The 71,157-nt window shown below is 45.7% G+C and overlaps 4 protein-coding genes across 4 annotated transcripts in view; 2 read left to right on the forward strand and 2 right to left on the reverse strand.

The window, feature by feature from the left end:
• Nucleotides 1–17,201: 17,201 nt before the first annotated feature.
• LOC116958507 (zona pellucida sperm-binding protein 3-like) lies at nt 17,202–23,697 on the reverse strand. The gene is made up of 10 exons (XM_032981133.2): nt 23,586–23,697; nt 22,889–23,100; nt 22,350–22,462; nt 21,657–21,760; nt 20,971–21,148; nt 20,441–20,576; nt 20,249–20,343; nt 19,508–19,602; nt 18,282–18,410; nt 17,202–17,375 (listed from the first exon to the last, which is right to left on the reverse strand). Exons 1-10 carry the CDS (start codon nt 23,638–23,640, stop codon nt 17,245–17,247), a joined length of 1,248 nt encoding a protein of 415 aa, XP_032837024.2. The 5' UTR covers nt 23,641–23,697; the 3' UTR covers nt 17,202–17,244.
• A 262-nt stretch (nt 23,698–23,959) lies between these two features.
• Nucleotides 23,960–35,066, forward strand: LOC142907406 (zona pellucida sperm-binding protein 4-like). Its single transcript, XM_076056891.1, has 14 exons — nt 23,960–24,036; nt 24,949–25,022; nt 25,151–25,224; nt 26,077–26,166; nt 26,987–27,108; nt 28,505–28,610; nt 29,199–29,333; nt 29,526–29,704; nt 31,772–31,869; nt 32,257–32,384; nt 33,395–33,584; nt 34,072–34,207; nt 34,349–34,442; nt 34,735–35,066. Exons 8-14 carry the CDS (start codon nt 29,678–29,680, stop codon nt 34,992–34,994), a joined length of 933 nt encoding a protein of 310 aa, XP_075913006.1. The 5' UTR covers nt 23,960–24,036; nt 24,949–25,022; nt 25,151–25,224; nt 26,077–26,166; nt 26,987–27,108; nt 28,505–28,610; nt 29,199–29,333; nt 29,526–29,677; the 3' UTR covers nt 34,995–35,066.
• A 27,759-nt stretch (nt 35,067–62,825) lies between these two features.
• LOC116958506 (zona pellucida sperm-binding protein 3-like) lies at nt 62,826–69,344 on the reverse strand. The gene is made up of 10 exons (XM_032981132.2): nt 69,227–69,344; nt 68,530–68,741; nt 67,990–68,102; nt 67,298–67,401; nt 66,618–66,795; nt 66,089–66,224; nt 65,896–65,990; nt 65,155–65,249; nt 63,905–64,033; nt 62,826–62,999 (listed from the first exon to the last, which is right to left on the reverse strand). Exons 1-10 carry the CDS (start codon nt 69,279–69,281, stop codon nt 62,869–62,871), a joined length of 1,248 nt encoding a protein of 415 aa, XP_032837023.2. The 5' UTR covers nt 69,282–69,344; the 3' UTR covers nt 62,826–62,868.
• Nucleotides 69,345–69,576: 232 nt separating this feature from the next.
• Nucleotides 69,577–71,157, forward strand: part of LOC116958501 (zona pellucida sperm-binding protein 4-like) — a 12,253-nt gene continuing 10,672 nt past the window's right edge. Inside the window, exons 1-3 of the mRNA XM_032981123.2 lie at nt 69,577–69,676; nt 70,046–70,119; nt 70,949–71,038. Coding sequence (XP_032837014.2) covers nt 69,639–69,676; nt 70,046–70,119; nt 70,949–71,038 — 202 coding nt within the window. The 5' untranslated portion in view covers nt 69,577–69,638. The remainder of the gene's footprint in view (nt 69,677–70,045; nt 70,120–70,948; nt 71,039–71,157) is intronic.

Consider the following 71,157-nt stretch of genomic DNA (forward strand, 5'->3'; position numbering starts at 1 on the left):
ATGAAGGCCGCTTGTGTTGTGGCCGAAACGTCGTGAGAATATTAATGATTTTATTTTATCTCATCAATTCATTACTTTATTTTCATTCTACGTGACTTCACCGAAATAACCAAAGAAGATGAATCATTGCAGTCACGGAAGCTTTAAATCGAAAAATAAAGCTCTTTGGAGACATCCATTTTTTTAAAGTAGAGCCTTTATTTCTATTGAAACGTATTTAGTGCCGAGTGTAACAACCGCCACACTCGTAATTAATATGATTATCTTCAGCCCCGATGGTTTCCATCAAATTGTTTCATGAACAGTCAGTCCCAATGATTTTCCATTCAATTATTTCTCGAACAGTTAGTCCCGACGGTTCAATTTAGTTGTTCTCGAACAGCCGGCCCCAATGTCGTCCACCTTGGCGTCGATTAGTCCCTGAACAAGTGCCCCGTCGGCAGGCCTCGCTCCTCCTCATATACTTGCTCAGCCCCGCCCTTATCGGACAATGGCCCCTCGACTCGACGACAACACGTGTATTACTCTTTGTTTTTTTCGCTAAAGTCACGTAGGTAAAATAAAATAAATAAACATTAAAGTAAACAATAAAATCATTGGTTAGATTTAAAACTAAAGGCAACCGGCCACCATGGTTTGATCCTTTGATTACAAAGCTCATGAGAACTCGGGACAAGGCTTGGGCATGTGCGCAGAAAAGTAATTTGGTCAATGACTGGCTAGAATGCAGGATTTTAAGGAATAGATGCGTCAGAAAAATACGGCATGCAAAAAATGCCTACTTTTCCTCCACTCTCCTGCAATAACATGGAAATGCCAGGATTTTCTGTAAAACAATCAAATGTATCGAAAAGGCATCCAAAACAGACAATCTGCCCGTTGAGCTTAACCAAAATGGGGAATATTTTTCAGATCCCAAAAAAGTATTTGCCAATTTTAACCTACAATTTTCTGAAGCTGGTAATCTTTTTGATGATGTATTCGGAGTCACCCCTGCTCATGCAAATTCCTACACCCCTGTCCAAACATTAAACGAATTTAGTTTCCAGCCAATCCACGAATGTAATGTTCTGAAACAACTGTCCTATCTCAAAGGGTCCTCCTCTACCGGAGCAGATAGTATTCCCGTCTTTGCTCTACTGTTGGTCACCTAATATACAAACCTATAGCCCATATTTTCAACTTGTCCATCAAAGAAGCATCAGTTCCTCTAGAATGGAAACATTCCTATGTCCGTCCACTTCACAAAGGGGACCCTAAAGATGATCCAAATTTTGTCCCCGTAGATGAAATTTTTGAAAAATTATTGAACTTCCAAATTAGCAGCTTCCTGTCCAATAACAATCTACTACATCTAAAACAATCTGGGTTCTGAAAATAATACAGCACCACATCTGCTTCATTAGACTCTCCGAATCACATTTACAGTAGCCTTGATAATAAGCAGTACTGTGCCTGTCTTTTTCTTGACCTGTCCAAAGCTTTTGATACAGGAGACCACAACACCCTGCTTAGTAAAGTAAGTTGCCTCGGTTTTTCCGCAAACGCAGTAAAATGGTTACAAAATTACCTTTTTTCACGCACCCAAACTGTATTCACAGATGGTTAACAAAAGGGGTTCCACAGGGTTCCATCATCGCCCCCCTGTTGTTCTCTCTTTATGTCAATGACTTGGGCACTGACCTGGATCATTGCAGGGTAATTTTTTTTGCAGATGACACGATATTGATTACTGCTGGCCGCTCTCCGCATGACGTCATTGCAAAGCTATAGGGTGATTTCAACAAACTACAACATCAGCTAGTTGCTCTTAAACTAGTCCTGAATACCTCCAAAACCAAGGTGCTATGCTTCTCACCAGGGCTAAGGCAGGAAGTTATTTTCCCCAATTACATTCCTTAAATAATAATAATCAACTAGAGCAAGTCAAGATCTATAAGTATCTTGGAGGTCTACCTGGATTCAAAATTGAATTTTGAAGATCACATTGATTATATTGATTAAAAGATAAAAATAGGATTTCTGTATCGACACAAGCACTGCTTCCCCCCTATGTTTTGTTTGGAATTGATAAAAGCTATCATACTGCCTCTACTTGACTACTGTGACATCGTGTATAAATCAGCTCCAAGTACTGTACTGAAGAAGCTTGATTCCATCTATCACTCGGCCTTAAGATTTACATTGAACTGCCCATATAGGACTCAGCACTGTGATCTCTACATTGGGTCAAACTTAACATATCTTAATGTTCGACGGCTTGTGCACCAGATCTTATTTATTCACGATGTACTTACAAAAAAATTCGTAGACTACCTGCTGGATCACGTCTCTGTTTCAAAGAACAAATTTAACTTCTAGATTTAAAGCTTTCGTGACTGCAAGGATCCATACTCTTTGGTTCTATTGTGTAAAGTCACGTAGGTAAAAAAGAAAATAACAAAAATCACGACGTTTCGGCCACAACACAAGCGGCCTTCATCAGGTGAAGGGACATTCTCGTCCCTTCACAGTCTCGTCCCTTCACCTGATGAAGACCGCTTGTGTTGTGGCCGAAACGTCGTGATTTTTGTTATTTTATTTTTTACCTACTTGACTTTACACAATAGAACCAACAAATTTGACCTCAGGTCTTCGCTCATTTACCAGCTTCACATTCCATATTGCCGTACAAAAACTGGAGGAAGGGCCTTTGCTTTTTATGCCCCCAGGGTCTGGAATGCTATTACCAATAAACTGCAACTTGAATCGCTACCAATGAGATCTTCTCTCAAAGCTGCTGTAGTGGAGGGGTACACCCCTACCTGCCACTGCTATTCATTGGCGTAAAATAAAATAAAATGTTTCACTCCGGATGACGCTGCAAAGTATTATCTGTATTTTCATTTAGCGTGCTGATCTTAAAGGGGCATTGAAAAATGTGATACTCCGACTGATGCTTCTGTTGTTGTGGTGTAACTCATGCAGCCAGCTATGCTTCTAGGGTTTGGTGTTACATGTTATGTATGTAGTTTATTGTAAAAAAAATCGGTCCCTGTCCCTATGGTCACTGATACATTGCAATTATGGCTTTATTTTTTGGTGATTTCAAAAACGTTTTTTGGTTTGGACATGTTTGTTTTGTTGTAGTACGGAGTTAGACTGATGGCCTTAATCTAAGTTTTCTTATGGTTGTTGTTGTTGTTGTTGTTTGACTTGCATCCCACTGGGATTTTTGCACACAGCGTTGGTGTACGGTGCTTTTTCAGGAATATTTTGCTGTTTTTTTTCATGGATTTTCTGTTTGCACAATCACATAGTCACTTTAAGATGTATTCTTGTTCGTGTTTTTTGTTTTTTTGTTTGTTGTGGTTGCACCCGATTCAAGAGCCGAATGGCTCACAGGGCTATACCAAATATATAAACTGAAACGATGTTTACACAGCACTTGAAGCCAAGTAGATCTAGGGGACGGCCAGGACCGGTTAATATTATCGTGATAACTGCCCAGGCTATGGCGCAGGTATACAACGAAAACGCAACAAGCAAAAAGTGACAGAATAAGAGCAGAGGTAATGCAACAGAGTTGTATTATAAGTTTAGCAATGCAAACTGTGCAGATCAGAAATTCGTTTCCAATTCCCTTGAAGGATTCGATCAACGCCTTTAAAAAAAAAAGATACCGTGGCACTTACTGCGACAGCCATCACCAGTGCAGCAACTCCCAGAACAATGACTGGAGCAGCATTTGCCACACAACCACAGGAGACGTGAAGAGAAAGGGAGCGAGTGACTGTATCCAATAAACTACGGCTTCCACGTACCGTGTAGGTCATGGGGGGCATTTTCCTTGCCTACTATTTCGTAAACGGGTGCAACAGGCTGAATTCAAAAAGGTTGCTCACCACCAAGGTTAGCTCTACCATTGCCGAGAATATACCTCTGGTGGCTGGGTTTGGAGTTCAGCATGGAAACCACTGCATTCCCAAATTTAATTTTCCAAAGCAGGGGAATGCCGAGAGTTGGGAGAAAGATTCGGTTAAGCGTGCTCCTCTGCAAGGGTTCACCCTGGCTACACATAATAGATCACGAGGAATACAGCAACTGTGGACGGTCTCATCACTCGCGAGCTGTAAAGATGGCATAAACCCACCTCCAAACTCCCCTACACAGAGGATCGACGCTATGGGGAAACAGGTCACTGAAATTGGGGCTAAAGTCATATGATGGACTGCACTTGATCATAGATTATCTGGAGCGTGATTATCTGGCGGTCCTGGGCCTATCTGGCGAAACCGGCATGCAATTGGGAAATCACCAGAAAACGTCTCCAAAGTGCCTGCGATCGGCACCATTTGCGTGACAAAATAGTAGCTACGATTGATTTCAGTGTCAAATATTATCATACAGTACTTTATACACGACATACATACAACTTAAATAATTAAAAACACTGCGCGTATATTCATTTTTCATGACTAATAACTGAAGCAATACAAACAGGAAATATATATGGAGTGCGATCTGGAGAAAAGTGCGTCTATTCACTGGAGCACCAGTCTAAAAAGGCGCATCAGTCCAGCGATCGTGAAATGCAGTTGAAACAAGTGAATAGTATGTATATCACCCTATTCAGTCTTCGAGATTGCAGTGGTATGATACAGTAAATACAGTAACTGTTTACAGTCGGATATTTGTTTTTGTCTGCTTGCATGTTTATTGATGTAAATTTCAAAGTATTATTTTTAAACACAAAAAAAAATCCACACACCAAAAAACATGCCATACAAAAATTTGCCCCAAAACTTATATTTTAAATAACTACGTGAAAATCGGGCGCACCCTTTCCTGTGGGATGGAAAGGGTTTACGACCTCTTGCATGCAAACAGGAGGGTGATGTCTTTTAAAAGCTTGCGGACACTATAATATCCCCACTCTCAATTTCAGAGACCTTCAGATTAGAGAAGCTATAAATATATCCATCGATAAGTATCTGGGGGCTTTAGTTTATGCAATCATTGACTGGTTTTAAGTTTATCTCAAGGGAGGAGGGGTTTCTGTCATTAGGTTTGGGTCCAAGAAATTGTGGGACAGGTTTGTGCCCTATGAGATTATACCGCAGAGATATGGACAGATCTGACGAGCCGAAATAGTTGGTCCAATAGCTCTCTCATTTAAAGACTCATTTAGTTTAAAGTCACACACGAGCATACTTGACGAATGAGGAAAAAAATAATTCATGGAGGACTCACTAGGCTGTCCAAAGTGCCCTGGTCACGGTAGAAACATATCCCCAGGCCTTCTGACTTTGCCTAGATTTTGCAAAATTGCAACATGAGATCACAATAATGTTTTAATGATCTATGTGGCACAAACATCTCGTCCGTAGTAGACCCTTAGGGGGGTCTAAACGTGGCACGGTAACGAGACCTCAACATTCCCTGCTCCAGACTTTCACATCATACCACGAAATACTACATTGAGCAACTGGAAGGATCACGCACCCCCCCCCCCCCCCCCGTTAATAAAAAGTGGCAAAGAACACTCCAAGCACATGCAGTCTCTCCAGTGTTGCCGCTTGTTCGAAGTGGAGAGAAAAAGTACTAGGAAAGCACTTGCAAATGGAAACATCACCCCTCGCACTTTCTTGTTTAATCGCCAGCCAGCCCAGGCCTCCCAGCATACTCGAGCTGGCTTCTCATTATTGCTGAGGTTGTCGAATTGAATCCAGGCCCGTTTTCCCTTGTGGTGGCTGCGGCAAAAAACGTCAATGCAAATTCTATACAATGCAACGGTTGTAAAGCTTGGTACCACAAACGCTGCACTACTTTTCCCCGCATCGCCAGTTCAAATTCCAGCTGGTTCTGCAAATGTTGTACATCATCCACTTCAACAACGTCACCTTGCACAACCACACTCGCACCACCACCTCAACCACAACAAAACGTCCACAACTTAAACGACCTAAAAATCCATTAACTAAACATTAACGGCATCAACAACAAATCTCTTGAACTTAGAACCTTCCGACAACAAAATTCCATTAATATAAGCCGCCATCCAAGAAACAAAATGAAAATTTCACTTTCCTCGGTCGAGACTGACAAACAGCTGGTGGCGGTCTAGCTTTCCTCATCCATAACTGCATTCAATTTTAAGAAATTAAAATCCCAATGCCTCCTTCTGATATCACCACAGAAGTCTTAAGCGTCCATATCAAATCCCATCTAGGCCCATTCACTATAATCAATGTCTACATTCCACCGACCGGTTCTTGCCCTCACAACTATAAGTTCAATATAAATCAACTTTTACCAAACAACGACTCAATTGTTATTGGAAATTTCAACGCCCACAACAAACTTTGGCATTCTCCCCATTCAGATACACGTGGCGACCTCATTGCCGATATCTTGAACGGCTCCCTCTATGGGGTACTCAATGAAAAGAACCAAACCATAATTCCTTCATCTGGCCATTCATCCTCACCAGATATCTCAATTGCGTTAGGAAACCTTTTATCAATCGACTGGCAAGTCTTTGCGGCCCTAGGATCCAACCACCTACCTATTGTGTTGATCCTCAATGCCACCAAGCCTTTACAAACTATTAAAAACCGCTTGTATTACAACTTTTAAAAAGCCAACTGGCCATTAATTACATCAGAAATCAGAAGCATTAATCGCCCAAAATATCGACCATATCTACACATCCGCACATAACTCTGAAACATTTTCAGAAACATCATCGCAACTACCATCAAGCATACCATCCCGGTGGGTTGCTACAAGCAACACCTTCCCTGCCTCCCTAAAGAAGCCTCAACGCTAATAAGCCAACGAAACACTTTTGTTATGTATTGCAGCGTGATGATTTTGATTGGAGTTTCAAGTGGTTGTTTCTGTATGGTGGGAGAAACAGCTTGGCGGATAGTATGGTCTGAGTATCCGTTCATCTTGAGGGTCAGATGTACATGTTTTAATTCACTGGCCAGGTGGTGTTGGTCAGATATGCAATGAGTCCTATGGTATAGTGTTTTGATGAGATAATTATTTTGAGCCGGGTGGTGGTGGGAATCAGGTTTCAAGTAGGAATCTGTGTGGGTGACCTTCCTGTAAACAGAATGTCCCAAAGAGCCATCAGGCCTCCTCTCAAAAAGAGCATCCAAGAATGGAAACTTGCCATCTTTCTCCACTTCCATGGTGAATTTGATGGATGGGTGTCTGGAATTGATGTGGTCTAGGAAATGGTTCAATGCTGGGAGGCCATGTGGCCAAATGACGAAAGTATCATCCACATATCTCTTCCACAGGGAAGGACGAAAGGTGGATGTCTGGATGGCGTCTGATTCAAAATTCTCCATGAAAACATTGGCTATCACTGGTGATAAGGGGGGACCCATAGGAGTACCCTCATTTTGTTTGTAGAAGGTACCATTCCAGGTAAAGTAAGTGTTGGTGAGGCAGTGCCTAACCAGCGCAGGTACATCAGGGTTCAGTCCATGTTGGACCAAATCTTCAATCATTGTTATGGTGTCAGGCACGGAGACCTTGGTGACCAGAGAGACCACATCAAAGCTGACGAGGATATCGCCAGGAGACAGTACAATACCCTTGACCATAAAAACCAATTGGGTTGAGTTAAGTACTGCTGAGGTGGTCTTTCCAGTGAAGGGAAGCAGAGCATCCGATAAAAAAACAAGCTGGCTTGTAGGTAGGAGAGTTGATCGTGGACACGATGGGCCGTAGTGGGGTACCTTCTTCATGGATCTTGGGAAGATCATATAATCTGGCAGGTCTTGCAGCCGAGGGTTTTAGGGAGGGACGTTTGGTTGGTTCGATTAGGGAAGTCGAACTAGTGATGATCTTGTTGTTTTTTGTCTATAGGCTGTTAGTAGGATCACTTAGAATTTTAGTGTAACTGCCATAATTGAGTTTGTACTGTATTTTGTTTTTGCTGTATGACTTTTTATCCATGATAACAGTAACATTGCCCTTGTCGGCCGAGAGGATGACTATATCTTCCCTCTTTTTCAAATTCGCGAGTTCAGAGTGTTCGTTTTTGCTAATTTTGCTAATGGGTGTCTTAGCATTCTTGAGAAAAGTAGCTATTTCAGCTCTCGCAACGTCCGCTTGGATGTGTCCTATGCCTTTGAGGGCTACATCGACCTGAGAGATCACATCATTTACTGGTATATGTTTAGGGGTGACAGCGAAATTTTGCCCTTTAGCCAGCACCGTTTTCAGATTGTCCGAAATCGGCATGTTACTCAGATTAATAACGATCTTGTTAACATCCAGCTTTTTGATGTGTGGTTCTGGCTTCTTCTTTGATAGGAGGTTGAATTTAGCGATCAGGTTAGCTTTGCATTTGGCTGACAGTGAATCAGCAGAGGCAGCAGTCATGTTGTCAACATGATGCTTCTGTGGACAAGATGGCGCCGATGATGGCAGCCTCGGCCGGTTGGTGCGCCCTGTTTTGTCCAGTTTTGTCTTGAGAGGGGCCTGCTGTTCAGCACACCCGTGCTGGTGAGAGGGGCCTGCTGTTCAGCACACCCGTGCTGGTGAGAGGGGCCTGCTGTTCATCACATCCGTGTTGGTGAGAGAGGCCTACTGTTGAGGGGCCTGCTGTTCAGCACACCCGTGCTGGTTAGAGAGGCCTGCTGTTCTGCACACCCGTGTTGAGGGGCCTGCTGTTCAGCACACCCGTGCTGGTGAGAGGGTCTGCTGTTGAGGGGCCTGCTGTTCAGCACACCCGTGCTGGTGAGAGGGGCCTGCTGCTCAGCACACCCGTGCTGATGAGAGAGGCCTCCTGTTCAGCACACCCGTGTTGAGGGGCCTACTGTTCAGCACACCCGTGCTGGTGAGAGGGGCCTGCTGTTCAGCACACCCGTGCTGGTGAGAGGGGCCTGCTGTTCAGCACACTCGGGCTGGTGAGAGGGGCCTGCTGTTCAACACACCCGTGCTGGTGAGAGGGGCCTGCTGTTCATCACACCCGTGATGGTGAGAAAGGCCTGCTGTTCATCACACCCGTGTTGGTGAGAAAGGCCTGCTGTTCGACACACCCATGTTGGTGAGAGGGGCCTGCTGTTCAGCACACCCGTGCTAGTGATAGAGGCCTACTGTTCATCACACCCGTGCTGGTGAGAGGGGCTTGCTGTTCATCACACCCGTGTTAGTGAGAGGGACCTGCTGTTCATCACACCCGTGTTGGTGAGAGGGGCCTGCTGTTCAACACACCCGTGTTGGTGAGAGGGGCCTGCTGTTCAGCACACCCGTGCTGGTGAGAGGGGCCTGCTCTTCAACACACCCGTGTTGGTGAGAGGGGCCTGCTGTTCATCACACCCGTGTTGGTGAGAGGGGCCTGCTGTTCATCACAACCCGTGTTGGTGAGAGGGGCCTACTGTTCATCCACCCCGTGCTGGTGAGAGAAGCCTACTGTTCAACACACCAGTGCTGGTGAGAGAGTCCTGCTGTTCAGCACACCGGTGCTGGTGCGAAGAATGCGCCGATCATGGTAGCCTCAGCCGGTCGGTGCTCCCTGTTTTGTCTTGTTTTGTCTGTCAATTCAGTGTTTTGCCAAGATTTTCGGAGTTCTCTAACAAGAGACGAACTTTTAAATATCAGGGAAACAACTCCTGTGGATTTTATTCCTACTTTTCTGCTTCCAGCGGCAGAATTAGTAGGCTTTCTAGTCAATGCCGCGCTAGGCTTTGAGCAAGCAGCGAAACGCCGCCCAAGGGGTAAACGGTCGGGGGCTCTAGTACGGCTACGCAGACGCGGGATCCGAACAGTGCTTCCGAGCTTTTTCCTCTCCAACGTACGTTCACTGTACAACAAAATGGATGAACTTCAGCTACTGATGGTAAAAAAACAAAGACTTTCTTTCATCTTCTGTTTTGTGTTTCACGGAGACATAGCTGTGTGATTTGATTCCGGACACTTCGCTACAACTAGTAGGATTCCATCTTGTAAGATCGGATCGTGACATAGCACTCTCCGGAAAGACGACAGGCGGTGGTATTTGTTTTTACATTAACAGTGGCTGGTGTATAGATGTCACAGTGATTCTGCAACATTGTTCACCACTCCTTGAATCAATTTTTATAACTTGTAAACCGTTTTACTCGCCTCGCGAGTTCGCGTCACTTATTTTGGTCGGAGTTTATTTGCCGCCTTGTCCTCAGGTTAAAGAGGCCCAACACATGCTCGCCGATCAGATTCTGAGTGTGGAGCGAGCGAATCCAGATTCGTTGGTTATCGTACTTGGCGACTTTAACAAAGGTAATCTCAGCCACAAACTCCCCAAATACATACAATTCATTAAATGCCCAACCAGAGAAGGGAACACTCTGGATCACTGCTACACTACAGTCAGTAGAGCGTACCACGCCATCCCCCGAGCAGCACTAGAACACTCTGACCATGCCATGGTCCACCTGATTCCTGCATACAGGCAGAAACTAAAACCCTGTAAACCTGCTGTGAGGACATCTAAACAGTGGACCAGTGAGGCTGTGGAAGATTTGCGGGCGTGCTTAGACTGTACTGACTGGGATATATTCACGACTGCTACCAATAGTCTGGATGAACTCACAGATGCTGTGACGTCCTACATCAGCTTCTGTGAGGACTGCTGTATCCCAACACGTACCAGGGTGAACTTTAACAACAATAAGCCCTGGTTCTCAGCAAAGCTCAGAAGGTTGAGGTTGGAGAAGGAGGAAGCGTTTAGGAGTTGAGATAGAGACAGATTCAAGGAGTCGAAGAACAGGTTTAGCAAAGCGGTGAGAGAGGCTAAACGACTGTACTCAGAGAGACTAAAACACCAGTTCTCTACTAACGACGCTGCTTCTGTCTGGAGAGGGCTCAGGCAGATCACCAACTACAAACCCAGAGCCCCCCACACCACTAACGACTCCCACCTAGCCAATGACCTGAACGAGTTCTACTGTAGATTTGAAATACAATTGAACTGTCCTGAACCACCCCTTCCCACCCAAGAGGCCCCATCCCCCACCCATACTACAGAGACGACTCTCTCCTTTCAGGAGGGAGAAGTTAATAGACTTTTCAAGAGGCAGAATCCACGCAAAGCAGCCGGGCCGGACTCTGTCTCTCCAGCCACCCTCAGGCACTGTGCTGACCACCTGTCTCCGGTGTTCACCAACATCTATAACACCTCCCTGGAGACATGCCATGTACCAGCCTGTCTCAAGTCCTCCACCATCATCCCTGTGCCCAAAAAGCAAAGGCCAACAGGACTAAATTATTACAGACCGGTCGCCCTTACATCTGTGGTAATGAAGTATTTTGAGTGCCTGGTCCTGGCACACCTCAAAGCCATCACAGACCCTCTCCTGGACCCCCTTCAGTTTGCCTACAGAGCCAACAGGTCTGTGGACAATGCAGTTAACATGGCCCTCCACTTCACCCTACAGCATCTGGACGCCCCAGCATCCTATACCCCAGCATCCTATACCAACAGCTGCACCTCCAATCATCTGTCCGTCAAACTCTTGAAGTTTGCGGACGACACCACCCTCATTGGGCTGATCTCTGGTGGGGATGAGTCTGACTATAGGTGGGAAGCTGACAACCTGGTGGCCTGGTGTAGCCAGAACAACTTAGAGCTAAATGCTCTAAAGACAGTTGAGATGGTTGTGGACTTCAGGAAGAATACAGCCCCACTAACCCCCATCACGCTGTTAGACTCCCCAGTCAAAATTGTAGAGTCCTTCCGCTTCCTGGGCACTATTCTCTCCCGCGACCTCAAGTGGGAACTGAACATCAGCTCGCTCACCAAGAGAGCTCAACAGAGGATGTAATTTCTACGGCAGCTGAAGAAATTCAACCTGCCAAAGGCAATGATGGTGCAATTCTATACAGCGATCATTGAATCCATCCTCACCTCCTCCATAACCGTCTGATACGCTGCTGCCACTGCCAAGGACAAGAGCAGACTGCAGCGTATTATTCACACTGCTGAGAAGGTAATTGCCTGCAATCTACCAACCCTCGAGGACCTGCACACGACAAGGACCATGAGGCGAGCGAGGAAGATTATGGCCGATTCCTCCCACCCTGGACACTCTCTGTTTCAGCTACTCCCCTCCGGCAGAAGGCTTCGGTCCATCAGGACCAAAACCTCACGCCATAAAAACAGTTTCTTCCCATCTGCTGCTGGCCAGTTAAACAAGGCCAAGTGCTTACACTGATTTTAACATTTTATCTACATAATGACACCTTGCCGATATTAACTATGTTAACCTATTTGTATTTATTTTTATATTATATCTTAAAGCTATTTATATTCGATATTTATTCAATTTTATAAACTTCAGCCCCTTGGTGTTAGACTTTTAACCCTTATTATTACAGTAAGACTTGTTTAAAACGTATTTAAGATTTTAGATTCCTATATGTTGAATGTATGCACCATCCTGCCAAAGTAAATTCTGTGTCGGTGTGAACTTTCATGGCGAATAAAACCCTTTCTGATTCTGATGGTTCCAATCATTAACATTAAATGTGATTGTACGAGAATCTTGTCTAAACTGTCGAGTTCAAATCGGAGTAATCTTATTCTCTCTGAGATTAGTGAGAGGCTAGCTTTAAACAAAATCCGTTTAGAGTTCGGTGAAGATACAGCAGCAGATGTGAGTGTGAAAGCGATTGGTATTACCTTGTTATCGCGGCATCTCTTGAGTAAGGTAAGCGTCTCGATGAGCTGTGACTTCTTGTCTCGTCTGTTAAAAACTCTAACAGATAAGTGAAATTCCTCCCGGTAAAGGGCATGAAGGATGCTTGTGTTGCCTCCGAAACGTCGTGATATATTTTTTCTTTTCTTTTATTTACTTTTTACCTACGTGATTTTACCGAAAAAACCAAAGAGTATGAATCCTTGCAGTTACGAAAGCTTCAAATCTAGAATTTTGACCACCGCCAAAACTCATCAAAACTTTGGAAGACCGTCAAAGCCTTAGACGGACACTCCAAACCGCCACCAATTTCAACAACAAATTCGTCAAACAACAATAACATCTCCCATCACTTCAACAAAGTTTTTTCATCAGTCGTCCCACCCTCTTCCAATAAATCCACCCGTCAAAAAATCCGTCAAATCAAGGAAACCCCTCTAAACGACGCCCACCAATTTAGATTTGAAGAGGTGAAACTAGCTATCAAAAATGCCAATTATTATTCCGCAATTGGCCCCGATGGCATAGCTATGCCCCACCGCAAACACCTCGGGCTCCTTGGCATAAAATTTCTCGCCTCCACCATTAACACCTCACTCCAGTGCAACCTCATTCCGGCCATCTAGAAATAATAGACAATCATCCCACTTCCAAAACCCGGCAAAAGACCAAAATCAAGTAACATCCTACAGGCCGATTTCCCTACTTTGCCCATCAATCAAGATTTTAGAGGCCCTCATCCTCCCAATCATCACCACCACCAACTTGCCTCCTTCATCTCATCAACATGGCTTTCTCCCTGCACACTCAACAACAACAGCTCTTCTCAAACTAACCACTCAAATTGCACACGGCTTCAATAAGAAAAAGACACCATCCCGCACTATCGTCGCTTCCCTTGACCTCCCAAAGGTTTCGACACCGTTAACCACCTCACGCTCATCAACATCATCTAGGGTTCTACGCCACCATCAGGCCTTGCTTGCTGGCTTGCAAATTACCTAAGGGGCCACCAATCATGCACTCGATTGCGTGATATTTAATCCTCATCACGAAACATTCATGCAGGAGTACCACAAGGTTCCATAATATCCCAAGCGCTGTTCACCACCTACCTCCACGATTTACCAACTCCTCCAAAAGGAGTACAAGTAGTCATCTATGCTAGCGACATCACAGTTTACACTTCTAATCAAAATATACCCAAAACGGTAAATTCCATCAACTCCTATCTAAAACGGCTCGGCACTTTCCTAGCCAATAGGTCACTTCAACTCTCAACATCCAAATCAACAACCTTTTCACCCTTGATCCTCATCAAGCCAACTGACATCCCAACGTCATAATAAACCAACGTCTTCCACTATTAAAAACTCCCCAAATTCTAGGTGTAACCTTTGACACCATGTTCAGCTTCGCTCAACAAGGCAAAAACGTCCATGCAAAAGTTAACAAACGAAATATCATCTTACGAGCTATAGCCAGCACATCTTGGGGTCAACAAAAGGAAACTGTAATCCTAACCTACCATAAATTATGCCAGTCCCATTTGGTGCCCAAACCTTTCCTCTGCAGGTTACCAAAAGCTCCAAATCACCCCAAACCAAGCACTTTACCTAGCCAGAGGATGCCACTTCATGGCGCCCATTAATCATCTCCACCAAGAAATCAAAGTTCTTCCGATTAAAAAACACTGCAAGCTTCTCACCGATCAATATCTGACTTCATGCCACTCGACAACTCATCCTTGCACCTGCTAGGAAAACGAAATTCACCTTGCTTTCTTTCAGCACTACCAACGTGCAATCTACTTTAAACACTCTTCCAGCAAATAGCACCACAAAATAAATTTTTAACCACTTGCACACCGCTGCCACCATGCACTGCCTAAACGCCTTCAAGCCCCCAATTTTGTGCGAGGGGGTTGGCCCCCACCCATAGGAGACGACGAAAAATCCCTGACCCAGTCAAATCGCACAAAGCTGGCTCGACTATGTTCAGGTTACTGCTCCATGCGCTAGCCGATTACCAAATGGAATCGACCCAAACTGCTTCTCTTAGTGGCAAGCAACGCCAGAAAACGTCTTCAGTTTTCTCAGTTGCCAAAAACGCGGACCAAAAATGTAATCGATTGATCTCTGGCTAAACCCTTACAAAGTGGCGACACAACGCCACCTATAAATAGAAAGTGTGAGTTCTAAGCGTAAGGAAAAGGAGAGGTTCTAGTCCAGGTGGTCGAATGGTGGAAGGATAGTATAATACTGTATGCCCATCAGCCACATGTTTTGATTTTAGGGGCCTTTGTTGCCCACCCCCCTTCCACTCTTCCTTCTCCGCCCTCAGCCTCCCACATTCGGTTTGACTTATTTCCCCTCCCGCCGTCATCCCCTACATTTAAAATGTCCATCTCCCCCCCTGCCCCACCGACGTGGTATCCTCACGTGGTTCAGGCAGCAGCCCCCCTGTACATGGTCCAGTTGCGTTGGGACTGTTCTCTGGGACATGACACTCAGTTACGAGAGTGGAGCTATATCAGGCCCTCGTTTGGTTAAAAACTAAAGACCGACTTGATGCAAGATAAATATTTGGCCTCATTCAGCTACAATATACTCATTGGTAAATCTGCACATCACGAATAAAATCACCCCATCGTCATCAAGAAGCCTAATGACAGTCACCTAACCAGTTGGTTCGTATTCTTGGTTCTTTCGGTAAAGTCATGTAGAAGGGAAACAATACCATAATACAAATATTATTGTTTTATATTTTTATTATTTCCCTTCTACGTGACTTCAACGAAAGAACCAAGTATGAATCCTGCGGTCACGAAAGCTTTAAATCCAAATTTAACCAGTGGTTCTTAACCTTTACTGCAGCCTTGCACCCCTGTGGTTCTCACTCATTAAAACATGTATAATTTAATTAAACAAAGTAGTTGTACGCCTTGTGGGGTCACCTGGTCGAGCAACAATTGGGTCGAGGCTCAAAAGGAAACCGTCCCTTGGTGTGGACCAATCAGTTTCAAGGACAAGGCATATATTATCATAGTATGTTTTTTGTTTGCATTTTGACTGCAGGTATTGTGGTTAATGCAGTCATGAATCCTTGTAAATACGCTTCCGTTTTGTTGCCAAAAAAGGGGAAAACCCTATTTTTTAAGTAGTCGTACTTACGTGCCTGTGAATAATTCGTTTGGAAACTTAGGTCCTCAAAAAAAACTGGCATGTTTCACACCCAGAAAGGGGTATCTTGCAAACCCAGAGGGCGAATGCACCATGGTAACAATCACTGCATCTAACCATCCATAAAAAATTTAACAAAGACTTTGCAGCACCGTGTTGGAACCTGGACGTTGTAAATTAGACGTTAAAAACAGAACCTAAGTCAGTGCTAGATCCACTTGCAGCAATGGGATTTGTAACTTTTAATCTTACCCATGTAAGCAGTTACATTTTAGCAAGGGATTCGACCAACTTCCAAGCATGGGAATTGGTGTATTTATGCAATTTAAACATGCATACTTTGTATAGTGTAATTGTAGGTTGTTGAAACTTTGACATGCATCCAATGGACAGAGCTTCAGAGCTCAGATTTCTCTAGGATGAATACATATTTTGGTTTAAGGCTCTTGGCACGTACACCACCTCTTTTCTAAAATCGGCCAATCAAACGCTAATTTTTATGTTAATTTCTTCGTCAGAACACCTTGTTTGCTCACACAGTGTAAAGGTCCGCCTGTCCGAGCGTGGTTGTGTTTCGCTAATTTCTCCTGTTTGATTAGTACTAGGTGTCTCGGTGAATGTATATGTTCCGACTTTAACATACCTATTTCTGTGACCAGTTTTAAGCTCGGCTATTTCAATGCTAAATTCTATGCCAATTCCTTTGTCAAGGGGTACCTCTGCGGATGTGTATACTTTAACTTAGCTATTTCAATGAGCCATTTCAATGCCAAATGATATGCCAATTCCTTTGTCAAGGTGCTTTGTTTTCATCTCACACAGCTTAAAGGTCGTGATCTAAGCGTGGCTTCTCTCACTCCAGCGCTGTCCTCCAGACAGTCTCGTCCCTTCACCTGATGAAGGCCGCTTGTGTTGTGACTTTACCAATAGAACCAAAGAGTATGGATCCTAGCAGTCACGAAAGCTTTAAATCTAGAATTAAATACTACTATTTTTGCATCTTACACATTGCCCGTCTTTGTAATGAACTAACAATGCCCAATTACTGCCACGGTTGTGAACTTCTGGGGCCATTTTTATGGCAGATGAAGTGGCATGAGAATGCATTTACGTGAAATTGGTCAACTGCTCCATTGTACATGCAAAATAATTCCTGCCAGTGAGGACAATTGGGTAGGTCAAAAAATATTTGCCTATATTAGGTACATTCCACTAGTCCTGGCATGCATGAATTGGAGACCACCTAATCGTTTCCATACTCACCCTCATGAACTGGGGTATGATGTAGTTACACGAACTGCTCGCAACACCAAGCAAAGACCCCACAAGGCCAGAAAAGTAATGCACCAGAGTTTTATTATCATAGGTTAAGCAAAGGAAGATCAGAAGCTCGTTTCCAATTCCTTTGAAGGAGTCACGTGACGCCTCTTCGAAACAAACAAAGCCACCGTGGCACTTGCCGCGACAGCCATCACGAGCGCAGCCACTCCCAGACCAAGGACGGGAGCAGCACCTGTAAAACGTCAATTGAGAGAAAGGGCTGGTGGGTAACTGCGGAGCTGTTAAGCTAGGGTTTCCACATGCCAGAGGTTGTGGGGCATTTGACCCATCCAAGTATTTGGTCAAGGTGTAATGTTAAAAAAATGTCACGTCACTCACCAAGGTTTGCCATTTAACACTAGTGGATGGGCTTAGTTCAGCATGTCACACATCTTATGTTATTTAACAATCAAATATTATTAGGTCTGTTAAAACAGCTTGCCATCTTAAAACATATTTACATATGACGACCAAAGTACATTTAAGGAGGATCATGGCAATATCTGTTGGGCATAGCTTTAGGACACTGCTACAATATCCGTGTTTTGTACCTTTTCAACTAGTTTTTGGGGAAGGGGGTGGTAGTTGGATGTCAGCCTTTTCAAAAGGAGGAAGAAACCAGACCTTCCAAATTCCATAAAGTTCCGTATAGAGATCAATTATAACAAACTGCTAATCTAAGAGGTCAACCAGAGTCATTGCCTCATGGACGTCCTGGTTTAGCCTTAATTTAATCAGCTGGAACGAAAAGAGGTTCTCCTTTCTGGCAAAAAAACAGGTGTTGATATATTCCTTTCACAAGGAATCAAGTCTGTATTAACCACACGTACTTTTAGTGAACATGCGCCTTTTATATAGATATCGTCTATGAAACGGATTGGTCTACACCAGAGACAACCTTCTTTATGGCCTAGTCCGAGTAAAACCAGAAACCGTCAAACGGTGAACAGTACATAGATAATCCATTCATCGGAGCATTTTTATCCCTGGGTGAGCGGATACATCATGGGACTGTTTTGCCAGTATCAAAGTACGAAAAATAATAGCTTTTACCCCGAGACGGGACAAAATGCGCCAAGAAAGAATCTGGCAGCTTTACCGTGGGTTGCAGATGTAGAAGCCCGTGGCTGCTGCCGTTTTGCAGGGCTGCTTGGCTCAGCACCATTTGAGAAGGGCTTGGCAATCACGATGGGGCCCAGCATCACATCTTCCATCGCATACGACGGTCCTGAGTGAGAGGACCACATTTGGAATGTGGCGAATGCCTAGGTTTAAGAGCTTGATCTTTTGTAGCCCATATTACCAGGTATCATTAAATGCATTAGTGCATATACATTGTCCCAAAGAAGCGATTCTGCCTACATCATGATTTAATGGGGATGTAGCGCTGAGGCACAGAAATTGTGAGTCACCTCCCCCCCCCTGCCTCCCCCACAGACTAATTGCTGCTGAAATTTGTGAAACTAGAATTACTTTGGGGTAATTTAAAGCATATGTTTCCACAGATGGCTAGAGGAATGGGGGGGGGATGCCAGGCCTTTGTGATTTAGGAAATTACTAAAAATCGAAGACACACCGAACGGTCACAATGGCTGGCCGAAAATCTAAGGAATTCCAGTCTGTGAGAAGACGAGCCGAGGTGGGAGAATTTCGGATACAATTAAAAAGCGAAAATAGCAAATCAGTCTGGCAACGGTAAGATCCCGTGTATGGCCCGCAAAATCAACCAAGGATTTAGAGTCTTGCAGAAGACGGGCGAATGTGTTGCCAAGTGCCGAGTTCGGCTTTGAAAGTATCGCTGAAAGTTTAATTTTACATTCATCGTGATGTTTTGAGTTGCAGACTGCGATAAGTTGTATTGCACCAAGTTAGAGTTGCGAGGAAATAAGGTGGTGGTCAAATACATGTTAGAAGTTTGAGAATTGAGCGAGGAGCTGTGACGAGCAGCTGAACGCGGCAGGAACCCTCCTGAAGCCCAGGGGCCACCAAGGGTAGTTGTGCATGCCAGCTGCTACTCAGAGGACCAGCAGCGCAGCAGGTAATGATTCACCACGAGCGTGTGGACTCGGAAACCCGAGCAGACTACAAAGATCGCGTCTACAAGGATACAGTGGCTATTTAATTTACTTGCCATATGACAGTACTTATTTCAATCGTGATGCCTCCATTTTTGATTACCACATACCCAACACCATTATTTAGGTAAGGCTTACATGGTGAATGTCGCAGTTTGGATTTTCTGACAATTTCCTAGAACGTAACACCCTTGATTTTCAAGGGTCTTCTGTACATGACTAAATGGCCGATTACAACGGCTGTACTCACCAGTCACTGCTGCCACATCCCTGCGCCTTCTTCCACTGGGGCACGTGGATTCGCAGCAGCTGCACACCGAGTCCGAGCCATCAGCAGAGACCCACCTGCATTGCACACAAACGTCTGTAGTTGCACAGGCAATGCTCACGCGTACCCGTTCACATTTGAGGAAAGTGCCAATCGAGCACCCGTTTAGGGCAAGCAACGTGGTGGTGTACCATTTGGCCAGCACCACGCTCGACCAGACTGATGGCGACAATACCACACTCGATGGGAGCAGTGGCCAGGAATACAACTCTGGGCGTAGTTTTGTTTAACTGTATGACATCACCCGACCTGTATAGTCAGAGCCTTCAAAAGAAAAGTATTGCAAGTATTTGTAGCATCAAGGGGTAGCCTGTGGCCAGCCCTCGTGATCAGCTTGAGAAAAATCTACGAAGGCGAGGCTCAGTTGATGCTCCTGACATTAGCCACGAGTGAGATTTGAACTGTGGCTAACAGGCAGAGATTTTTCAAAATGAGCTCAAAGCAATTACAGACGTCGTATGCAGGCTTCGACCAATAACCACCTGACTACAGCTTAAGATCAGTCCCGTGGGACTGCACAATAATTGTAATACCAATTGCAGGTAAAAACCGAAGTTTGGTCTCAGGGATTTTAGTTAAGCACACATGCAAGGCATGGATTAAGCTATTGGATGGAAGACACTGAAAAACTAATTTCTGGGCAATGCAAGGAAGAAGACCAACCTGTATGCAGCCGAGGGGCTGTAGGTGCAAGCTTTATTGACAGTCGTTGGAGATGTTGCAACATCTGCAACCTTCAGCTGGCAGAAGACAAAAACCTGGACCGAGAAGAGGAAGATGGGTTCTCACTCAACCACACTGCCTACTACGTGGCTAAAGGTGGTGTCTGTAGAAGCATGCATGACAGTAGATCACCTGATCGCCATTGTTGGTCAACGTCGCAAGGAAGCGGAAGGAATCTATGAAGAAGCGAAGGACGTTGTCACTTTGCCGGAGCAGGAAGCCAGAAGTAAGATGAGCATCATACGAGACTTTGCCATCCACCAGACACCTGCACAGACACCGTAGACGTACGACACGTGGCTTTACATAGGGCAGGCTAGCAGAAAGCCAGCGCTAGGAGATGTCGTACGCCTCTGCTACTGTATAATGATGCACTGAGGGTGCGCCAAGCCCACTTCTTAAGGGGCAAGGGGCTCCTCCCACCCAAACAAACCAAAGCAGTCACCAATGGCATACATTGACCACATCTCTCATCAGTAGTGTGTTGACCGACACCACATGACAAAAAGCATTCACCATGCACCTGGGCATGTTTAACCATCAGAGCAAGATTCAGCGGCATTCCAAGGTCAGGCTCTGTTATATACTCAAGCAGTGGAATGCCACCTTTACGACAAGGAGCATAAACATTCAGACAGGATTAGGAGAGAGAGAAATCTCACCCAGAGTTAGAAATTATTTGGTAGCTGAGGGGAGAGTTCCTGTCTGGAACCGGGGTTGCAAAGCAGCTGACCACGAAGATCCTGAGTGGAACGTGGTTCACCGTCTGCACGCTCGCCTCGACATTCAGAGTCTGGCCCAGCTGGTATACGGTGGAAGGTCGCGCCACACTCCAGTCGTCTAAATAAAACAAACAATTAGACAACATCAAAAACACAATTACCAAGGCCGAGTGCAGACTCAAAGCGCAGCTCGGAAAGTGCTTGCTCACGCCACTGCTTGTGGAAGAATCCCAGAAAAATCATGGGACCTTTTGCCAGTACCAAAATATGAGAATAGGTTTCCTTTTTTTGGCAACAGGTGTTAAGATGTTGAAACACCAAACTGAAACCTTTTGCAAGGAATGATGTGTCTGCATTAACCACAAAATGTGTGGTCAGAAGGAATCATGCAGACATGATTGCTTGTAAAAGGCTTCAATTTGGCGTTTTAACATCTTTACACCTGTTTTGTTGTCAGAAACATGGGGAAAACCTATTCTTAAACATGAGATAAAGTTTAAGGACCTCGGTTATACATCTGGCCTATTCTTAAATACCAAGCAAACATCTTGAATGGTTTAGTCTAAACTGCCATCCTGGTAGCAGCCATGTGCATAATAGGCAATCAACGTCCTCACACCACTGACCAGTCATGAGCCTCAGCGTGAAGCTCAGCTGCTGCTGCATAACCTTGGCGCTGCTGAAGGGGATCCATGTGGGTTTGATAGCATTGCTGGACACGTTCCCCTTCCTGCAGCGAGGAGGAGATCAGGCACACATTCTCTACAACGAGCAGAGGCGGGCGATTCTCAACAGCACAAATTGTGACCAGATTATTATTGCAATGCCGTTAACATCTTGCAAATAATAGACAAGCAAATATATACAGAACCATATTTTCAGAGTATATTTAACATCGCAAAGTGCAAGACTTACAACCGACGAGGACCAAATAAGAGTAAGTAAGAGACTTGGTGCAATGAATGCTATCCAATGGAGTACAATTAAGAGGACCGTGGTTCACACAGTATGCAATGCATGCACCACTTCAGACGTGGACACTTGTAAGGCAGGATGTTTGAGGCAGGCCATAACACAGGCGCTTGATGTGAACCCATCAGTAAAGTTGGCACCAAAAACCTCCACGACAGACAGTACAGGGAAACTTTCCATGCGTGGATTAACTCACTGTCATTTTGGCCTTATTGCAATTCAGGCCTTGCAAAGCTAAACAATAAGAAAATACACGAAGTTTTTAAAGCCAGTGTTAGAATTGCAAGCAGTTTAGCGGGACTTCAAAATTGAAGCAAATATCAACAAGAGACTGCTGGTGAACTCGCCTGGGATAGCGGCAAACGACCGGCACGGCGACGTAGTTTGTGCGGATAATGCCCGTGTTGGACGTGGGGCGGTAGTAGAGGTAGTTCTCGTAAGACAGCAGCTCTGCACTCATCTAAGACGGGAGGAAGACGTGGGGTTTATTACCCAGTGCGATACTAATGGAATTGAAAAAAAAAGCTCAAACACCTTGGTGAAAGACCCAATGCAGCAGTTCCTTGGTTTAACTAATTTACCTGGCTCATGTCCACCATAAAAACCACATCCACACAAACCATGGCAGATGCAGAGTCCTGATGTATTATGGGAGAATAAAAACGCTCTGATGTACGACTGGTCATCCAGAACAGACCTTAACATAATAATGCAATGACCGATCTACAAATACCAAAGGGACTTCAAAGCAATACACCCCGCTGATATTGAAGAAGTCTGGCTCGACTCGAATGCGGAATTATAGTTCTTATGCATCTACACGCGGCCAAAAAAAAAGCAGTTGGATTGCGAAGATTATGTTACAGCAGCATTAGCAGCCAGTTACCTGGAGGCTGCTGCCACAGCTTTCCAGTGCGTAGAGGAACGTCACCGTCCCAGCAAGGGCGTCGCTCCCAGTGACGGGGCAGGCTGGCACTCCCAGGGACAGGTCACTCGCCTGGGCCAGGTGACCCGTGCCGAACAGGTCCCTGCTCACGGTCAGCGTGAGCGTCGCCTCGTCACACACCACACTCACCGTGGTGGAGGTGGCCACTGTAGCTGGCGGTGCCGCACGGGACGAGACGCGAGAGTTACCCAAACAGTGACACAGGTGGTCGGTGAAGCCGTAGAAAGTCTCAGAAACTCGCAGTCACAATCATCCACACAGAGCTGCGAATACTTGGGTTCGAATTCCCCAGTAGCACCTCAGTAACTTAATACACGCGTTAAGACAGGTTAAGAATACGTTTTGGCAATCCACTATTGGATCAAGTCTTGCACACTGCTATCGTCAGTTTGACCATACAGATCAGTACGGGCTGAATTAGGGCAAAGCCCAGGTCTAGACACTTGTCGCCGATGCTAACATTACCGGGACGCAAATTGGTGTTCAGGTATATAGAACAGTGAATCAACCACCACGCCACACTAGCAAACCCATCGTTAGTACGGGTATATTATGGTGTTCTTATCAGGCAACACGGTAGTTGCATAGCACGACAAAAAAAGATTGAAAATGCATCTTTCAACCAAACTCCACTTACCAGAGGCAAGACATAACAACCCCAAGACCGCGAACAAAGCCCTCGTGGTCTCCATCGCAAGGACAACAAAAACCGAGACTTAGCACGGCGCCAGCAGAGCCAACGCAGCTCCCGTCCTGACTCGTGGATTTTATCTGCGCGCGGGCTCATTTAGTTTCAGTAATGAGCCAATTAACTCCTCCTGCGTACGTGCTGCGTGATTGCGGTGCAGCTCCCACCCATGCACTTGTGCCGACATCGAGCAAACCTCTACCGATGAGACAATGAGTGAGTGGATCCGCTCTGATAAAATCTCGCTGATGAGACAATGCGTGGGTGGATCTGATCTAATCTGGATCGGGATCGCTGAGGGCTCTCCATATAAAAGGGGGTGCCGTGGGCGAAGGGAGGCGACGCAGCCGATTTGTTTAACGATGGCGAACCTGCGAGTTCTTCTACTGCTCCTGACCAGGTGAGGAGGCCGGAGGAGCGTGGCGGTGGGTTTTAGTGGCGGTGGGTTTTAGTGGCGATGGGTTTTAGTGGCGGTGGGTTTTAGTGGCGGTGGGTTTTAGTGGCGGTGGGTTTTAGTGGCGGTGGGTTTTAGTGGCGGTGGGTTTTAGTGGCGGTGGGTTTTAGTGGCGGTGGGTTTTAGTGGCGGTGGGTTTTAGTGGCGGTGGGTTTTAGTGGCGGTGGGTTTTAGTGGCGGTGGGTTTTAGTGGCGGTGGGTTTTAGTGGCGGTGGGTTTTAGTGGCGGTGGGTTTTAGTGGCGGTGGGTTTTAGTGGCGGTGGGTTTTAGTGGCGGTGGGTTTTAGTGGCGGTGGGTTTTAGTGGCGGTGGGTTTTAGTGGCGGTGGGTTTTAGTGGCGGTGGGTTTTAGTGGCGGTGGGTTTTAGTGGCGGTGGGTTTCAGTGGCGGTGGGTTTTAGTGGCGGTGGGTTTTAGTGGCGGTGGGTTTTAGTGGCGGTGGGTTTTAGTGGCGGTGGGTTTTAGTGGCGGTGGGTTTTAGTGGCGGTGGGTTTTAGTCTCAACAGCTCTGGTTAATCAAGGCTTGTGTACGTTTTTATAAGAGGGCCAAGGGCGTAGTTGTAATGTATATTGGGGGGGACATATCTCCCCCAATATTAAAATCTGCTGAAAATGTCCCGCCCCCCCCCCCTTCCAATATATTGCTGTAAAATATATTTCTGTTTATATGATTGTGGTTATGGTTGTACTTTATTAATCCCTAATCTCTGCTATTACATACACTGAAACAACAAATAGTAAAACAAAGCACAGAACAATACACTATTATACATTATTGTAAATAAATACAAAGTCCATCCAATGCATTGAGATAAAAATGCGGTCCTGAAATGTCTCGCGTGCACCATTTGTGTGTGGCAGGGGTTCCAAAGGTGGCTTTGCGTGGCGCTGTTCACGCCAACTCCATCGTGCACCGTGCTGGCCTTGAATAATAGGTGCTCCCTAAAATCGCCACTGGCCACTTTATTTTTGGGGAGGCGGGTGGTGTTTGCCTCCCTCCTTCCCATGCGTTCTCTCGTCTTGGCGGTCACGTTTCTCGTGCTCCCCCCCCCCCCCACCGCAGCTTCCTCTGCCTGGGCTCCGTCCTCGCGAGGCTTCGCCAGTCGCTGGGACCGCGGACGCTGGGGGAGCCGAGTGGTAAGGGGGCGCTGCTGCTGCTGCTGTAGCCACGTGACAACCACATCGCCCATTCTCTCAATACCACCTCGTGTGTACAGACACCGCCGTGTGCAAGACTAGAATGGCGGCGTCTCTCGGTGAACTGGAAGGTGCTACCGGCGACATGAGTTGCCCACGAGTGCGCTGCCTGGACGAGGTGGGGGGGGGGGGGTTACTTTGTTGTGCGCTGCAGCAGTCACGTGACCCGACGTCACTGCTGCTGGGCACGAGGCCGCCATGGGGATGATTAATAGTCCCCCAGTGCATTGGAAAGGGGTTGTTCGGGGACATTAACGCTCCCATGCACGTTCCTTTTAACGATAATAACGCTTTCGAAAAATGTGGCTTGTGACTGATTGGCACGGCTCTTCCAACTTTACTTAAAATAGTCAATTGTACGCCATTTGACCGCACACGACCTACACGTAACACTCGCGTGGCAAAATCGTCATGGCATAGTTCCTTTCCATTGTAGTAACGGTGAATTGTGCACTCGCGTTGATAATTTGCATATATCAGGATCTACCGTGGCAACTTTCCACTCTTTCAAGAGTCTAATGCGGGGGGGTCTATGAACAAAACATCAAGATCCATGTTTCAACCTGTGGCTTCGAAGCTGCAGGTTGACTATCTCTGGTGTGAGATTTATACTGTCGAGTCGTGCAAGTGACCTTTTGGAATTTGCGCCAAATTAGAACGCAGCACCTTACAGACTTGTGTGCACAGACAAGCGAAGGGACTGATGTGCGCCCACCCAGCAACCGGCACGGGCTGTTTTATTTTTTCATAAGGTGTAGTTGACCTGTCCAACTTCTGAACTGCCTCCCCCAGGTCTGCTGAAGCAATGCCTCTCCTCCACTCTGGGTTTCTCTGTGGGATGGAGCAGCTCCTCTGACAACGATTACCGTGTCTTTGTACGGGGTGAGTCCACGAGCGTTCACTTCAATCGTGATGAAATAATTAACCATCTTGATCCATTGTATGATGACTTTACATGGAGCTTCTCAAGGAAACGATCAAATTGCTTCTGGACAGATTCTCTGGCAACTTGTTTGGTCCAACTACTTTGTTTTCGATGTACTCTTACCTCTACAGTTTCTCTTCTATGGTGTCGCTGTTTAGGTTTCTTGGTTGACTCTGCGTTGTATAATGTAATTCACATGAACAATGGGACATTTAAGAATCTGGGATTCGAAGCATGGTAATGATTTGGCTTCGGGGTTCATTTCAACTAGTCTAATGCAGCAGATGACGAGAATCAAATCTTCTTCCATAGGATAATTGCGTGTTTTTACTAGATGGGTGATTCCCTTATTCATCAATGCCACATTGTGTGTGTCTGTGCAATGGGCTCTTCCTTTCATTGGGACATTTTTATGCAAGGTGACGACTCGTTGTAAACTGAACCTGGTGACTCCTGTCAGATTGTGGTTCTCTACTCGCATCGTCTGCATTTCCCTCCGTGGACGACTTGGGAGATCTTGTCGCGAAATCTGACACGCAGCCTTATTTGCTAGCAACTATTAGACGAGGTCGTTGTGCAGGTTTTGGGAGTACCGTGATTCCAGCAGCGTCTTGAGGATCCTGTGTCCTAAAGACGTTCCTGGTACTGTGGAGACTTCCTATTCGAGCTGACACTGACAATGCTTTGTTCTCCTTGCAGTCACACTGCCTACATTAACTTGTGGTGTACACGCCATCCAAACGCAGGTTTTTCTAACTTTGTTCTTGGTGTGTCCAGCGGTGCGGAATGAGGCCGTGGATGTGGAGTCTTTGCAGGGGGCGTGCGGCTTCTCCATCGCGAGGGACGATGCTGGGCTCCACTTCACCGCTGCTGGTGATGCCTGCCACGTGCGCGTGGAGGTGAACACGAGGAGACCGTTGTGACTTGCATCGATACTAGTACCCGCTGGGGCTGGTGTGATAGTAGCGAATTTGATGTTTTGCAATCCATAACCGTTAAGCTATCACGCGCCAACGATGTTGTCTGGCCTTAATCAAATTGGATTTTGTCTACTGTGTTATTTTCCCCTCATTTGTTTGGCTCGTGCTAAGTTTCCAATATTAAATTCTTTTTAGCTCGTACGGTCCACTCTGGAATTTGTTTTCAGATGTATTTTATTGCCTTTTCTATTTTCCTAAAAGATGTTATGAATTCGATCATTCCTCGGTGGTAGCTCGTTTGTTTTTAGTTTATACAGCAGCTCTCTTGACCGGTATCCCTGTAAAATCGATGCATTACTCATTCCATCTGTTTTTGATATCAAGATCTTGCCATCTTTGTCTTTATACCAGTTTACCTTAGTTTGTGTTTTGCTCACTATTATGCCATGTCGTTACATTTCTCCAACCATTCCTAAGTATATTTTCTTGCTCATGTCCTTGCCTCATTGCATTGCTTTTTTGTCTTTAGTCTCCGTCTCATCAGTCTTATCTCTAGCATAATTGTTCTCCTCCTGTGCATAACGGTAAAGGATTTGCCATCTAAACGTCCATGTCACCAAGTGGCCACCTTTTAATAGAGGCAATGTGTGAACGGTTAACTGTTTACATCACAAGACACGGCAAAACGAGCTTTCAGTTTGTTTCACGCCTGCTAATGGATGCAGCTTTCAGTACTAATCAATTCAAAAATGGGATTCGGAGCAGTTTGATGCTACGTATAGTATAAACTGCACTATGTATTACTACAGAAGGTCGCTATCCAAGCTGGCCTCTAAGAGACCAACGTCCATGTAAGAAAAATATTGCACACAGGGGGAACTTGGACATGTATGGTGTATAACAGCTAAATGTATGTGGAAGATGTGCACTAATTGAGGTTACTTGCACAAGACATGAAAGTTAAAAGAAATAATAAATGTGTAGTTGATGCCTAATGAGATCTGCCCAGGATATCGTGATGCCTGTGTGAACGGTGCTAATTTGTAAGTGCTGTGGTTTGTGGGAAGAGCAATGGAGGTTTTGTGGCAAGGTGAATATGGAAAATGTATTGCACGCGTAGAGCAGGACAGCGTCCGTTTATACAATAACAACGGTTAACTTGGGAAAGTGATTTCGGACCCAGGAATGCAACCCCCGTGTGGTCTGCCTATCTTAGTTTGGCTGGCAGGTGGCGATGGGTTTCCTATTGAGTCTTACTTGTCATTAACCTGGCCTGGCCCAAACATTTAGAATGCACTAACAAATCTACTGATTTGTTTGAGCCTTCCTGGAGCGCTGGCCCCGAGTCCGATTTGAGGGCTGCTGATTTCACCAGGACGGCAGGAGGAAGGTCCAGGTGGAGTTGCGGCAGGGACTAAATGGACGCGTCTGGGCTTTCACCATTGACTGCCCTGAGAACCTCAGATCGGCGAGGGCTGGAGGCGAGTATCATTGACTCTGCTAATCGGACGTACAGACTTCACTACCTATGACTTGGTGCTATAGAATGGGTCTGCTGGGTCAACAGCTGCCTTTTTGTATCGACCTAGATCCTCTCTCCTGGTGCTTTTGCATTTCATGCCACTGCGTTTCATGCCCTTGGCTTTTACTAGACAAATTGCTGTTTGAATCCTTTTCCGATGCAATTTCCTCCAAATGGGTAATTGCAATGGTTACACCATAGGAACGCGTTTACCTAATGCACTGCTGGTTGGTACTGCCCCTGGGTCTTGAGGGTTAATTTGACCATGCTTCACGACGCTGCTCCTCGTTGGCAAAGGTTGAGTGGCACTGACCTGCAATGCAAACTGTGCTGCACTGCTATAGCCTTTACAGCCAGTGAGCACGGTCTTTGCCTATCTTTGCTGTACACTCAACCCTGCTCTGCTTCCGAGATTGGGTGCATTGCCCGAGTGATTTGGTCATGTACCAAGTAACACTCATTCACATACTTGACACGTGGCTCAAACGATGACTTATTTAAGTACGTGGGTTTTTTGTACGATCACCTGTTGTGCTCCTGCTGTTAGAGATCGCCACGTGCTCTGGTCAGAGCAGGAACTTCCCATGCAACGCTGTGCAGAGTGTCCCGAGCGCGGATGTCTGTGCACAGAGTGGCTGCTGCTACGACACCACTCTACGCCGCTGCTTCTACAGTGAAGCTGGTACGTAGCCGACTCGACGGAGGTTCCAGAATTCACTACCTGAATTAGGCTCTTGCTGTGAGGTTCTATGTTGGTGCACAGTAGCATCCTGCTGTGCTGGTTCCCTGAACTTGTTGCATTACCACGGGCTACATGGGGCATCTTTCGTGATTCACCGAACTCTCACATACCCTCCCACTATGCACCACCCAGTGTGCACCACAGATGGGCGCTTTGTGGTGCCTGTGTCTCGGAACCTAACGTCTCCACCGCTGGACTTGAGCACCGTGCACCTGACTGGCGGGAGCGGTGCGCAGTGCAGCCCTGTGCTGGTGTCTGCAGACCTTGCAGTCTTTGACGTGCCCATGGCAGCGTGTGGTGCCACTGTGCAGGTACTGCGCTCCTGTACTCTGCTTTGCCCTGCCCCCATCTTGATGTAGTTAAATGGGTAACTTGTGGTGCAGTGACCATGATGAAACCCAGCGACTGGTTCAGCACACTCCTAAATCTTTAAAGCAATTGACGTACCTTCATGCCAATTGGAAAATGGGATTAAATGCACCACAGGGGAACGTGTGCAGTATCACTGGCGTGTGCCAATTTTGTGCAGTCATTAAGGTTGCTCTTTAACGCAATTTATTTCATGACTATGGGATCCGGAAATCGATTCGGACACTTGCGGTTGACAATCCCAACGCCTTCACTCGTAGTCGAGTGGACTTGGGCCTGGTGCAGTAGTGTTCTCGCTGCCATATTTCCTTCGTCGTGGCTTGCACATTTTGCTAATTGCATAGGATTTGACTTGCGTAAATGAGGTAACAATCAATTCTTGCACAGACATTATTATTTGTTCTGGTTGATGGTCGTGCTTATGGTAGCCACGGGAGAACATCGCAAAAGACCATAAATTAATCGAATATAACTTCACCTATTAACCGATAGGCACTACACCACGACAAGCACTGTACGGATTTGGTTGGATTTTACAGTACCATAACGACACGTACCAAAGCGCTTTGTACATTTTGCAGCGTGTTACTGTTTCTACCAGATGACCTGTAAGATGGATAATTGCAATAGTCATGCCTTGTCGATACGATGCTATATGCCACTTGGCTGTGACGACTCAATGATGGTCTAGTATGTTGTAGAGCCTGATATGAAAAATGTCAGGACCTGACTATATTTTGCATAAGGTGGTCGATTGAACTATTCGGGTTGTGTGGTGCCCGAGCCTCTAAAAGAGTAGCAAACAATCTTGGAGTTGGCGAGTGCCACGCCTGATCATACCACAAATGGATTTCCTATGCCAACCAGCAGAACCCCCGATAGTTCTCGATTCATCTGTTTCGTGCACTGCTAGTGTGTACGACATTCCTGAGGCTCCATATCAAAAATATTGACTTCACTGCAATGTATCGTCGGCATATTGACACGTTGTCATGCGATAATATGATATTGGAACACAAATCTATGCTTTAAAATGGGAAGGGCCTGAGGATGGATTTTTGTAGTATGCCAACTAGGTGATGGCCGTCATCCAGCTTGATTAATTGATCGACCATAGAGGTATGAGACGATCCACCCCAGTGCCGTACTGGATAAACCGAACCTTGGCTACCCGATTTTGGTAGTTCTCGTTCGATGGTGTCAAAATATCGTGTGTGATCCAGTCGTATAAGCTCTTGGAGAGCTAACTGGCGATCTTTTTATTTAAGCTACCTCCGTTCTATAGAACTTCGGGAAGATCAAAACTGCAATGGGTTGAATCTGCCTGTTGCAGCAACATTGCCAAGTAACTAATTCACATGCACTCTGACCCTCGACTCTATTCACCTGTGGGATGGGGCAATAGTTGACGGGATCACTATGGCTCAAGCCAACATTTTTAAAGGGGTGTTGCATTCATTATTTTACACTGGTCTGGGAAACAGCCCTCGCCGAACGCAATATTTTCCAGGTGGACAATCCGTTGCACCAATGCGTCCACTTTCGATTTGGGAATGGACATGTCGAGATCGTTTTGGGCAAATTTACAAGCAATATCGAAACCTCTACCACCATAACGGTGGTCTGGTTTTGCGTTGTCCAGGTTCCTCAAACTCGGATGTCGGACCAGGAAAATGTGGTCACTTCAAGTTAAATGTGGCCATCAATCATATCTATTTTATTGTTAAACTCTCGCAAGTACTTTGCATAGGTCTTGGTAAAGTGCAGCATCAGACCCTTCGCGATGATCAACTCCTTGATGTGCAGAGCACAATCATGCACGAGTTTATAAAGAACAGCAGGGTCACTTTATTATTGAGTGTCAAATGAATCGAGCGCCAAAGCAGAATTTAGGGGGATCATAATATCTAATATTGAGCCATCTCGACTCTTGGCTAGCACCAGGTATTCTTCTGCTTGATCACTCGATGGCATTATCGTGTGTGTGACCTACTTGTTGGTGTGTCCAGTGGAGTGGGCAAGAGCTCGTGTACGAGTTACTGTTGGCCTCTGAGCGGGAGCTCTGCGTCGATGGAAACGTCGCAATCACCAAGTCGTCCACATACAAGTAAGCACTGCCACCACCCCTCAGCAAGTGCTCTGCTCATGAGGGTCAAGCAAGAGTCTTGCAGAGGAGACCCACCCCAATCAATGGCCACTGTCCCTGCGACATTAAATATTTGCAGCATTCGCCTGCAGAACCATGACCAATCGGCTTCCGTAATCAACGATTTAATTTTCAAATTGGGACATTCAACGCACAAGGGAGACTTATCTTCGTCTCACATGATTTTTAACATCTCCTGAAGTAGTAAGAATATGATTTATAGCTAATGTAAACATGGTGTTAACCAAGGTGGTCCCTTGACTGGTACGTCTGCAAAACACCCTGCAATCTCTTTCTGCCGTGAGGGCATGGTGCATACCTTTATGGCGGATGTTGTCTGTTTACCAGGATGGTTCTTCAATGCCACTTCCTTGGAAGTGGAGACCTGCAGCTTGGAGTGCAGGTGAGCACTCTGCCACCGCCACCTCCAGCCACGGCCACTGGACCCCTCTCCCTGCTGCTCCAGGTCTTCACTGGTGAGTGCTGCCCTCTCCCACAACGTGCACATCTGAGTGGCCAAATGCCACCTTAGGGGAACACAGGTTGTGGTGTCGCTCTACCCAGGGAAGACTTGGGTCTGTATTCTCCGTATTACCTCTGGCTGGATGCCAGCTGTAAGTCGTGCTTATTTTATTCAGTGCTGAGATGGAGCTCAACCCTGCTTTAATTGCTACTTATTCAGGCTGCATGAGATTTTGATGCATCTGCAGCATTAATCGGCATGGCTGCTGGACTTGAACTGCAAACCACTGCAACAAACGGACAACGTGCTAGGCTGTGCTGCCAGAGTATTGTGAACCTGCAAACATAGTTCTTAGTTAGCCATAAGTTAACTAGAACGACTTGCACATTCTCCATGGTACGACGTGTAACTTCAAATGCTAATTTCTGCTAATGTTTTGAATCTATCAGCTACCAGCTGAAACCATGTTAGTGTGGGGTCAACATTGAAAGGGATGACAAGACCCTTAATTCCCATGGCTCTACCAAATGCGTCTTTTTGCACAAACTATCAACCATAACGGTCTCCTTGAGGGCATTGTTTAAAGCAAAATTGGACTGCTTTCTTGGCCTCATTTGTCCAGGTCACATTTGCATGAACGAATGGTTGCCAATAGCTTCATTGGTTACTAATTGCCTAAATGGGACTAGAACTTGACCAACTTTTAGCACCTGATTCCCACCCCTCCATGTGAAACCGTGCCCCTTACAACATCTACAGTCATTTAGAGATGCCATTGTATACACCGTATTTTGCCAACCATGCTAATCGGAGGTGAGGGTGACAATTTATTTTGAAAATACAAATGAAATATCAACCATGGTTTCTATGCCAGGAAAATGTTGATCTTGTGCCCTGGTTCAATTCAAAAGTAATGCACACGTTTTGGAGGATTTGTGCTTTGCCTTATCTAATGTGCTCTCTAAACAGGACTTTCACGCCTCTGATCCAAATTCCTTGTGAACCATGTCCGCACTCTGCCAGACAACTCCTACACCACGCCGTACCAGCCCTGGCAGTACCCGCTGGTAACGCTTCTGGGAACGCCGCTCTACGTGCAGGCATCACTGCTGCACCGCTCTGACCCGACACTGGTGCTCTTCCTGAAGGACTGCTGGGCCACGCCCACGGCAGTTGCCACCGACCCCACGCAGTGGAAGCTTGTGACGGATGGGTGAGGCTGGGTGGGGTAGTTCGCGCTAAACCCTCTCACTGCCACAGCAGGGCCTGCAGAGGTAACCTGGTTCGATGCATTGGTTGTCTTTTTTTTAATCCCCCACGTAAGCAGAGTTGTGCTAATTACGTCCTTTTTTTAAATGACAACGGCTTGTGTACTGGCGTCGTTTAAACAAGATTGCAGTGCCATCCAAAATGTCGATGGCCACAATGCTCCTTGGGTTGATGTTCTGAATGTTAACACAGCCACCCTCTGCCTCCCAGAGCTGGTGGTTTGTACAAGGCCGGCTACATGCAGTGATGGTTGCATCGCACAGATGCACTGCAAATTGGCATTTGGGCTGCCTGGCTCATCGTGAACATGTCTTGACTGTAAAGCTGACCTTAATCCTCGCGTGCAGATTTCAATAGAGATGCGTGCATTCAATCCAATGCATGACACTTGCGTTGGCTTAAGGGTAAACGGCACTTTTTTGCATGTGCAGCTGCCCCGTGCAGTCTCCTTGTTGCAGTGTGTTCTTCCCTGGTGTCGCTGACCTGCCACTGCCTTCTCACTACAAGCGTCTGGCACTCCAGGCCTTCGCCTTCATGAACTCTGACCGCAGCACCACCCGTGACCTCGTGAGTGCCTGATTATTTCCACTTTAAAACCAGGTTCTCATGGAGGGATGACATGTGCTTTGTACAACTGAAGAGGGCAGAAGGACTACCTAATACATGTGAAACTTTACTTACTGGCGCGATGCATTCTGTCTGCCACAGGTGTACCTACACTGCTCTATCCTGGTGTGCGACAGCTCCAGCCCCAACTTCGTCACCGAGTGCAATCGGCAGTGTGGACAGACCAGGCGCTACAGTGAGCACCACCACAACCTCTATTTAATATCTTGCGCTTGTTTTCCTAGAAAAGACTCGCAGAGTAACCCTTTTCCAAGATGACAAAGGGGTTTTCATTGTTGGTCGTAATGTTGCTATGTTTTCCTTCTTATTTAGATCACGTTCACTGACTTTGCAGACTGGTTTTTGACAAGCTGTGGCATGCCATTAATAACCTACTCGTTTGATTTTTCTGAGGAACTTGACCTGAAGCAAATGGTGTCCTTTTGTATGTGCCAGTGGTCATCAACCGATTGTTCTTGTTTCTCCAGAGCGCAACGCTGTCTCTGAGGCTTCCAGCGTGGTAGGAAAGCACGTGGTGTCGCTGCAGGGCCCCGTGCTCTTTGAAGAAGCTCCTGTTAACGACGCTGCTCTGCTTTTGCTGGAGACTCCCTCCTCATCGTGGGCCAAGGCTGGGACTCTGTCCCTTCTCCTCGTCATTGGCACGGCAGTCGTTGCGCTCCTGTCTGCTGCCATTGCCGTCAGGAGGCGCAGGAGCCGGGCTGTGGTGCTCGACGGGAGTGGCTATTGATGACGGCTTGTGATTGCTGGAACTTGCATAGCTTGCTGACCATTGTCAAAAATAAAATTCTGACATACGCTACTGCTGTTCTGACCATTTACTAGGATTGAATGCATGCAGGAAGTATTAGTGCTGCATTTGGCCACATTTCTTCCCAAAGGAAAGTCCCTCAATGGCAGCAACTTGTACTAACGTTTCGGCCATTGGCTTCTTTAAACAAGAGCACCTTGTGATGCATAAATAATCTGAATCTAGATTTATTTTATTTAATATGTAATAAAAAAATTCCCTTAACATACAAATGTGGAAATAATGTTCCAGGGACCTTTCCCATCACACTAACAAACTATATCAAAGGTCAATCAAAAATGTGGGGCAAGGGGGGAGAAACGAAATCTTAACTTTAACTAGCATCAAGGTAAGGTTAGGTTGTGACATTACAAAGCATGTCCACATTGTCAAAAGTGCTCGCCTCCTGGAAAAGACGACCACCCCACCACGCTAAGGAGGCTTGACTCGATATTCTTTGTGGCCTTGAGCAAGCGTGCCTTGGTGCTTCAGACCCCTGGGTGCTGATGCAATGGCGACACGTCCGTCTGTAGCTGCATTCGGGTTATTGCTGGAGAAACTCTGCCTCAACGCGGTTCCTCATGGTTAATTCCTTGGGCATGGCCACCACAAATGCTAATAGCCAGGAGTCTCCCGTCTACACCTGCCTGAACTCTGGGACCTGTGTTAGACCATCTGCCTGTAAAACTCGGCTGTTAGGAAGACCGTTTGCATCCAAACAGCCTAGAAATCGGACCCCCTCACAGAACATGGCCTCCCTTCCTGAAAAGTAAACCTAAATAGCGTTTCTCAAACTCCTTCGCACTGTATGAAGAACGGACAACCTGTGAAAACCATTTCTCACGGACTCAATCCTGCATAATAACAGACGTATGATGACGCATGAACCAGTACTCTATTTTGTCGAAGATTTGAATGTTCCTTCTCGGTCATACCTGTTACTATAAAAAAATGCACTAACTACTTGACCTATTCTTGGTTCTTTCGGTAAAGTCACGTTGAAGGGAACTAATAAATGTATATATAAAATTCTCACGACGTTTCGACTAACACAGTTTGCTACAGTCGAAACGTCGTGAAAATTTTATTGTTTTGTATATTTTATTTCCCTTCAACGTGACTTTACCGAAAGAACCAAGAATATGAGTTGCTGCAGTCACGAAAGCTTTATATCAAAATACTTGACCTATAGCTTGAAATATCATAGTATAAAATTACTTTATCCTGAACTGATAACATTTGTAATATTAATGCCTGGCACACATATACGCACTCCTCTGCCTATGAACGTAATTCTGTCTGCCTTGTAACGCTTTAAAATGAAACTGGGTTTACATTGCAATAAGGTACACTAAGCCAACAAATTAAGCCCCCGAATGAACACTCGCTGTTAGTTTGTATTGGACCAAGGATATACACAAACTTAATTCAAAATACAATGTACGCTGATCTTGATAACTGAGCCACGACGCATCAGCACATGCGTGATTTCCTCGAGCAATGCAAACGGTTGTTTAGTGTTGACGGGAGGTTCTGGCGCTAAAGACTCGGTGGTCATTTTGTTGCCAATAAAAAATGCCAAGAAAAAAAACTCGACAAACGAGTGGAAGCATTGTGACGTGCAAAACAAAAGGAGTTGCCGCGCTCAACAGCAACCAAACAATGAAGGCATTTCGGCGGCACGCGCTTTGTAAACAGCAGAGCAGCCTGCATCAAGACAAGCCAGAGACTGCACCATTAATGTTGCAAGAGCACGCGCTGAGGATAATCCTGGACAGCGTGCATGGAGACAAGCCAGACTGCACAAAATCTTCTGCAGCACAGGCTAAGAAAACACTTTAGCTCGTTGGAAGGCTTTTTGGTGCTGTGTGCCTCGCCTGTCGTGCCCACTGATGTCCTCTTCCCACCCCCACTCCCCCCGTTGAAATGTGTAGTTACTGCTATCGTCGGTAGAAACTACTATAGTTACTAGACCTCTCTCTTGGCTGTCCATCGAAAAAGACGACGATTGCTCCTCTTGTGGGTGGGTTAGCACTTTCGGCGTTTGTGCCACGTCATGTGGCTGTGGATGCCGATGCGACAACCGCACATTCTGCTGCAGATCGGACACGTGTGTTGGATCTCGGATGGCCTTGTCCCAGTTTTGCGTTGGTGTCTGGGGGTGTCTCTGGGTGCATCTCTCGCATCTCCACAGTGAGATGGCATCTTCCATGTGCTGAACCCCTTTGGCACAGGTGGACCACCAAGTGAACCTGTCCAGCGCCAGGGGTTCCAGGCTGGAGGGATTGATGTTACAGCGCTTCAGCAGGTGTGGTCCTCGAAGCACTTTTTCTGTCCTTTAGTTGAGCGTTTGGCTGAGGTGAGTTGGCGTTAGAGAACTCGACGGGGGAGCAGGTGATCAGGCATGCGGATCACGTGGTCAAGCCAGTGGAGATGTCATGTAGCCATGCTTACCTCAATGCAGGAAGACTTGGTGCACGTAGGGGAGAGGACAGAACCGAGATAGGTGAAATGGGGTAACCAATTTGATGTGAACACCACCAATATTGAAGATAGGCAGTGAGGTGCATGTGTATGAGAGTTGAGCAATTATTTCTGTCTTCTAAGTATTGATTTGGAGGTCGACAGAGTGGTCGGAGGAGACACGGTTGAGGGCGTGTTGCATGGATTCTGGGGTATGAACCATGGGTGCACAGTCATCTGCATATTGCAGTTCAAATAACTGTTGGCGTCTGGTTTTTGTTTGGGCTTGGAGGCGTTTTAGGTTGAAGAGATTTCCATCCAGATAGTACTGTAGCTGGATTCTGTCGATTGAGTTGAGGGAGTTGTGTGAAAGATTTGTGATGGCAGCAAGGAGCATGTTGAATATTACCGGAGCCATAACACAGCCTTGCCTGACCCCGACCTCCACGTTGAAGGGCCCTGATTGAAGTCCATTAAGCACCACTATGGCAGGCATTCGTTCATTGAACCGTTTTAGAATGCTTTGTCACTTGCAAAGCACCCCAAGTTTGATTAGCTGCTGCCAGAGTATCTCGCTGTTTATGGTGTCGGATGCTTTGGTGAGGTCGATGAAAGCTATTAAAGTCTTTGTTTTGATCCTGACATTTTTCCTGCAGTTGTTGTGGCACAAAGATCTGCCTTTCCTGAAGCCCCTCTGGGATTCTGGCAAGATGTTTTCGGATAGCTGCTCTGCGAGCCAGTAGTGCATTTTCCTGGCAAGGACCTTCCCGTCGACTGAAATAAAGTGAGATACCTCTGCTGTTGCCGCAGCCTCTTTGTCACCTTCTTCTTGTAGATAACTATAATATTCACGTCCTTCCATTCCTGTGGGATGGTTTTGGACAGCCAGTTGAACTTGATGAGAAGTTGCAAGCAGTGATGGAGGAGGTATCCCCCGTGCTTCAGCATCTCAGCTTGGAGGCCGTTGGGTCCAGCACTTTCATTGTTTTTCAGGCCTGTGACTGTCTGGTCGACCTTATAAAATCGCGGTGGAGTGTCAATTTAATAATGGGCGGGATATCAGGCAGTGACTCGAAGATGAGTGGGTCTGTGGGGTTTATGTTGTTGAGGTGATTATAACAGTCCTCTGCCCATCTGTCCAAGACCTTTTGGTGGTCCTTGAAAAGCGCGTTGCCATCGGCAGACCTGACCGGGGTAATTACTTGTTTTGGTGGCCATAGAGGGCTTTGACGGCATCATAAAACCCTTGGGTGTTGTTTGCGTCTGCGAGGCGGCTTTGGATCTCATCTGCTGTTTGAACCGACCAGGTGTCCTCCGTGGCATGGAGAGCACACTGGCACTCTGCGTTGACCTTAGAGAGGGAGGATTGGAGAGTGGCAGAGTCTCGGTCGGAAAGGACAGCTTTGTGGGCTTGGCATTTGGTCTGTAGAGGTGTGTGGATGTTGGCAGCATTCTCCTCAAATCAGTCTATGTGATGCTTTTTGATGCTCCCGTTCTGATTCGGAGGCAACCTCTAGGATGAATGAATTCAACTCAGTCCATGTGTTGTTTGAGTCGAGGGCGTTTGGGGGGAGTTTTTTTTTTTTCGTGACAACTGGATGTTTGAGAGCATTGCAAGTTCAGTTTCTTATTTGGGGCCTTCCTTGGATGGCTTGGACAGATCTCAACGCGGAACTTGGCTCTGATCATACGGTGATCAGTCCAATATTCCACTCCACGCATGGCTCGGGTTACTAGCACCTCCTTGTTGTCGCATTGTCGGTTGATGATGTCATCTAGCAGGTGTCAGTGTTTATAGCGGGAGTGTTGCCATGAGTTATTGTGTTTGTGCTTCAATTGGAACAGGGTGTTGTTCGGAGCATGGGGAGAGTAGCCGCAGCCCGTTGCTGTTCTGCTTACCCAGCCCATGTCGACCTAGTACACGGTCATAGGTCTGGTGTCCCGAGCACACCCTGGCATTAACGTCTCCCATGAGGAGTAGCTTGTCGGTACGCAGTGTGTTTTTAAAGGCAGTGACGAGAGCTTTATTGAAAGCCTCCTTGGCATCATTGTCTGCGTCCAGTGTAGGCCCATAATCACTGATGAGTGTGGCAGAACGCCCCCCGGCCAATGGAATGCGCCCCCTCCCCAGCCGCTCACTAATACCAACAGTGAATTCAGCAACGCATTGGATGGTTGAGGTTTGCACAGCAAAACTCACACCTTGGAGGTGGCGAGCATCTTCTGGATCACTCTTCCAGAAGAAGGTGTAGCCCTCACAAGCCTCTGTGAGAGGGTCTTCTCCATGTGAGAGGGTTTCATTAAGCGCTACAATGTCGATGTTGTATTTTCTGAGTTCATGGGCCACGAGGGCTGTCCTTCTGTGCGGTCTCTCGTTTTTTTTTTTTACGTCAGAGTCCAGGAGGGTGCTGACGTTCCATGAAGCATCTTTAAGGGGTAAACAAGTCTTGGATTAACTTGAGTTTCAGACACTGAATGGGATGCTCTGGTGGTAGCGGCTAACTACCCGGAGTGAGTGGAACAGATAATTTTAGATCACCTTTTTTAGGTCCTTCCCCATCAGGGATGAGCAGTGCGAGGCTGTTCAGAAACGATGGAAGCTGCCAAGGAGACATGCTGGCCCTCCCCGTATCTGTGCAAAGTTTGGATAGATATTCCAGTCACATCCTTGACCTGCACCTTCCGCTATTTGCTGTCAAGAAGCCTGCACTAGAAGTTGATTAAGGTGAGGAGAGGGGTGCGCAGTCCCTACGCCCACCATCTTCAGTCAAGCCAAACCGATTCAGGTGGCATGAGGAACTCACGACGACCTTCATCTGGCCAGAGCTATAGGGGACAATCGGAGATTGATTTGCTGAATACCGCCGTTGCAGGTCCCCACCACAGATTTGGAGTCAGAGTTTTTTACACTAGACAAAGCTTACCCATAAGGCATTGGGGCAGTGCTTCGCAAGTTGTAGATGCCTCTTGGGACCACTGCAGCTCCAAGATCCCCTATTGGTTTGGCCTGGCGTCGTGGGACACCAGTTTCCATGAGCTGCCAATGGGGAGGCACAGTAGGAGTTTTGGTGATGGAAAGGCTCTGTACTGCCAAGGAAAACGTATTCACTCGGTTTCCTGTTTCACGATGATGGCTATCCATTGGCAGAATTTGACAGCACTTGTAGAAAAACACAGCAAGCGAGCATGCAAGCAACACAGCAAGCAGGCAGGCAACCAAGCAAGTGGGCATACACCTACGCTCATCATGATTACTGCACTAGGTGCATAACTTCACGCTGGTGTTTGAGACAACCACCAACTCATAGACAGTAGAAACGACTGTAGAGTAATTAGATACTGCTGTGGATTCAGTAGATACCACTATATTCAGTAGATACTACTATAGTCAACAGATACTACTGTAGAGTCAGGAAATACGACTCGAGAGTCAGTAGATACTTCTATAGAGTCGGTAAACACTGCTGATCATATTGCATGTACGGTGTGTAGGTATATACGCCTACAACATTAAATAAAATTAAGTGGCTGGGAGGTAAACTTTTTGGAGGGGGATCGACAGTTTTTGGAAACCTGTTGAAAAAAAAGTTTTTACCCCCACTTTCTATACATTTTTTTATTCAGGCCTTGTGGAAGGCTCTCATAGTTTTGTTGATGGACAAATGTCCAGACAAACTGAACACTTTTATATTAGCTTAGTGTTTGCATGCATATGTTATGTTTTTTTGAGAGAAGACAAGTTTTCAAATATGTTTTCTATTTTGCCAAGGCAAAGAAGGGGTACTTCCTATTAGTATAAAATAAAGATCTTTGAAACCGGCTCCTGGAAGATGGCGCCTCACTTGCGTTTTTCAGGCGAGGTCGGGCTTCCATTTGGCGTCAGGCCGCAGCTCCCGCCCTGCTGCAGCCAGCCCAGCGTCGCACTCCTCGAGTGCACTGCGGTACCGGCAGCACGTGACGAGGGTGGATTGAGGTGCCTGCCCTTTGACATTAAATTTGTGACTACCACGCGGCCGTGCCACACTGCCAGAAAACCCATCTCTATCATTCCTGTAGTCTTGTTAAAACTGCAGAAAAAGTTATAAGCTTTTGTTTGCTTATGTTTTTGAGCTAACTGAACAGGAATGGGCAAAATGTAGGCCCATCGTTTGACCCAAGCAAGTTGAGACCCCAGATTGAGTGTTTCTGATGCAACATTAAATGTAACAATAATATATTTTGGAATCATAGTTAAGAGACAAACTACATATATATATGAATAAAAATAATTAAACAACATGTTTTCAAACGTAAAATGATATCAACGGTCTTTAACAGCGGGCAATCAGGCTACTTAAAATACCACGTGCAGTGAGGAAAAGTATCGCAATTTGAAAGTAGTACTTGAACTTCATCAAGCTGGAGGAGGACAGAATGTATTTTTTGACTCATCATAATTTAGAACACATTTTTATCGTGTTAAATCTTGCGTGTAAACAGGATGTTTACTTTGTCTTCGATCTGTTGAGATTTTATTTATTGTGCTCTTTAAGGTGCTTTGGTGGAGTGAAGTACCTGGCATCTGAGATGAAATGGTGGCAATAAAATATAACATCGAGACTGCAAGGTCCTCACTACGTTGCATTGATATAATTTATTGGAATACTCAAAGATGGGGAGTATCACTGCCTTAAATCAATTATGCATCGCTGTATGTTTTATTGCCAACTTGTGATTATATCAAATACCCAGATACTGCCTGCACTTAAGATGAATGCGTTCAATGCGGCTAAAAATGCACCTTCTCATCAATCCATAGACCAAGGAATTTAAATGCATTAACGATGTAATTCTTAAGCATAGTTTGAACACGTTCATATTATCATGCCAATTAGAAAAAAAAAATTATGTATACTGCTTGTATAGCGTTCTATATCAGTTTGACAATTAAACCAATCGTTAAATGAAGAAAAAATGACTGAAAACATGCTCTACACTCGGCTTTGAAATCTGCAATGATAGCCTGATTCACGAGCCTTAAAGTACTCAAACAAATGGCATGCCTCTTGCCTGGATCACCAGTAAACTGCATAATATGGTGCCTGATTTTAATCGGTTATCCACTGATAAAGGGCAGTCAATATCTACCTCTGCAAAAGCGGCATACAACTTCTAATTTGGTTTGCAAAGTGATCACCTTCCTACACTTCTTGGCGATTGAAGCAGAAGCAGAACTTTTTGGTCATTTAGCACTCGTTGTGATGCAGTGAAAAAATACGTTTGCAAATTAAAAAAAGACAGCATACAAAGAACATTTGAGGGTATGCCCCGACGTACACGATCATCACACGTATTGTATTGTGCCGCTCAGCCAAGCATCTCAATAAATCGAGGACTTACCATACATTATGTTTGCATACACTGCGAATGGAAGGAGCATTGCCTCGCAACGCTCCTGCTGGCAGTGACGTTATAGCGATACCTTGCGATGTTAAATGTATGGCGACATTGTGCATGACACTGGCATTTGATGCCTGAGGACTCTGCAGAGGTGCGTTGAATATTTCAGTTTCCACCTGGCTGAGAAGAAAGTGCCTCTGTTTGGGTTCATGTGTCATGCTGTAAATGGGCTGTGGGCACTTACCTGCAGTGGCATGAAGGGCCCATCAGGGGCAGTACCTTGCACCGGCAGCGTGGCGAGAGACGGACACACCTGGGAGGTGTAATAAAGCCGGACCTCTCAACGGGTCCTGGTCCAGTCCAAGACAGAAGCCAGAAGACCAGCTAGCCAGGACCCTGGGACCCTTAGCCCCGCTGTCTATGTAAGGACCGGGACTCTGTGGGCCAGTGGTGAGACCCTGGGAACCCCCGGCCTGACGACCTTGGAAGGGCCGGGTCCGAGTGTGCCAGTGGTTGGGACCCGTACCTTGGCTGGGTCGGGTCAGAATAGCCTCACCTAGGTGACTCATAGCCGGAGGACCTGAGAGCGGTAGCCCGGTTTTAATATGCGCTAGTCCGGAGGCTGTACCTCCCCAGGTAATAAATAAAAAGGGCTGTAGCCTTAGTGAAGGCTGAGACTGTTGCTGTTAAGCGTTTATTGAATAAACGCGTTGCCTCTACAAGTCGTCTCCGAGAACTCACTACACATGTGCCAGGTGAACAAACGAAGTCATAAATAACGAGAGAAAAATGTACGCAAATGTGTTTTTTTTAGATGAATTTAATTAAATAAATCAAATCAGTCTCCATATCCCAGGCCACAATCCCCCGATTTTGTATAACTTTCATTGGAGGGGTGGTCGAGAGGCCAAAATGTTACAAGCCATTTGGATCATGTAAATTCTTATATTCCAGCATATGCCACAACAAATAGGACTTTTGATTTAAAGCTTTCGTGACTGCAGGGATTCATATTCTTGGTTTTTGAATGCTCGTCCAGCAATTGACTTGTTTAAGTTGTGGGGTGGACAGCAAACATAGTGAAGCAGAGTGGAGAACCCGACGTGGGGAATAAACTAAAATGCGATGTGAAAGATAGGCAGGGGCCAGCACATTAAGATTATTTAAAAACAGTAAGTGCAATCTTAAAATGTATTCTGAACTGAATAGGTAGTCAATGGCGGGATCGTAAGATGGGTGTAATATAATGACGCATACGGGTATGAGCAAGTACTCTTACAGCTGCATTCTGCACATATATGTGTAGTGAGTTCAACTGAGTCGCAGACGTCCTCTTGGAGGCAACACATTTATTTAACACCAACACATGGTCACCAAAAAAAATCCTTCATGGAACCCAGCTTTCATGTGTGCTCCGTCAGGCCTCAAGTTGGTTCAGTGAAGGTCCGATGTGGTATCTCGGGCGACACATCTTCATCCGGGATTGCTGTTGGGCGTAGCTCCTGCATAGGCGAGGTGATCAAGGTACGCAATGCAGCTTGTACAAGCGGCCAGAAAGATCGGTCGATTCCCGCCTGATGTGCTGCGAGCGGGAGCGGTTGCTGCATCCCCGGTGCTCTAGCTGACTGTGTATCAAGTGGCGGCAGCGGCTGTTGCTCTGGTGTCTCTGTCCACTGCGTCCGATGGAAGACAATGGCTCCATCCTCGGAGCTCCAGCTCTCCACATGGCGGGTGCAGGTGGTGGCTCTATCTCAGCGAGCTACACTTCCCGTGTGCCAAGGAGAATCGACAGCTCCGTCTCCAGGCCAACGCTGTCGACTCGGCACTCTACGTGAATTTGCTGTTGTTCTGGCTTGTCCACCTCGGCTCCTAGAACTGTGGGGATCGGCAGCTGCTCAAGTTGCACAGTATCTACTCTTTCCCCTCTCTCTCCTCGACGATCGCCGTCAGAAACCAATCAATGGCGGAGGTATGGCGGTCCAGTCTCTTAACTATGTGTTGCCATTATTTTTGTCTTGGCGATACTGCTTCTCTGGTTCATGGCAGGGCCTCCACCTCTTTCGGGAATTTAGCTATCATCGGGTTCCGGTTCCTGATGGATTCCAGTTTTCGGGTACACGGAGCACTTCGGGATGACACCTCTTCCTCTAAGGGATCTCACCTCCGGGTCTTCATTCTGGATACCCTAGACTGAATCCCACCTCTGCCACGAATGTAAAGAAGCTCTTTGGATCTTTCGGTAAAGTCACGTAGAATGAGAATAAAATAATACATTGATAAAATAAAATAACACAATAATATTCTCACGACGTTTCGGCCACAACACAAGCGGCCTTCATCAGGTGAAGGGGACGAGCCTGTCTGGAGGACAGCGCTGGAGTGACAAAGCCACGCTGAGATCACGACCTTTAAGCTGTGTGAGAAGAAACAAAGCGCCTTGACAAAGGAATTAGCATATAATTTAGCATTGAAGTGGCTGAGTGATTAGGTTGTGACTGGTCACAGAAAAGGCTATGTTAAAGTTAAAGCATACACATCCGCAAAGGTACCCCTTGACAAAGGAATTCGCATAGAATTTAGCATTGAAATAGCTAAGTTAAAGTATACACATCCGCAGAGGCACTTCTTGACAAAGGAATTAGCATATAATTTAGCATTGAAATAGCTGAGTGATTAGCTTATAACTGGTCAGAGAAATAGCTATGTTAAAGTCAGAGCATATACATTCACCGAGGCAACTAGTACAAATCAAACAGGTGAATTTAGCATTGAAATAACTAGGCGAATTTAGCATTGAAATAACTGAGTGATTAGCTTGTGACTGGTCACAGAAATGGCTTTGTTGAAGTTAAGGCCTACACATCTGGGCTATTCACAGTAACTGGGTATACAATACAATATATAATGAATACTATATAGTGAACCAATAAAAAATACTAAAATATAAATTACCTCAATGTTATCAATAAACTCTATATTCTCCAATCAGCTAAGCTACCAACAATAAGTCGTTATATATCACAATGCTATATGGCGAAAAATGGGTGGATTCTTACCCTCAACTTTAGCAACACGGATATCTACGGGTCCCGTTCAGACGGACGAGTTCATCCATGGTCGGAACAGATGAGGGGGAGATAGACAGCTGCGAGGCGCTGTTATACTCCATGTTGTAAACCATACCATTAACCGTGGTGTGAGGTATTACGAGTCAATGCCAGCGAAAGAGCTGCGGTCTGAAGGTCATCGTAAAATACAATTAATTAAGAACGTAAATGGTTTAAAACATCTTTCCAATTGTTACTAAGCTAGAATCCATCTTCTCGATTGAAATTATCTCTGTGCTTGTATATGTGAATGGCCTCATGAACGAATCTCTCATGGTAGCCGGTTGGTTTGCAAAGAACCTCCGTCTTGGAGAAGTCAATGTCATGTGAGCCCACTGAATTATAACAGTGATCTGCCACGGCAGAGGAGTTCGTCCTATCGTGTTTCAAGTCTGCTTTATGTTCGTGGATGTGGTCCGATATATGTCATTTGGTTTCTCCAATGTAGCTACTACCACAGAGGCACTTTAGTTTGTAAACGCCCGGGTACTGTTAGTCTGGAACAGCATCTTTTACAGATGGAACTAGATCACGGATTTTATGTACTGTGTTGAATCGGACCTGGATCTTGTGTTTATTCAGGATTTTGGAGATCTTTTTAGTGACCCCTGCAATGTAGGGTAAGGTGATGGTTTTGAGTGGCTCCACAAGAGGATCCTTCTTCATGACTGGAGTGATGGCTTTGCGGATTGTGTAGTCGGAGTAACCATTAGCCCTGAGAGCCTGGTGTACGTGCTTGAGTTCACTGGTAATGTGTTCCTGGTCGGAAATGCATTGGGCTCTATGGTATAGAGTCTTGATGAGGGAGTTCTTCTGCGATGGATGGTGGTGGGAATCCGGTTTCAAGTAAGCATCTGTATGGGTAGCTTTCCTGTAGACAGAGTGGCTCATTGAACGATCATGTCTCCTTTTAATTAAGACATCCAAAAAGGGTAGTTGCCTTAACTTCAACAAAGCCATTTCTGTGACCAGTCACAAGCTAATCACTCAGTTATTCCAATACTAAATTCGCCTAGTTATTTCAATGCTAAATTCTCCTGTTTGATTTGTTCTAGTTGCCTCGGTGAATGTATATGCTGTGACTTTAACATAGCTATTTCTGTGACCAGTTACAAGCTTATCACTCAGCTATTTCAATGCTAAATTCTATGCTAATTCCTTTGTCAAGAAGTACCTCTGCGGATGTGTATACTTTAACATAGCTATTTCAATGCTAAATTCTATGCTAATTCCTTTGTCAAGGGGTACCTTTGCGGATGTGTATGCTTTAATTTTAACATAGCCTTTTCTGTGACCAGTCACAAGCTAATCACTCAGCCATTTCAATGCTAAATTATATGCGAATTCCTTTGTCAAGGCGCTTTGTTTCTTCTCACACAGATTAAAGGTCGTGATCTCAGCGTGGCTTTGTCACTCCAGCGCTGTCCTCCAGACAGTCTCGTCCCCTTCATCTGATGAAGGCCGCTTGTGTTGTGGCCGAAACGTCGTTAGAATATTATTGTGTTATTTTATTTATCAATTTATTATTTTATTTTCATTCTACGTAACTTTACCGAAAGAACCAAAGAAGATGAATCATTGCAGTCATGAAAGCTTTAAATCGAAAAAAAAAGCTCTTTGGAGACATCCATTTTTTTTTAAGTAGAGCCTTTATTTCTATTGAAACGTATTTAGTGCCGAGTGTAACAACCGCCACACTCGTAATTAATATGACTATCTTCAGCCCCGATGGTTTCCATCAAATTGTTTCATGAACAGTCAGTCCCAATGATTTCCATTCAATTATTTCTCGAACAGTCATTCCCGACGGTTCAATTTAGTTGTTCTCGAACAGCCGGCCCCAATGTCTACCACCTTGGCCGTCGATTAGTCCCTGAACAAGTGCCCCGTCGGCAGGCCTCGCTCATCCTCATATACTTGCTCAGCCCCGCCCTTATCGGACAATGGCCCCTCCACTCGACGACAACACGTGTATTACTCTTTGTTTTTTTTTTCGCTAAAGTCACGTAGGTAAAATTAAATACATAAAAATAAAAGTAAACAATAAAATCATTGGTTAGATTTAAAACTAAAGGCAACCGGCCACCATGGTCTGATCCTTTGATTACAAAGCTCATGAGAACTCGGGACAAGGCTTGGGCATGTGCTCAGAAAAGTAATTTGGTCAATGACTGGCTAGAATGCAGGATTTTAAGGAATAGATGCGTCAGAAAAATACGGCATGCAAAAAATGCCTACTTTTCCTCCACTCTCATGGAATAACATGGAAATGCCAGGATTTTCTGGAAAAAATCAAATGTATCGAAAAGGCATCCAAAACAGACAATCTGCCCGTTGAGCTTAACCGAAATGGGGAATATTTTTCAGATCCCAAAAAAATATTTGCCAATTTTAACCTACAATTTTCTGAAGCTGGTAATCTTTTTGATGATGTATTCGGAGTCACCCCTGCTCATGCAAATTCCTACACCCCTGTCCAAACATTAAACGAATTTAGTTTCCAGCCAATCCACGAATGTAATGTTCTGAAACAACTGTCCTATCTCAAAGAGTCCTCCTCTACCGGAGCAGATAGTATTCCCGTCTTTGCTCTACTAACTGTTGGTCACCTAATATACAAACCTATAGCCCATATTTTCAACCTGTCCATCAAAGAAGCATCAGTTCCTCTAGAATGGAAACATTCCTATGTCCGTCCACTTCACAAAGGGGGCCGTAAAGATGATCCAAATAACTTCCGACCTATGTCAATTTTGTCCCCGTTGATGAAAATTTTTGAATAATTATTGAACTTACAAATTAGCAGCTTCATGTCCACTAACAATCTACTACATCTAAAACAATCTGGGTTCTGAAAATAATACAGCACCACATCTGCATCATTAGACTCTCCGAATCACATTTACAGTAGCCTTGATAATAAGCAGTACTGTGCCTGTCTTTTTCTTGACCTCTCCAAAGCTTTTGATACAGGAGACCACAACACCCTGCTTAGTAAAGTAAGTTGCCTCGGTTTTTCCGCAAACGCAGTAAAATGGTTACAAATTACTTTTTTTCACGCACCCAAACTGTATTCACAGATGGTTGGAGGTCAAACAGTGTTAAGATAACAAAAGGGGTTCCACAGGGTTCCATCATCGCCCCCCTTTTGTTCTCTCTTTATGTCAATGACTTGGGCACTGACTTGGATCATTGCAGGGTAATTTTTTTTGCAGATGACACGATACTGATTACTGCTGGCCGCTCTCCGCATGACGTCATTGCAAAGCTACAGGGTAATTTCAACAAACTACAACATCAGCTAGTTGCTCTTAAACTAGTCCTGAATAGATCCAAAACCAAGGTGCTATGCTTCTCACCAGGGCTAATGCAGGAAGTTATTTTTCCCCAATTACATTCCTTAAATAATAATCAACTAGAGCAAGTCAAGATCTATAAGTATCTTGGGGGTCTACCTGGATTCAAAATTGAATGTTGAAGATCACATTGATTATATTGATTAAAAGATAAAAATAAAAATAGGATTTCTGTATCGACACAAGCACTGCTTCCCCCCTATGTTTTGTTTGGAATTGATAAAAGCTATCATACTGCCTCTACTTGACTACTGTGACATCGTGTATAAATCAGCTCCAAATACTGTACTGAAGAAGCTTGATTCCATCTATCACTCGGCCTTAAGATTTACATTGAACTGCCCATATAGGACTCAGTACTGTGATCTCTACATTGGGTCAAACTTAACACCTCATAATGTCCGACGGCTTGTGCACCAGATCTTATTTATTCACGATGTACTTACAAAAAAATTCGCAGACTACCTGCTGGATCTCATCTCTGTTTCAAAGAACAAATTTAACTTCTAGATTTAAAGCTTTCGTGACTGCAAGGATCCATACTCTTTGGTTCTATTTGGTAAAGTCACGTAGGTAAAAAATTAAATAACAAAAATCACGACGTTTCGGCCACAACACAAGCGGCCTTCATCAGGTGAAGGGACGAGACATTCTCGTCCCTTCACAGTCTCGTCCCTTCACCTGATGAAAGCCGCTTATGTTGTGGCCGAAACGTCGTGATTTTTGTTATTTTATTTTTTACCTACGTGACTTTACTCAATAGAACCAACAAATTTGACCTCAGGTCTTCGCTAAATTACCAGCTTCACATTCCATATTGCCGTACAAAAACTGGAGGAAGGGCCTTTGCTATTTATGCCCCCAGAGTCTGGAATGCTATTACCAATAAACTGCAACTTGAATCGCTACCAATGAGATCTTCTCTCAAAGCTGCTCTAGAGGAGGTGTACACCCCTAGCTGCCACTGCTATTCATTGGCGTAAAATAAAATAAAATGTTTCACTCCGGATGACGCTGCAAAGTATTATCTGTATTTTGATTTAGCGTGCTGATCTTAAAGGTGCATTGAAAAATGTGATGCTCCGACTGATGCTTCTGTTGTTGTGGTGTAACTCATGCAGCCAGCTATGCTTCTAGGGTTTGGTGTTACATGTTATGTATGTAGTTTATTGTAAAAAATTCGGTCACAGTCTCTATGGTCACTGATACATTGCAATTATGGCTTTATTTTTTGGTGATTTCAAAATAGTTTTTTGGTTTGAACATGTTTGTTTTGTTGTAGTACGGAGTTAGACTGATGGCCTTAAGCTAAGTTTTCTTATGGTTGTTGTTGTTGTTGTTTGACTTGCATCCCACTGGGATTTTTGCACACAGCGTTGGTGTACGGTGCTTTTTCAGGAATATTTTGCTGTTTTTTTTTCATGGATTTTTCTGTTTGCACAATCACATAGTCACTTTAAGATGTATTCTTGTTCGTGTTTTTTATGTTTTTGTTTGTTCTGGTTGCACCCGATTCAAGAGCCGAATGGCTCACAGGGCTATACTAAATATATAAACTGAAACTGAAACGATGTTTACACAGCACTTGAAGCCAAGTAGATCTTGGGGACGGCCAGGACCGGTTAAAATTATCGTGATAACTGCCCAGGCTATGGCGCAGGTACACAACGAAAACGCAACAAGCAAAAAGTTACAGGATAAGAGCAAAGGAAATGCAACAGAGTTTTATCATGAGTTTAGCAATGCAAACTGTGCAGATCAGAAGTTCGTTTCAAATTCCCTTGAAGGAGTCGAGCAACGCCTTTAAAAAAAAGATACCGTGGCACTTACTGCGACATCCATCACCAGTGCAGCAACTCCCAGAACAATGACTGGAGCAGCACTTTCCACACAACCACAGGAGATGTGAAGAGAAAGGGAGCGACTGTATCCAATAAACTACGGCTTCCACGTACCGTGTAGGTCATGGGGGGCATTTTCCTTGCCTACTTTTTCGTAAACGGGTGCAACAGGCTGAATTAAAAAAGGTTGCTCACCACCAAGGTTAGCTCTACCATTGCCAGGAATATACCTCTGGTGGCTGGGTTTGGAGCTCAGCATGGAAACCACTGCATTCCCAAATTTAATTTCCCAAAGCAGGGGAATGCCGAGAGTTGGGAGAAAGAATCTGTTAAGCGTGCTTCTCTGCAGGGGTTCACCCTGGCTACACATAATAGACCACGAGGAATACAGCAACTGTGGAAGGTCTCATCACTCGCGAGCTGTAATGATGGCATAAGCCCTCCTCCAAACTACCTTACACAGAGGATCGACGCTATGGGGAAACAGGTCACTGAAAATGGGGGCTAAAGTCATATGATGGACTGCACTTGATCATAGATTATCTGGAGCGTGATTATCTGGCGGTCCTGGGCCTATCTGGCGAAACCGGCATGCAATTGGGAAATCACCAGAAAACGTCTCCAAAGTGCCTGCGATCGGCACCATTTGCGTGACAAAAACGTAGCTACGATTGATTTCAGTGTCAAATATTATCATACAGTACTTTATACACGACATACATACGACATAAATAATTAAAAACACTGCACGTATATTCATTTTTCATGACTAATAACGGAAGCAATACAAACAGAAAATATATATGGAGTGCGATCTGGAGAAAAGTGCGTGTATTCACTGGAGCACCAGTCTAAAAAGGCCCATCAGTCCAGCGATCGTCAAATGCAGTTGAAACAAGTGAATAGTATGCATATCACCCTTTTCAGTCTTCGAGATTGCAGTGGTATGATACAGTAAATGCAGTAACTGTTTACAGTAGAATATTTGTTTTTGTCTGCTTGCATGTTTATTGATGTAAATTTCATAGTATTATTTTTAAACACAAAAAAAAATCCACACACCAAAAAACATGCCATACAAAAATTTGCCCCAAAACATATATTTTAAATAACTACGGTTAATTACAGACATTCCGAGACTTATTATCTCAAGGGAGGAGGGGTTTCTGTCATTAGGTTTGGGTCCAATAAACTGTGGGACAGGTTTGTGCCCTATGAGATTATACCGCAGAGATATGGACAGATTTGGCCAGCCGAAATAGTTGGTCCAAGAGCTCTCTCACTTAAAGACTCATTTAGTTTAAAGTCACATACGAGCATACTTGACGAATGAGGGAAAAAATAATTTATGGAGGACTCACTAGGCTGTCCAAAGTGCCCTGGTCACGGTAGAAACATATCCCCAGGCCTTCTGACTCTGCCTAGATTTCGCAAAATTCCACCATGAGATCACAATAATTTTTTAATGATCTATGTGGCACAAACATCTCGTCGTAGGAGACCCTTTGGGGGGTCTAAACGTGGCACGGTAACGAGACCTCAACATTCCCTGCTCCAGACTTTCACATCATAGCACGAAATACTGCATTGGGCAACTGGAAGGATCATGCCCCCCCCCCACCCCCCACCCCCGTTAATAAAAAGTGACAAAGAACACTCCAAGCACATGCAGTCTCTCCAGTGTTGCCGCTTGTTCGAAGTGGAGAGAAAAAGTACTAGGAAAGCACTTGCAAATGGAAACATCACACCTCGCACTTTCTTGTTTTATCGCCAGCCAGCCCAGGCCTCCCAGCATACTCGAGCTGGCTTCTCATTATTGCTGACGTTGTCGAATTGAATCCAGGCCCGTTTTCCCTTGTGGTGGCTGCGGCATAAACGTCAATGCAAATTCTATACAATGCAACGGTTGTAAAGCTTGGTACCACAAACGCTGCACTACTTTAGCCCACATCGCCAGTTCAAATTCCAGCTGGTTCTGCAAATGTTGTACATCATCCACTTCAACAACGTCACCTTGCACAACCACACTCGCACCACCACATCAACCTCAACAAAACGTCCACAACTTAAACGACCTAAAAATCCATTAACTAAAATTTGACGGCATCAACAACAAATATCTTGAACTTAGCACCTTCCGACAACAAAATTCCATTAATATAAGCCGCCATCCAAGAAACAAAATGAAAATTTCACTTTCCTCGCTCGAGACTGACAAACAGCTGGTGGCGGTCTAGCTTTCCTCATCAATAACTGCATTCAATTTTAAGAAATTAAAATCCCAATGCCTCCTTCTGATATCACCACAGAATTCTTAAGCGTTCGTATCAAATCCCATCTAGGCCCATTCACTATAATCAATGTCTACATTCCACCGACCGGTTCTTGCCCTCGCAACTATCAGTTCAATATAAATCAACTTTTACCAAACAACGACCCAATTGTTATTGGAGATTTCAACGCCCACAACAAACTTTGGCATTCTCCCCATTCAGATACACGTGGCGACCTCATTGCCGATATCTTGTACGGCTCCCTCTATGGGGTACTCAATGAAAAGAACCAAACCATAATTCTGTCATCTGGCCCTTCATCCTCACCAGATATCTCAATTGCGTTAGGAAACCTCCTTTTATCAATCGACTGGCAAGTCTTTACGGCCCTTGGATCCGACCACCTACCTATTGTGTTGATCCTCAATGCCACCAAGCCTTTACAAACTATTAAAAACCGCTTGTATTACAACTTTTAAAAAGCCAAAAGGCCATTTATTACATCAGAAATCAGAAGCATTAATCGCCCAAAATATCAACCATATCTACACATCCGCACATAACTCTGAAACATTTTCAGAAACATCATCGCAACTACCATCAAGCACACCATCCCCGCGGGTTGCTACAAGCAACACCTTCCCTGCCTCCCTAAAGAAGCCTCAACGCTAATAAGCCAACGAAACACTTTTGCTATGTATTGCAGCGTGATGATTTTGATTGGAGTTTCATGTGGTTGTTTCTGTGTGGTGGGAGAAACAGTTTGGTGGATAGTATGGTCTGAGTATCCGTTCATCTTGAGGGTCAGATGTACATGTTTTAATTCACTGGCCAGGTGGTGTTGGTCAGATATGCAATGAGTCCTATGGTATAGTGTTTTGATGAGATAATTATTTTGAGCCGGGTGGTGGTGGGAATCAGGTTTCAAGTAGGGATCTGTTTGGGTGACCTTTCTGTAAACAGAATGTCCCAAAGAGCCCTCAGGCCTCCTCTCAAAAAGAACATCCAAGAATGGCAACTTGCCATCTTTCTCCACTTCCATGGTGAATTTGATGGATGGGTGTCTGGAATTGATGTGGTCTAGGAAATGGTTCAATTCTGGGAGGCCATGTGGCCAAATGACGAAAGTATCATCCACATATCTCTTCCACAGGAAAGGATGAAAGGTGGATGTCTGGATGGCGTCTGATTCAAAATTCTCCATGAAAACATTGGCTATCACTGGTGATAAGGGGGGACCCATAGGGGTACCCTCATTTTTTTTGTAGAAGGTACCATTCCAGGTAAAGTAAGTGTTGGTGAGGCAGTGCCTAACCAGCGCAGGTACATCAGGGTTCAGTCCATGTTGGACCAAATCTTCAATTATTGTTATGGTGTCAGGCACTTAGACGTTGGTGACCAGAGAGACCACATCAAAGCTGACGAGGATATCGCCAGGAGACAGTACAATACCGTTGACCATAGAAACCAATTGGGTTGAGTTAAGTACTGCTGAGGTGGTCTTTCCAGTGAAGGGAAGCAGAGCATCCGATAAAAAAAAAACAAGCTGGCTTGTAGTTAGGAGAGTTGATCGTGGACACGATGGGCCGTAGTGGGGTACCTTCTTCATGGATCTTGGGAAGATCATATAATCTGGGAGGTCTTGCAGCCGAGGGTTTTAGGGAGGGACGTTTGGTTGGTTCGATTAGGGAAGTCGAACTAGTGATGATCTTGTTGTTTTTTGTCTATAGGCTGTTAGTAGGATCACTTTGAATTTTAGTGTAACTGCCATAATTGAGTTTGTCCTGTATTTTGTTGTTGCTGTATGACTTTTTATCCATGATAACAGTAGCATTGCCCTTGTCGGCCAAGAGGATGACTATATCTTCCCTCTTTTTCAAATTCGCGAGTTTAGAGCGTTCGTTTTTGCTAATTTTGCTAATGGGTGTCTTAGCATTCTTGAGAAAAGTAGCTATTTCAGCTCTCGCAACGTCCGCTTGGATGTGTCCTATGCCTTTGAGGGCTACATCGACCTGAGAGATCACATCCTTTACTGTTATATGTTTAGGGGTGACAGCGAAATTTAGCCCTTTAGCCAGCACCGTTTTCAGATTGTCCGAAATCGGCATGTTACTCAGATTAATAACGATCTTGTTAACATCCAGACTTTTGATGTGTGGTTCTGGCTTATTCTTTGATAGGAGGTTGAATTTAGCGATCAGGTTAGCTTTGCATTTGGCTGACAGTGAATCAGCAGAGGCAGCAGTCATGTTGTCAACATGATGCTTCTGTGGACAAGATGGCGCCGATGATGGCAGCCTCGGCCGGTTGGTGCGCCCTGTTTTGTCCAGTTTTGTCTTGAGAGGGGCCTACTGTTCAGCACACCCGTGCTGGTGAGAGAGGCCTGCTGTTGAGGGGCCTGCTGTTCAGCACCCCCGTGCTGGTGAGAGGGGCCTGCTGTTCAGCACCCCCGTGCTGGTGAGAGGGGCCTGCTGTTCAACACACCCGTGCTGGTGAGAGAGGCCTGCTCTTCAACACACCCGTGCTGGTGAGAGAGGCCTACTGTTCATCACACCCGTGCTGGTGAGAGAGTCCTGCTGTCAGCACACCCGGGCTGGTGCGAAGATGGCGCCGATCATGGTAGCCTCATCCGGTCGGTGCTCCCTGTTTTGTCTTCTTTTGTCTGTCAATTCAGTGTTTTGCCAAGATTTTCGGAGTTCTCTAACAAGAGACGAACTTTTAAATATCTGAGAAACAACTCCTGTGGATTTAATTCCTACTTTTCTGCTTCCAGCGGCAGAATTAGTAGGCTTTCTAGTCAATGCCGCGCTAGGCTTTGCTTAAGCAGCGAAACGCCGCCCAAGGGGTAAACGGTCGGGGGCTCTAGTACGGCTACGCAGACGCGGGATCCGAACAGTGCTTCTGAGCTTTTTCCTCTCCAACGTACGTTCACTGTACAACAAAATGGATGAACTTCAGCTACTGATGGTAAAAAAAACAAAGACTTTCTTTCATCTTCTGTTTTGTGTTTCACGGAGACATAGCTGTGTGATTTGATTCCGGACACTTCGCTACAACTAGTAGGATTCCATCTTGTAAGATCGGATCGTGACATAGCACTCTCCGGAAAGACGACAGGCGGTGGTATTTGTTTTTACATTAACAGTGGCTGGTGTATAGATGTCACAGTGATTCTGCAACATTGTTCTCCACTCCTTGAATCAATTTTTATAACTTGTAAACCGTTTTACTCGCCTAGCGAGTTCGCGTCACTCATTTTGGTCGGAGTTTATTTGCCGCCTTGTCCTCAGGTTAAAGAGGCCCAACACATGCTCGCCGATCAGATTCTGAGTGTGGAGCGAGCAAATCCAGATTCGTTGGTTATCGTACTTGGCGACTTTAACAAAGGTAATCTCAGCCACAAACTCCCCAAATACATACAATTCATTAAATGCCCAACCAGAGAAGGGAACACTCTGGATCACTGCTACACTACAGTCAGTAGAGCGTACCACGCCATCCCCCGAGCAGCACTAGAACACTCTGACCATGCCATGGTCCACCTGATTCCTGCATACAGGCAGAAACTAAAACCCTGTAAACCTGCTGTGAGGACATCTAAACAGTGGACCAGTGAGGCTGTGGAAGATTTGCGGGCATGCTTAGACTGTACTGACTGGGATATATTCACGACTGCTACCAATAGTCTGGATGAACTCACAGATGCTGTGACGTCCTACATCAGCTTCTGTGAGGACTGCTGTATCCCAACACGTACCAGGGTGAACTTTAACAACAATAAGCCCTGGTTCTCAGCAAAGCTCAGAAGGTTGAGGTTGGAGAAGGAGGAAGCGTTTAGGAGTGGAGATAGAGACAGATTCAAGGAGTCGAAGAACAGGTTTAGCAAAGCGGTGAGAGAGGCTTAACGACTGTACTCAGAGAGACTAAAACACCAGTTCTCTACTAACGACGCTGCTTCTGTCTGGAGAGGGCTCAGGCAGATCACCAACTACAAACCCAGAGCCCCCCACACCACTAACGACTCCCACCTAGCCAATGACCTGAACGAGTTCTACTGTAGATTTGAAAGACAATTGAACTGTCCTGAACCACCCCTTCCCACCCAAGAGGCCCCATCCCCCACCCATACTACAGAGACGACTCTCTCCTTTCAGGAGGGAGAAGTTAAGACTTTTCAAGAGGCAGAATCCACGCAAAGCAGCCGGGCCGGACTCTGTCTCTCCAGCCACCCTCAGGCACTGTGCTGACCAGCTGTCTCCGGTGTTCACCAACATCTTTAACACCTCCCTGGAGACATGCCATGTACCAGCCTGTCTCAAGTCCTCCACCATCATCCCTGTGCCCAAAAAGCAAAGGCCAAAAGGACTAAATTATTACAGACCGGTCGCCCTTACATCTGTGGTAATGAAGTCTTTTGAGTGCCTGGTCCTGGCACACCTCAAAGCCATCACAGATCCTCTCCTGGACCCCCTTCAGTTTGCCTACAGAGCCAACAGGTCTGTGGACAACGCAGTTAACATGGCCCTCCACTTCACCCTACAGCATCTGGACGCCCCAGCATCCTACGCCAGGATCCTGTTTGTGGACTTCAGCTCTGCCTTCAACACCATCATCCCTGCCCTGCTTCAGGACAAGCTCTTCCAGCTGAACGTACCCTACACCACCTGTAAATGGATCACAGACTTCATGTCTGACAGGAAGCAGTGCGTTAAGCTGGGAACACAAGTCTCTGACTCCAGGTCCATCAGCACCGGAACTCCTCAGGGCTGCGTCCTTTCCCCACTGCTCTTCTCCCTGTATACCAACAGCTGCACCTCCGATCATCTGTCCGTCAAACTCTTGAAGTTTGCGGACGACACCACCCTCATTGGGCTGATCTCTGGTGGGGATGAGTCTGACTATAGGTGGGAAGCTGACAACCTGGTGGCCTGGTGTAGCCAGAACAACTTAGAGCTAAATGCTCTAAAGACAGTTGAGATGGTTGTGGACTTCAGGAAGAATACAGCTCCACTAACCCCCATCACGCTGTTAGACTCCCCAGTCAAAATTGTAGAGTCCTTCCGCTTCCTGGGCACTATTCTCTCCCGCGACCTCAAGATCGAACTGAACATCAGCTCGCTCACCAAGAGAGCTCAACAGAGGATGTAATTTCTACGGCAGCTGAAGAAATTCAACCTGCCAAAGGCAATGATGGTGCAATTCTATACAGCGATCATTGAATCCATCCTCACCTCCTCCATAACCGTCTGATACGCTGCTGCCACTGCCAAGGACAAGAGCAGACTGCAGCGTATTATTCACACTGCTGAGAAGGTAATTGCCTGCAATCTACCAACCCTCGATGACCTGCACACGACAAGGACCATGAGGCGAGCGAGGAAGATTATGGCCGATTCCTCCCACCCTGGACATTCTCTGTTTCAGCTACTCCCCTCCGGCAGAAGGCTTCGGTCCATCAGGACCAAAACCTCACGCCATAAAAACAGGTTCTTCCCATCTGCTGCTGGCCAGTTAAACAAGGCCAAGGGCTTACACTGATTTTAACATTTTATCTACATAATGACACCTTGCCGATATTAACTATGTTAACCTATTTGTATTTATTTTTATATTATATCTTAAAGCTATTTATATTCGATATGTATTCAATTTTATAAACTTCAGCCCCTTGGTGTTAGACTTTTAACCCTTATTATTACAGTAAGACTTGTTTAAAACGTATTTAAGATTTTAGATTCCTATATGTTGAATGTATGCACCATCCTGCCAAAGTAAATTCTGTGTCGGTGTGAACTTTCATGGCGAATAAAACCCTTTCTGATTCTGATGGTTCCAATCATTAACATTAAATGTGATTGTACGATAATCTTGTATAACCTGTCGAGTTCAAATCGGAGTAATCTTATTCTCTCTGAGATTAGTGAGAGGCTAGCTTTAAACAAAATCCGTTTAGAGTTCGGTGAAGATACAGCAGCAGATGTGAGTGTGAAAGCGATTGGTATTACCTTGTTATCGCGGCATCTCTTGAGTAAGGTAAGCGTCTCGATGAGCTGTGACTTCTTGTCTCGTCTGTTAAAAACTCTAACAGATAAGTGAAATTCCTCCCGGTAAAGGGCATGAAGGATGCTTGTGTTGCCTCCGAAACGTCGTGATATATTTTTTTCTTTTATTTTATTTACTTTTTACCTACGTGATTTTTCCGAAAAAAACAAAGAGTATGAATCTTTGCAGTTACGAAAGCTTCAAATCTAGAATTTTGACCACCGCCAAAACTCATCAAAACTTTGGAAGACCGTCAAAGCCTTAGACGGACACTCCAAACCGCCACCAATTTCAACAACAAATTCGTCAAACAACAATAACATCTCCCATCACTTCAACAAAGTTTTCTCATCAGTCGTCCCACCCTCTTCCAATAAATCCACCCGTCAAATCAAGGAAACCCCTCTAAACGACGCCCACCAATTTAGATTTGAAGAGGTGAAACTAGCTATCAAAAATGCCAATTATTATTCCGCAATTGGCCCCGATGGCATAGCTATGCCCCATCGCAAACACCTCGGGCTCCTTGGCATAAAATTTATCGCCTCCACCATTAACACCTCACTCCAGTGCAACCTCATTCCGGCCATCTAGAAATAATAGACAATCATCCCACTTCCAAAACCCGGCAAAGACCAAAATCAAGTAACATCCTACAGGCCGATTTCCCTACTTTGCCCATCAATCAAGATTTTAGAGGCCCTCATCCTCCCAATCATCACCACCACCAACTTGCCTCCTTCATCTCATCAACATGGCTTTCTCCCTGCACACTCAACAACAACAGCTCTTCTCAAACTAACCACTCAAATTGCACACGGCTTCAATAAGAAAAAAAAACCATCCCGCACTATCGTCGCTTCCCTTGACCTCCCAAAGGTTTCGACACCGTTAACCACCTCACGCTCATCAACATCATCTAGGGTTCTACGCCACCATCAGGCCTTGCTTGCTGGCTTGCAAATTACCTAAGGGGCCACCAATCATGCACTCGATTGCATGATATTTAATCCTCATCACGAAACATTCATGCAGGAGTACCACAAGGTTCCATAATATCCCAAGCGCTGTTCACCACCTACCTCCACGATTTACCAACTCCTCCAAAAGGAGTACAAGTAGTCATCTATGCCAGCGACATCACAGTTTACACTTCTAATCAAAATATACCCAAAACGGTAAATTCCATCAACTCCTATCTAAAACGGCTCGGCACTTTCCTAGCCAATAGGTCACTTCAACTCTCAACATCCAAATCAACAACCTTTTCACCCTTGATCCTCATCAAGCCAACTTATATCCCAACGTCATAATAAACCAACGTCTTCCACTATTAAAAACGCCCCAAATTCTAGGTGTAACCTTTGACACCATGTTCAGCTTCGCTCAACAAGGCAAAAACGTCCATGCAAAAGTTAACAAACGAAATAACATCTTACGAGCTATAGCCAGCACATCTTGGGGTCAACAAAAGGAAACTGTAATCCTAACCTACCATAAATTATGCCAGTCCCATTTGGTGCCCAAACCTTTCCTCTGCAGGTTACCAAAAGCTCCAAATCGCCCCAAACCAAGCACTTTACCTAGCTAGAGGATGCCACTTCATGGCGCCCATTAATCATCTCCACCAAGAAATCAAAGTTCTTCCGATTAAAAAACACTGCAAGCTTCTCACCGATCAATATCTGGCTTCATGCCACTCGACAACTCATCCTTGCACCTGCTAGGAAAACGAAATTCACCTTGCTTTCTTTCAGCACTACCAACGTGCAATCTACTTTAAACGCTCTTCCAGCAAATAGCACCACAAAATAAATTTTGAACCACTTGCACACCGCTGCCACCATGCACTGCCTAAACGCCTTCAAGCCCCCAATTTTGTGCGAGGGGGTTGGCCCCCACCCATAGGAGACGACGAAAAATCCCTGACCCGGGCAAATCGCACAAAGCTGGCTCGACTATGTTCAGGTTACTGCTCCATGCGCTAGCCGATTACCAAATGGAATCGACCCAAACTGCTTCTCTTAGTGGCAAGCAACGCCAGAAAACGTCTTCAGTTTTCTCAGTTGCCAAAAACGCGGACCAAAATTGTAATCGATTGATCTCTGGCTAAACCCTTACAAAGTGGCTACACAACGCCACCTATAAATAGAATGTGTGAGTTCTAAGCGTAAGGAAAAGGAGAGGTTCTAGTCCAGGTGGTCGCCTCTTATACAGAACCCGATACGAGCTGGCCGGATTGGGGGAGCCAGGAGATGGGTACCGAAAAGGAGGGATCTAGCCCCTCAGTAATAAAGCAGGAGCACAACACCGAATGGTGGAAGGATAGTGTAATACTGTATGCCCATCAGCCACATGTTTTGATTTTCGGGGCCTTTTTTGCCCACCCCCCTTCCACTCTTCCTTCTCCGCCCTCAGCCTCCCACATTCGGTTTGACTAATTTCCCCTCCCGCCGTCATCCCCTACATTTAAAATGTCCATCTCCCCCCCTGCCCCACCGACGTGGTATCCTCACGTGGTTCAGGCAGCAGCCCCCCTGTACATGGTCCAGTTGCGTTGGGACTGTTCTCTGGGACATGACACTCAGTTACGAGAGTGGTGCTACATCAGGCCCTCGTTTGGTTAAAAACTAAAGACAATGACTTTAACATAGCTATTTCTGTGACCAGTTATAAGCTAATCACTCAGCTATTTCAATGCTAAATTCTATGTTAATTCCTTTGTCAAGGTGCTTTGTTTTCATCTCACACAGCTTAAAGGTCGTGATCTAAGCGTGGCTTCTCTCACTCCAGCGCTGTCCTCCAGACAGTCTCGTCCCTTCACCTGATGAAGGCCGCTTGTGTTGTGGCCGAAACGTCGTGATTTTTGTTATTTTATTTTCACCTACGTGACTTTACCCAATAGAACCAAAGATTATGGATCCTAGCAGTCACGAAAGCTTTAAATCTAGAATTAAATACTACTATTTTTGCATCTTACACATTGCCCGTCTTTGTAATGAACTAACAATGCCCAATTACTGCCACGGTTGTGAATTTCTGGGGCCATTATGGCAGATGAAGTGGCATGAGAATGCATTTACGTGAATTTGGTCAACTGCTCCATTGTACATGCCAAATAATTCCTGCCAGTTAGGACAATTGGGTAGGTCAAAAATATTTGCCTATATTAGGTACATCCCACTAGTCCTGGCATGCATGAATTGGAGACCACCTAATCGTTTCCATACTCACCCTCATGAACTGGGGTATGATGTAGTTACACAAACTGCTCGCAACACCAAGCAAAGACCCCACAAGGCCAGAAAAGTAATGCACCAGAGTTTTATTATCATAGGTTAAGCAAAGGAAGATCAGAAGCTCGTTTCCAATTCCTTTGAAGGAGTCACGTGACGCCTCTTCGAAACAAACAAAGCCACCGTGGCGCTTGCCGCGACAGCCATCACCAGCGCAGCCACCCCCAGACCAAGGACGGGAGCAGCACCTGTTAAACAATTGAGAGAAAGGGCTGGTGGGTAACTGCGGAGCTGTTAAGCTAGGGTTTCCACATGCCAGAGGTTGTGGGGCATTTGACCCATCCAAGTATTTGGTCAAGGTGTACTGTTCAAAAATGTCACGTCACTCACCAAGGTTTGCCATTTAACACTGGTGGATGGGCTTAGATCAGCATGTCACACATCTTATGCTATTAAACAATCAAATATTATTAGGTCTGTTAAAACAGCTTGCCATCTTAAAACATATTTACATCTGACGACCAAAGTACATTTAAAGGAGGATCATGGCAATATCTGTTGGGCATAGCTTTAGGGCACTGCTACAATATCCGTGTTTTGTACCTTTTCAACTAGTTTTTGGGGAAGGGGGTGGTATTTGGATGTCATAGCCTTTTCAAAAGGAGGAAGAAACCAGACCTTCCAAATTCCATAAAGTTCGGTATAGAGATCAATTATAACAGACTACTAATCTAAGAGGTCAACCAGAGTCATTGCCTCATGGACGTCCTGGTTTAGCCTTTATTTAATCAGCTGTGGCGAAAAGAGGTTCTCCTTTCTGGCAATAAAACAGGTGTTGATATATTCCTTTCACAAGGAATCAAGTCTGTATTAACCACACGTACTTTTAGTGAACATGCGCCTTTTATATAGATATCGTTTATGAAACGGATTGGTCTACACCAGAGACAACCTTCTTTATGGCCTAGTCCGAGTAAAACCAGAAACCGTCAAACGGTGAACAGTACATAGATAATTCATGCATCGGAGCATTTTTATCCCTGGGTGAGCGGATACATCATGGGACTGTTTTGCCAGTATCAAAGTACGAAAAATAAGGGCTTTTACCCCGAGACGGGACAAAATGCACCAAGAAAGAATCTGGCAGCTTTACCTTCGGTTGCAGATGTAGAAACCCGTGGCTGCTGCCGTTTTGCAGGGCTGCTTGGCTCAGCACCATTTGAGAAGGGCTTGGCAATCACGATGGGGCCCAGCATCACATCTTCCACCGCATACGACGGTCCTGAGTGAGAGGACCACATTTGGAATGTGGCGAATGCCTAGGCTCAAGAGCTTGATCTTTTGTAGCCCATATTACCAGGTATCATTAAATGCATTAGTGCATATACATTGTCCCAAAGAAGCGAGTCTGCCTACATCATGATTTCATGGGGATGTAGCGCTGTGGCACAGAAATGGCAAGTCACCCCCCCCCCCCCCCCCCCTGCCTCCCCCACAGACTAATTGCTGCTGAAATTTGTGAAACTAGAATTACTTTGGGGTAATTTAAAGCATACGTTTCCACAGATGGCTGGAGGAATGGGGGGGGGGGGGGGGGGGGAAGCCAGGCCTTTGTGATTTAGGAAATTATTTAAAAAAATCGAAGACACACTGAACGGTCACAATGGCTGGCCGAAAATCAAAGGAATTCCAGTCTGTGAGAAGACGAGCCGAGGTGGGAGAATTTCGGATACAATTCAAAAGCGAAACTAGCAAATCAGTCTGGCAACGGCAAGATCCCGTGTATGGCCCGAAAAATCAACCAAGGATTGAGAGTCTTGCAGAAGACGGGCGAATGTGTTGCCAAGTGCCGAGTTCGGCTTTGACAGTATCGCTGAAAGTTTAATTTTACATTCATCGTGATGTTTTGAGTTGCAGACTGCCATAAGTTGTTTTGCACCAAGTTAGAGTTGCGAGGAACTAAGGTGGTGGTCAAATACATGTTAGAAGTTTGAGAATTGAGCGAGGAGCTGTGACGAGCAGCTGACCGCGGCAGGAACCCTCCTGAAGCCCAGGGGCCACCAAGGGTAGTTGTGCATGCCAGCTGCTACTCAAAGGACCAGCAGCGCAGCAGGTAATGATTCACCACGAGCGCGTGGACTCGGAAACCCGAACAGACTACAGCAAAGATCGCGGCTACAAGGATACAGTGGCTATTTAGTTTACTTGCCATATGACAGTATTTATTTCAATCGTGATGCCTCCATTTTTGATTGCCACATACCCAACACCATTATTTAGGTAAGGCTTACATGGTGAATGTCGCAGTTTGGATTTTCTGACAATTTCCTAGAACGTAACACCCTTGATATTCAAGGGTCTTCTGTACATGACTAAATGGCCGATTACGACGGCTGTACTCACCAGTCACTGCTGCCACATCCCTGCGCCTTCTTCCACTGGGGCACGTGGACTCGCAGCAGCTGCACACCGAGTCCGAGCCATCAGCAGAGACCCACCTGCATTTGCACGCAAATGTCGTCTGTAGTTGCACAGGCAATGCTCACGCGTATCCGTTCACATTTAAGGAAAGTGCCGATTGAGCAAACGTTTAGGGCAAGCAACGTACAGTGGTGTACCATTTGGCCAGCACCACTCGACCAGACTGATGGCGAGAAAACCGCACTCGATGGGAGCAGTGGCCTGGAATACAACTCTGGGCGTAGTTTTGTTTAACTGTATGACATCACCCGACCTGTATAGTCAGAGCCTTCAAAGAAAAGTATTGCAAGTATTTGTAGCATCAAGGGGCAGTCTGTGGCCAGCCCTAGTGATCAGCTTGAGAAAAATCTACGAAGGCGAGGCTCAGTTGATGCTCCTGACATTAGCCACGAGTGAGATTTGAACTCTGGCTACCAGGCTGAGATTTTTCAAAATGAGCTCAAAGCAATTACAGACGTCGTATGCAGGCTTCGACCAATAACCACCTGACTACAGCTTAAGAGCAGTCCCGTGGGACTGCACAATAATTGTAATACCAATTGCAGGTAGAAAACGAAGTTTGGTCTCAGGGATTTTAGTTAAGCACACATGCAAGGCATGGATTAAGCTATTGGATGGAAGACACTGAAAAACACATTTCTGGGCAATGCAAGGAAGACCAACCTGTATGCAGCCGAGGGGCTATAGGTGCAAGCTTTATTGACAGTCGTTGGAGATGTTGCAACATCTGCAACCTTCAGCTGGCAGAAGACAAAAACCTGGACCGAGAAGAGGAAGATGGGTTCTCACTCAACCACACTGCCTACTACGTGGTTGAAAGGTGGTGTCTGTAGAAGCATGCATGACAGTAGATCACCTGATCGCCATTGTTGGTCAACGTCGCAAGGAAGCGGAAGGAATCTATGAAGAAGCGAAGGACGTTGTCACTTTGCCGGAGCAGGAAGCCAGAAGTAAGGTGAGCATCATACGAGACTTTGCCATCCACCAGACACCTGCACAGACACCGTAGACGTATGACATGTGGCTTTACATAGGGCAGGCTAGCAGAAAGCCAGCGCTCAGAGATGTCGTACGCCTCTTCTACTGTATAATGATGCACTGAGGGTGCGCCAAGACCACTTCTTCAGGGGCAAGGGGCTCCTCCCACCCAAACAAACCAAAGCAGTCACCAATGGCACACATTGACCACATCTCTCATCATTAGTGTGACCGACACCACATGACAAAAATCATTCACCATGCACCTGGGCAGATTTAACCATCAGAGCAAGATTCAGCGGCATTCCAAGGTCAGGCTCTGTTATATACTCAAGCAGTGGAATGCCACCTTTACGACAAGGAGCATAAACATTCAGACAGGATTAGGAGAGAGAGAGAAATCTCACCCAGAGTTAGAAATTATTTGGTAGCTGAGGGGAGAGTTCCTGTCTGGAACCGGTGTTGCAAAGCAGCTGACCACGAAGATCCTGAGTGGAACGTGGTTCACCGTCTGCACGCTCGCCTCGACATTCAGAGTCTGGCCCAGCTGGTATACGGTGGAAGGTCGCGCCACACTCCAGTCGTCTAAATAAAAACAAACAATTAGACAACAGCAAAACACAATTACCAAGGCCGAGTGCAGACTCAAAGCGCAGCTCGGAAAGTGCTTGCTCACGCCACTGCATGTGGAAGAACCCCAGATAAATCATGGGACCTTTTGCAAGTACCAAAATATGAGAATAGGTTTCCTTTTTTTGGCAACAGGTGTTAAGATGTTGAAACACCGAACTGAAACCTTTTGCAAGGAATGATGTCTGCATTAACCACAAAATGTGGTCAGAAGGAATCTTGCAGACATGATTGCTTGTAAAAGGCTTCAATTTGGCGTTAACATATTTACACCTGTTTTGTTGTCAGAAACATGGGGAAAACCTATTCTTAAACATGAGATAAAGTTTAAGGACCTCGGTTATACATCTGGCCTATTCTTAAATACCAAGTAAACATCTTGAATGGTTTAGTCTAAACTGCCATCCTGGTAGCAGCCATGTACATAATAGGCAATCAACGTCCTCAAACCACTGACCAGTCATGAGCCTCAGCGTGAAGCTCAGCTGCTGCTGCATAACCTTGGCGCTGCTGAAGGGGATCCATGTGGGTTTGAGAGCATTGCTGGACACGTTCCCCTTCCTGCAGCGAGGAGGAGATCAGGCACACATTCTCTACAACGAGCAGAGGCGGGCGATTCTCAACAGCACAAATTGTGACCAGATTATTATTGCAATGCCGTTAACATCTTGAAAATAATAGACAAGCAAATATATACAGAATCATATTTTCAGAGTATATTTAACATCGCAAAGTGCAAGACTTACAACCGACGAGGACCAAATAAGAGTAAGTATGAGACTTGGTGCATTGAATGCTATCCAATGAAGTACAATTAAGAGGACCGTGGTTCACACAGTATGCAATGCATGCACCACTTCAGACGTGGCCACTTGTAAGGCAGGATGTTTGAGGCAGGCCATAACACAGGCGCTTGATGTGAACCCGTCAGTAAAGTTGGCACCAAAAACCTCCACGACAGACAGTACAGGGAGACTTTCCATGCGTGGATTAACTCGCTGTCATTTTGGCTTTATTGCAAATCAGGCCTCGCAAAGCTAAAGCACACGAAACGTAACATAGTTTTAAGGCTAGTGGTAGAACTACAAGCAGTTTAGCTGGACTTCAAAATTGAAGCAAATGTCAACAAGAGACTGCTGGTGAACTCGCCTGGGATAGCGGCAAACGACCGGCACGGCGACGTAGTTTGTGCGGATAATGCCCGTGTTGGACGTGGGGCGGTAGTAGAGGTAGTTCTCGTAAGACAGCAGCTCTGCACTCATCTAAGACGGGAGGAAGACGTGTGGTTTATTACCCAGTGCGATACTAGTGGAATTGAAAAAAAATAAGCTCAATCACCTTGGTGAAAGACCGAATGCAACAGTTCCTTGGTTTAAATAATTTACCTAGCTCATGTCCACCATAAAAACCACATCCACACAAACCATGGCAGATGCAGAGTCCTGATGTATTATGGGAGAATGCAAATGCTCTAATGTACGACTAGTCATCAACAGACCTTAACATAATAATGCAATGACCGATCGACAAATACCAAGGGGACTTCAAAGCAATACACCCCGCTGTTGTTGAAGAAGTCTGGCTCGACTCGAATGCGGAATTGTAGTTCTTATGCATCTACACTCGGCCAAAAAAATAAAGCAGTTGGATTGCGAAGATTATGTTACAGCAGCATTAGCAGCCAGTTACCTGGAGGCTGCTGCCACAGCTTTCCAGTGCGTAGAGGAACGTCACCGTCCCAGCAAGGGCGTCGCTCCCAGTGACGGGGCAGGCTGGCACCCCCAGGGACAGGTCACTCGCCTGGGCCAGGTGACCCGTGCCGAACAGGTCCCTGCTGACGGTCAGCGTGAGCGTCGCCTCGTCACACACCACACTCACCGTGGCGGAGGTGGCCACTACAGCTGGCAGTGCCACACGGGACGAGACGCGAGAGTTACCCAAAGTGACACAGGTGGTCAGTGAAGCCGTAGAAAGTCTCAGAAACTCGAGTCACAATCATCCACACGGAGCTGCAAATACTAGGGCTCGAATTCCCCAGTAGCACCTCAGTAACTTAATACACGCGTTAAGACAGGCTAATAATAGGTTTTGGCAATCCACTATTGGATCAAGTCTTGCACACTGCTGTCGTCAGTTTGACCATACAGATCAGTACGGGCTGAATTAGGGCAAAGCCCAGGTCTAGACACTTGTCGCCGATATTAACATTACCGGGACGCAAACTGGTGTTCAGGTATATAGAACAGTGAATTAACCACCACGCCACATTAGCAAAACCATCTTTACTACGTGTATATTATGGTGTTCACATCAGTCAAAACGGTAGTTGCATAGAACGACAAAAGAACAAGTTTGTAAATGCCTCTTTCGACCAAACTCCACTTACCAGAGGCAAGACATAACAACTCCAAGACCGCGAACAAAGCCCTTGTGGTCTCCATCGCAAGGACAGCAAAAAACCGAGACTTAGCACGGCACCAGCAGAGCCAACGCAGCTCCCCTCCTGACTCGTGGCTTTTATCTGCGCGCGGGCTCATTTAGTTTCAGTAATGAGCCAATTAATTCCTCCTGCGTACGTGCCGCGTGATTGCGGTGCAGCTCCCATCCATGCACTTGTGGCGACATCGAGCAAATCTCTACTGATGAGACAATGAATGAATGGATCTGCTCTGATAAAATCTCACTGATGAGACAATGCGTGGGTGGATCTGATCCAATCTGGATCGGGATCGCTTAGGTCTCTCCATATAAAAGGGTGCCGTGGGCGATGGGAGGCGACGCAGCCGATTAGTGTTACGATGACGCAGCTGCGAGTTATTCTACTGCTCCTGACCAGGTGAGGAGGCGGAAGATTGTGCTGAGTGGTGTTCAGGAATGTTCTGCAATAGCTATGGCTAATGACGTCTTGTGTACGTTTGTAGGAGAGGGCGTTTACATATCGCTTTGGGTAACTGACCTGCATGGAGAAACGTATTGAGATAAACACGTGGAAGTGTGGTCCTGAAATGTCTCGCGTGAACCGTTGTGGGTGGTAGGGGTTCCAAATGTGGCTTTTCGTGGCGCTGTTCACACCAACTCCATCGTGCACCGTGCTTGCCTGGAATAGGTGCGCCCTAAAATAACAACTGGCCACCTATATATATTTTTTGGGGGGGGGAGTGTTTGCCTTTCGTCTTGGCGGTCACGTTTCTCGTGCTCCCCACAGCTTCCTCTGCCTGGGCTCCGTCCTCGCGAGGCTTCGCCAGTCGCTGGGACCGCGGACGCTGGGGGAGCCGAGTGGTAGGGGCGCTGCTGCTGTCGCCACATGACAACCACATCGCGCATTCTCTCAATACCACCTCGTGTGCACGGACACCACCGTGCACAATAATAAAATGGCAGCGTCTCTCGGTGAACTGGAAAACCGTTACCGGCGACATGAGTTGCCCACGAGCGACTGCCTGGACCAGGTGGAGGGGGGGGGTGCCTTTTTGTTGTGCGCCTGGCACTGCAGAAGTCACGTGACGCGACGTGATGGTTGCTGGGCACGGAGCCGGCACGTGGATCATTAATAATCCTCCAGAGCATGGAAAGGAGGGCGTTTGGGATATTAACTCTCCCTTGCACGTTCCTTTTCACGATAATAACGCTTTCGAAAAATATGGCTTGTGACCGATTGGCACGGCTCTTGCAGCTTTACTAAAAATGGTAAATTGTACAACATTTTACTGCACACGACTATACGTAACACTCACGTGGCAAAATCTTCATGGCCTTGTTCCTTTCCGTTGTAACAACGAATTGTGCACTCGCGTTGATAATTTGCATATATCAGGCTCTAATTTGGCAAATTTCAAGTCTAATGCAGGGGTCTACAACCAAAATATCAAGAGCCATATTTCAACCTGCTGCTTCGAAGCTGCAGGTTGACGTTCCCTGGTGTGAGGTTCATACTGTGGAGTCGTGCACATTACTTTTTGGAATTTGTGCCAAATTAGAACACCGCAACACCTTACAGACTGAAGTGAAGGGACTGATGTGCGCCCACCCAGCAACTGTCATGGGCTATATATTTTTTTGGCTCCATAAGGTGTAGTTGACGTCTCAATTTCTGAACTTCCTCCCCCAGGTCTGCTGAAGCAATGCCTCTCCTCCACTCTGGGTTTCTCTGTGGGATGGAGCAGCTCTTCTGACAGCGATTACCGTGTCTTTGTACGGAGTGAGTCTATGCGCTTTCACTTCAGTCGTGATGACATTATTTACCATCTTGATCCATTGTATGATGACTCAATATGTGAAACTTCTCACAGATACTATCAAATTGATTCGGGGCTGAGA

Source organism: Petromyzon marinus, chromosome 79, assembly GCF_048934315.1.
Source record: "Petromyzon marinus isolate PM22_M1 ecotype Great Lakes invasive population chromosome 79, UKy_Petmar_22M1.pri1.0, whole genome shotgun sequence".
Lineage (NCBI taxonomy): Eukaryota > Metazoa > Chordata > Hyperoartia > Petromyzontiformes > Petromyzontidae > Petromyzon > Petromyzon marinus.

Coding starts and splice junctions, on each gene's coding strand:
- LOC142907406 (XM_076056891.1), top strand. CDS start 29,678: ATGGCAGCGTGTGGTGCCACTGTGCAG. Junction 29,705..31,771: donor CGTGTGGTGCCACTGTGCAG/GTACTGCGCTCC, acceptor TGGTGTGTCCAG/TGGAGTGGGCAAGAGCTCGT. Junction 33,585..34,071: donor TGGAAGCTTGTGACGGATGG/GTGAGGCTGGGT, acceptor TTGCATGTGCAG/CTGCCCCGTGCAGTCTCCTT.
- LOC116958506 (XM_032981132.2), bottom strand. CDS start 69,281: ATGGAGACCACAAGGGCTTTGTTCGCGGTCTTGGAGTTGTTATGTCTT. Junction 68,103..68,529: donor GCTGTGGCAGCAGCCTCCAG/GTAACTGGCTGC, acceptor CTCCCGTCTTAG/ATGAGTGCAGAGCTGCTGTC. Junction 65,250..65,895: donor AGCCCCTCGGCTGCATACAG/GTTGGTCTTCCT, acceptor GTGCAAATGCAG/GTGGGTCTCTGCTGATGGCT.
- LOC116958507 (XM_032981133.2), bottom strand. CDS start 23,640: ATGGAGACCACGAGGGCTTTGTTCGCGGTCTTGGGGTTGTTATGTCTT. Junction 22,463..22,888: donor GCTGTGGCAGCAGCCTCCAG/GTAACTGGCTGC, acceptor CTCCCGTCTTAG/ATGAGTGCAGAGCTGCTGTC. Junction 19,603..20,248: donor AGCCCCTCGGCTGCATACAG/GTTGGTCTTCTT, acceptor TGTGCAATGCAG/GTGGGTCTCTGCTGATGGCT.